Below are 72089 nucleotides of genomic sequence, written 5' to 3'. Positions count from 1 at the left end.
TCATACACCTTGACCTCCTAAAAATAATTTTTCAACCTGGAACGTACAATTAGCAGGCAATAGAACAGGTCACATTGGTCTTGGAACCATCAAAAAGCAGTATTCACACATTCTCGGCATCAATTTTCCTTAAAAACAACTGAAAAAGCAAGGTAAAGAGTGATTGATTTTTTTAATGAAAGTTATTTGATTTAATTTATTTAATTTTCATAATATTTGAAATATGTTGGGATTAATGTGACTCAATATTATCTGCAGCTCTTACACTCCAGGCACCTGATAAAGTGGAAAGCAGTGTCTTTGCCTTACATGGCGCTCAGCTCTTCCTCAATCCCAGCAGAAGCACCAGCAGAAGCAGCAGCCTCCGGGTCCTGCCTCATGCACAGCTTAAAATGCAACACCAAGTAATACAACAAACAACAGGGAAAACCATTCACGATCAGACACATCCGTTGATTGCTGGCTCTCAGTAAAGGGACATTGCATCATTACATCACAAAATAGACTACATTTCAAGGTTAAAGAATTACCATGTTCTGCGATTCAGAACGAGGCAGCAAAACTTCCTATAATCTGTTGTGGCCCTGTGACATTGTAAAGGAGCAGGCTTGTGAATACATCTCGTTTAATCCAATGGAAATATTGCTCTCAACTTTTTTACGTTTTTGCCAATAAATAATACTACATTGTTAACTCTGCATAAAGAACCTTGGAATGGAACGTTTTTTGCAGTGAAATGTTTGCTGCATAACCTATACCCTTTCTCTCCTACATCACATTGCATTAGTCATTACAGTGATTAGTGAGCAGGAAGGGCTGCATCACATCGCAATTTGTGTGGAACTTGAATGCGAATTTGTTACAACATGGCGTAACTTACAGTCCTTACAGTCCTTCTAGCTTCGTGAAGCGGTCGCGCTATATTATACATATATACCATAATAAGAAACATAATATGTACAGTAGAATTTTTCACTTTAAGCTGGCATTATCCAGAACCGGGTCAGGGAACGGACCCGGACCGTGCAGTGTGGTCCGTCGGCCTTCTAAAGATGTTTAGGAGATCGAGGCGCCCTTGGATTTGATTAGAAACTTGCATAATTTCTTAACTTGACCCCATTATCTTAAAAAAAACGGCCAGGCCAAGACCAAAGCATGAAGGCTGCGAGGATCGGGGGACTCTCATTTTTGGTCACAGCGTACAGTAGTAGATCAGTAACCTCTGTTTATCGTGATAACCTTTAATTATTTTCCAGTACTTTTTTAAATGATAAAACACATTGTCTCGCCAGTTTTGCTAAAGATACGGTTTTAGTGTTTACGCACAAATTTGTAAGCCGTAGGTTTAAATCTCGTGGTCTTATTTTCTGCATTTTCATCGTAAGGGAAGGCGCTCGTTTGCGATTTACGCGCTGAATATTGTAAGCAGAGGAGCCTTAAGGCACAGCCTCGCCTTAACACCATCGTTTGCATTGTCATTGTCATCCAGAAAAGCAGTCGTAAGAAAATGAATCTGTGGCGGCTCCGAACATTAAAAAAACTATATCTAGACTGCAAATACATCCCAATCTTACTATCAACACGTTTTAAGACCCCTCTCCTTTCCACCGGTATACAAGCTAAGAGAGAAATATTGGAAATCCCATCTGAAGTAGCCCTCGTCTCACCTTCGGAGCTGTGAGCGATGGGGATCATAATTAAAAGGGGTACAGTTACTTTGAAAATGTGTATGTGATACTTAAATTTAAATAAAATAAAAAGATAAATTATATAACACAGACTGCTATCTATGTCCATGTGTTTAAGACGTATGAATCGGTTTTAAAACAGGCACACCCCTTCTCACAAATCCGACTGGAGTCTCAGTCCGTCGTCGCGATGAATTAGGAGCTCAGATGTAGGCTAAGTGATTGCAATTTACTTATTTAAAAGAACCACTTCAAATCAAAAGGGAGACATTTTGTAATGGTAGTTATCGTATTATAGTATACGATAACTGTATACGTAGTATACGTAATTGTAGATATACAGTACATAAAGGGTATGAATAGGTGTGAGCTTTTACTGTATATTTAATATTTTATCTGACCCACTTGTAGAAACCGCCTACTCAGATTTATTTAAGTGGTCTGCCACCATAAAGACAGAAAAATATAATGACACCCTGTTACATTAACTGTAAAATAAACGCCGTAACTGCGGCCATATGAAAATTTGGATAAAGATTATACAAACATCCTAAGGAGCTCTATGACATATGAGCGTCGTAATAATGGTTGGTGACCTGACGTAACAGTGCTCCCTGAATTACGTGATCTGTATATACCCAAATACAGATATATCACATAGAGAGATGCAGTCAAACATTGCATTGCTATCGTCGTGGTGAACTATTTCTCCGCTGTTTAAAACTTGTTTGGTAAGTGTCATCAAATATGCTTGTCAATTTGTAGCGAAATCGATATACTGTATCATAATCCTTCAGCTATCTATAATGTAGTGAAACGGCTAATTAATATTGATAAATTCCCTTATTCACAGTGACTTTTGCTCAAACCCCTGTTGCATAATGGGTTAATTTTATATAAAAAAACATTTATATCATAGATATAATACAAGCTTTGAAATGAAATAGCACATTTCCAGGTTTCAGTTAAACATTTTTAAAAAAGCTCATGACTTTAAGCATTCTGAACATTGAGAATGTTATTTGGGAAACAAATGTTTATTATAATGTTTATGTTTAGGATCTGTCTCCTACTGAGTCAGCATGCAGCATTCAACACCATTAGGTTTAATATTAAAAAGTTGTGTATTTCCTGAATTGTTTTTTTTTATTCTTTTCTATTAGACCATACTAGACTGTGCAGGATATCATTTATTTGCCATTTTTGCCTTTTCCAGATACCTGGGAAACAAAGCTCATATCTCATTTGCCAATGGAGCCCAGTCCTAAGCCTGGTGCTCTGTCCCCCTCCCCGAAGGACACAGACTCGAATCGACCCGCGCCCTTAAGGCAACAGGATCTGATCTCCACGTACTGCCCGCCTCCCAAGATACAGCTTCTGAAGGACACCTTCCAAGAGAAACTGATGCAGGAAAAGGAGAAAAAAATGATCGCCATGTACAATCGGCGGCAGGAGGCAGCTCTACAGAAGATGAGAAAATGTTTCCAATATGTCAAATACGCTGCGGAGAAGAAGATGGGGAACAGCTATCGCTTCCAAGCCCAACAGGGCCCCGAGAAGAACATTGTGGGGTATGATCGGTCTTACCCCCTGAAGCCTATGGGTAACAGGAAAGTCTCCGGCCCTGGTGAGGTTCGGGATGGTCATGAGAGGCCCTGCGAGAGGCCGGGCAGGAGGGGCTCAAGAGTACGCAAACCTAAGGACAGGACTGTCCTCCCCATGGTGGCGACCCCTCCAGGGCAATGCCCTTCTCATGCCAATGGGAAGGAGCACTTTCAGTTGCAAGAGGAGCTACGAAAAGTGGCCGAGGCAGAGGCCGCGCTGAAGGAGGAGCATCGCCGGAGGGAGGCCAGCCTGCAGGATGAGATGCGCCGGAAGGAGGCCATGATGAAGGACGAGATTCGCCAGAAGGAGGCCATGATGCAGGCGAAGCTCTTCAGAGCTCAGGAGGAGCTGAGGATGGTTCCGAGAGAGATGGAAGACTCCAGAGAGGTGGCCGGAAGGGAAAATAGAGGTGAGGCAGAGCGAGCTTTGCCCCAGAGGACCATGGGCCAACCACCGCTCTAAGGCCGTGCCTCTTCTGACCTGCAGAATGGAGAAGCAAAAAGCCTTCACTCCAAGGAAAGCCCTTCCTATCAGAGGAGACAACCTTGATTATGGTTCTCCAATGGAAGATGGCGGATGCGCAGAATCGCACTTTCCCTCTGCGCTTTCCCATCAGGAGAGACGTCAAGTGAGCCCTTGCAGCCGTGGGCTAGAAGACGTCCCCTGTGAAGGAGAAAGTATCTCAAGAAAGCAAGGCTCCCTGAAAGCGACGTGTCAGCGGCACAGGCCGCGCAGGGCCACTTCAGAAATAACACCACATGTCTGGATGAACAAACTCTGTCAGTGGAAAACAGATATTTGTCCCCTACAAGTCTGATCTGCCCTACCGCTGAGCAATTTCCATATGAGAATAGCCAGAGTGGAAACCCTCAGCTGGTGCCCTGTGAACTGTGTCACGGGAAGTTTGCTGTAGAGAGGCTGGAGAAACACAGCAAGATCTGCAAGAAGCTTCAGAATTCAAAGAGGAAGGTTTTTGACTCTTTCAAGCACAGGGCCAAGGGAACAGAACTGGAGACATACATCCATAAGAAGAAGGTTAAACCGCCAATCGTGGTAAGGGCTATCCTTAAACTCTTTCCAAGCTTCCCTTTTTTTCTCCTAGAGTCAGACTCAGCTTATAAATCAATGTAAACAATAAATAAGTGTTTTATGAAGTACTCTTCTGAAAAACTGCCGCAAAGGCACATTTGCCAGACAGAATAAATGTGTCTTAGTGACTTCTGAATTCTGTTGTAAAAATCTACATATCAAGCAAATAGCACTCACAGGAAACAAAACCATAACTACGTAAATTGTACTCTCTACCCAATGACCTGAAAGGTAGCCCCAGAAAGCTACGTTATTACTGTATTGATATTTTCTTGCCTTGTGAATGGTTTGCGACCAGACTGTGTACGCAGTGCTAGTCTGGACTTTTTCTGGAAGCTGTTTTATTGGTTTCATTTCCTGTTCCCAGCTGAGAAAGAACAACTGGAGGCAGAAGCACGAGGATTTCATTCGGAGCATCAAACAGGCCAGGGAGGTGCAGCAGGTGATCACGCAAGGAGGGAAAGTTGTGAACCTGCCCCAGCCCCCCGCGAATCCAAACCCCGACTACGTGCCCTGCCCTCACTGCGGCCGGCGCTTTGCCCCCAGGCCGGCACAGAGGCACTTCCCCAAGTGTCAGCACATCAGGAGCCGCCCTCCTCCTCCTCCTCGCAGATGAAAACTGATGTGAAGAAGAGCAAAAGAGTCATGATCTTGGCTCACGACTCACGTCCTGCTTTTTCTTTTTAGAAACACATTTAGCACAGTTCATCCGTATGATGATGAAAAAAAAATGTTACCTTATTTTAATTAAATGATTTTTTTTTGGTGGACTGGTGTTTGCGTAGCTGTGGTTATTTCAGTTTTTCTCTTATCATTCATACACCTTGACCTCCTAAAAATAATTTTTCAACCTGGAACGTACAATTAGCAGGCAATAGAACAGGTCACATTGGTCTTGGAACCATCAAAAAGCAGTATTCACACATTCTCGGCATCAATTTTCCTTAAAAACAACTGAAAAAGCAAGGTAAAGAGTGATTGATTTTTTTAATGAAAGTTATTTGATTTAATTTATTTAATTTTCATAATATTTGAAATATGTTGGGATTAATGTGACTCAATATTATCTGCAGCTCTTACACTCCAGGCACCTGATAAAGTGGAACGCAGTGTCTTTGCCTTACATGGCGCTCAGCTCTTCCTCAATCCCAGCAGAAGCACCAGCAGAAGCAGCAGCCTCCGGGTCCTGCCTCATGCACAGCTTAAAATGCAACACCAAGTAATACAACAAACAACAGGGAAAACCATTCACGATCAGACACATCCGTTGATTGCTGGCTCTCAGTAAAGGGACATTGCATCATTACATCACAAAATAGACTACATTTCAAGGTTAAAGAATTACCATGTTCTGCGATTCAGAACGAGGCAGCAAAACTTCCTATAATCTGTTGTGGCCCTATGACATTGTAAAGGAGCAGGCTTGTGAATACATCTCGTTTAATCCAATGGAAATATAACTCTCAACTTTTTTACGTTTTTGCCAATAAATAATACTACATTGTTAACTCTGCATAAAGAACCTTGGAATGGAACGTTTTTTGCAGTGAAATGTTTGCTGCATAACCTATACCCTTTCTCTCCTACATCACATTGCATTAGTCATTACAGTGATTAGTGAGCAGGAAGGGCTGCATCACATCGCAATTTGTGTGGAACTTGAATGCGAATTTGTTACAACATGGCGTAACTTACAGTCCTTTCACAAAATTCATGATTTTGTGCTCAATTTTGAGTTTGTAAAGTTTTTCTATAATGTCAATGATTTTATTTTGTGACTGAAATTAAATAATTTTGTGTCTGCAAAATTGGGACTGTAGTTCCACCTTAACCTACTAGTACTGTATGTCTTTGGACTGTGGGAAGAAACTGGAGCTCCTGGAAGAAATCCACACAAATGAAGGGAGAACATACAATTCCATCCAGACTGCACCCCAGGAATTGAACCCAGGACCCCAGCTCTGTGAACCACAGTGCCAGCTCATTGCTATAGTCACTATAATTAATGTCAAAACTCATTTGCAAATGAGCAGCCTGGGATCCAAAAGGATCAAGACAAGGATCCAAACAAAGCACTATCCCAAAGCTTGGCTTTGTACCGTATATAATACAGGGCTTGATGCAGAAGGCAGATAATCAAAGTCCATGCAATAATTGCTAAGGGAAAGTGACTTTGTGTTCTTGGAGGGAAGTCACTCAACACGGAGCTGTGTTAGTGAAATGATTGTTCTGATGTACGGCTGATGTCCAAACACTGAAAACATGATTGTGTATGCAATCGCACTCCTGAGCTCCATTGGGTATGGTTAAAATAACTTTTTATAGTTCATCACATTCAAAGTGTGTGTACTTGATGAAAGTGTAACACGCATTTGGAGGAGTTATTCAGGATTTTCTTTCATTCAACTATTTCAAGACCCATTATTTTCAGATGTTGTAGTATACGTGAATAATGAAAGGCCTTCATATTACACAATGAAGGAATGACTTCGCAGGTGTGAAGAATGAAAGATTAATTCAGCTCACTTTGGGGAGTTTCACAATGGCCCTCCTTATAGAAATGTGGGTTTGATTAAAGGAGTGAAGAAAAAGCACTGAATAATATTTGCTTCTGTAAACGTAATCATCTCAAAATATGGTTGAAGAAATTGAAGAAGGTTAAACATAATCCAAAACGTATAAGGTCAATTTAAGTACAACCAGAATTCTAGTGTTTATGCAATGCATCTGTGGGTTGATATGAAATATGGCCGTACTTAAACTAAACGAGGTTATCGAGAGCATATTCCGAATACGGCTTTGGCCAGTTGTACTGTGAACTGCGAGGACCGTATCTTATCCTGAACTGGCTGTGCGAATACCGTCCTCTGCTGGCAGAAGGAATAGATTACAACGGCACTGTATTGGCGATTAGTCCTATTGCTAGAATATTGAAACAACAAGGAGTCCGCGGAGTCAAGCAATGCTGAATAAACAAGTACCTGAAATTCAATAGGATTTTGTGTATTGATTACAAATAGGTGTGGAATTCTCATGTACAGTGGTATTCATGGATTCCTTACACAAGCAGCCGTTGTTATGATACTTTCGTAATCTGAATATAAATCTGTTATCTACTTAAAACTGTAATTATTGAATAGATTAATGTCTTTGAAATGCTTCATTAACTGGGCAGTTTCCATGTTTGGAAATGTTTTTATTTTGATTGCTGATTGCTAGATACTGTATGTTTAATAGGCATGCTGTTAATATTTTCTACAAGAGCCAAATAAGACAGTTATGCTGTAGTAAGTTCTATATAAGTTATATAACATAAGTTATATTTTGTTCTGAGGTCAATTTGAATCTCATACTAAATAACTGGTGTCCTTTTATCTGAGAAACACTACCTGATTGATCACCTGATGCCTAGAAATTAGCATGCACAGTAGCCCAGCGTTTAGCATTGCTAGCTCACAGTGCTGAGGCCCTGGGTACACTTCTGGACCTGGGGTGCTATCTGTATGGAGCTTGTATGTTCTCCCCATGTTTGCATGAGTTTGCTTTGGGTGCTCCGGCTTCCTCCCACAGTTCAAAGAACTACTGGTAGGTTAATTGGCTTCTGGGATAATTGGTGAGTGTCTGTGTCTTCCCTGCATTGGACTACCATCCAGTCCCAGGTATCTCCTGCTTATTACTTTCTGAGGCTCTGGCTCCCCCGTGCCCCGCGACCCCCTGACCCCCTGACCCTGAATTGGATGAAGCGGTTAGAAAATGGGTGGTTTCTGTTATGCTCTGGTCATGCTCTGCCATAGCAACAACTTGTAAAAAATGCAGATGCTAGGATTTAACTCAAAGAAGGAGCTCAGATCACTGTGTTGGCATCACCGTACAGGTGTCCGGTTTGTTTTAGAACATATGCTAAAATCTTATTTACTAACTTCTAGACTTTTTACCCCCCATATCAGTCTGCAGGTGCACAGTGGTCTGTGGACACCCTCCTTGCTCTGTCGTAAAACAGGAAATAAAAAGCAACTGGTTTTGACTTTAATGCACTGAGACTGTGGAACTCACAGAACTCTCTTGTCAGAAAGGCAGCTTCTAACAGCTTTTAAGTGAAGACTAAGAACACTTTTCTATTTTATTAAAATAGATTATATATGTTTTGTTTAAATATATGTTATAAATGTTAAAACGACAGCTCGTATAAGCTTGTATTTTTACCTTTCGATCATTTTTATAATTGCTTTGAGTTGCTTTTACCATGATAAACAGTACAAAATATGAGGTGTTGAACTTGTCTAAAGTTTTAAAGCGCTTTATGACGTAAAGTGTGATGACAGTCCTTGGCGGTCTATGTAACAATTCTTCTTGAAGTAGGTCATCGGGCCAACAGTATACAAACATTACAGCTCAAGTGCTTTTGTATCTGAACGCTTTTAGGTAAGTTATTTAGCAGCTGCGGTATTAATAATGATTTGAATGGCAAATTCAATTGCAGGTAAAATAAAAATGGCGGATAACTTTCTTTCTAGCTTCGTGAAGCGGTCGCGCTGTATTATACATATATACCATAATAAGAAACATAATATGTACAGTAGAATTTTTCACTTTAAGCTGGCATTATCCAGAACCGGGTCAGCTGCGAGGATCGGGGGACTCTCATTTTTGGTCACAGCGTACAGTAGTAGATCAGTAACCTCTGTTTATCGTGATAACCTTTAATTATTTTCCAGTACTTTTTTAAATGATAAAACACATTGTCTCGCCAGTTTTGCTAAAGATACGGTTTTAGTGTTTACGCACAAATTTGTAAGCCGTAGGTTTAAATCTCGTGGTCTTATTTTCTGCATTTTCATCGTAAGGGAAGGCGCTCGTTTGCGATTTACGCGCTGAATATTGTAAGCAGAGGAGCCTTAAGGCACAGCCTCGCCTTAACACCATCGTTTGCATTGTCATTGTCATCCAGAAAAGCAGTCGTAAGAAAATGAATCTGTGGCGGCTCCGAACATTAAAAAAACTATATCTAGACTGCAAATACATCCCAATCTTACTATCAACACGTTTTAAGACCCCTCTCCTTTCCACCGGTATACAAGCTAAGAGAGAAATATTGGAAATCCCATCTGAAGTAGCCCTCGTCTCACCTTCGGAGCTGTGAGCGATGGGGATCATAATTAAAAGGGGTACAGTTACTTTGAAAATGTGTATGTGATACTTAAATTTAAATAAAATAAAAAGATAAATTATATAACACAGACTGCTATCTATGTCCATGTGTTTAAGACGTATGAATCGGTTTTAAAACAGGCACACCCCTTCTCACAAATCCGACTGGAGTCTCAGTCCGTCGTCGCGATGAATTAGGAGCTCAGATGTAGGCTAAGTGATTGCAATTTACTTATTTAAAAGAACCACTTCAAATCAAAAGGGAGACATTTTGTAATGGTAGTTATCGTATTATAGTATACGATAACTGTATACGTAGTATACGTAATTGTAGATATACAGTACATAAAGGGTATGAATAGGTGTGAGCTTTTACTGTATATTTAATATTTTATCTGACCCACTTGTAGAAACCGCCTACTCAGATTTATTTAAGTGGTCTGCCACCATAAAGACAGAAAAATATAATGACACCCTGTTACATTAACTGTAAAATAAACGCCGTAACTGCGGCCATATGAAAATTTGGATAAAGATTATACAAACATCCTAAGGAGCTCTATGACATATGAGCGTCGTAATAATGGTTGGTGACCTGACGTAACAGTGCTCCCTGAATTACGTGATCTGTATATACCCAAATACAGATATATCACATAGGGAGATGCAGTCAAACATTGCATTGCTATCGTCGTGGTGAACTATTTCTCCGCTGTTTAAAACTTGTTTGGTAAGTGTCATCAAATATGCTTGTCAATTTGTAGCGAAATCGATATACTGTATCATAATCCTTCAGCTATCTATAATGTAGTGAAACGACTAATTAATATTGATAAATTCCCTTATTCACAGTGACTTTTGCTCAAACCCCTGTTGCATAATGGGTTAATTTTATATAAAAAAAACATTTATATCATAGATATAATACAAGCTTTGAAATGAAATAGCACATTTCCAGGTTTCAGTTAAACATTTTTAAAAAAGCTCATGACTTTAAGCATTCTGAACATTGAGAATGTTATTTGGGAAACAAATGTTTATTATAATGTTTATGTTTAGGATCTGTCTCCTACTGAGTCAGCATGCAGCATTCAACACCATTAGGTTTAATATTAAAAAGTTGTGTATTTCCTGAATTGTTTTTTTTTATTCTTTTCTATTAGACCATACTAGACTGTGCAGGATATCATTTATTTGCCATTTTTGCCTTTTCCACATACCTGGGAAACAAAGCTCATATCTCATTTGCCAATGGAGCCCAGTCCTAAGCCTGGTGCTCTGTCCCCCTCCCCGAAGGACACAGACTCGAATCGACCCGCGCCCTTAAGGCAACAGGATCTGATCTCCACGTACTGCCCGCCTCCCAAGATACAGCTTCTGAAGGACACCTTCCAAGAGAAACTGATGCAGGAAAAGGAGAAAAAAATGATCGCCATGTACAATCGGCGGCAGGAGGCAGCTCTACAGAAGATGAGAAAATGTTTCCAATATGTCAAATACGCTGCGGAGAAGAAGATGGGGAACAGCTATCGCTTCCAAGCCCAACAGGGCCCCGAGAAGAACATTGTGGGGTATGATCGGTCTTACCCCCTGAAGCCGATGGGTAACAGGAAAGTCTCCGGCCCTGGTGAGGTTCGGGCTGTGGACCGCCCGGACGCACAGAGTGATTCCTTGTTTGCCCCCACCCCGCCTCAGGATGGTCATGAGAGGCCCTGCGAGAGGCCGGGCAGGAGGGGCTCAAGAGTATGCAAACCTAAGGACAGGACTGTCCTCCCCATGGTGGCGACCCCTCCAGGGCAATGCCCTTCTCATGCCAATGGGAAGGAGCACTTTCAGTTGCAAGAGGAGCTACGAAAAGTGGCCGAGGCAGAGGCCGCGCTGAAGGAGGAGCATCGCCGGAGGGAGGCCAGCCTGCAGGATGAGATGCGCCGGAAGGAGGCCATGATGAAGGACGAGATTCGCCAGAAGGAGGCCATGATGCAGGCGAAGCTCTTCAGAGCTCAGGAGGAGCTGAGGATGGTTCCGAGAGAGATGGAAGACTCCAGAGAGGTGGCCGGAAGGGAAAATAGAGGCGAGGCAGAGCGAGCTTTGCCCCAGAGGACCATGGGCCAACCACCGCTCTAAGGCCATGCCTCTTCTGACCTGCAGAATGGAGAAGCAAAAAGCCTTCACTCCAAGGAAAGCCCTTCCTATCAGAGGAGACAACCTTGATTATGGTTCTCCAATGGAAGATGGCGGATGCGCAGAATCGCACTTTCCCTCTGCACTTTCCCATCAGGAGAGACGTCAAGTGAGCCCTTGCAGCCGTGGGCTAGAAGACGTCCCCTGTGGAAGGAGAAAGTATCTCAAGAAAGCAAGGCTCCCTGAAAGCGACGTGTCAGCGGCACAGGCCGCGCAGGGCCACTTCAGAAATAACACCACATGTCTGGATGAACAAACTCTGTCATTGGAAAACAGATATTTGTCCCCTACAAGTCTGATGTGCCCTACCGCTGAGCAATTTCCATATGAGAATAGCCAGAGTGGAAACCCTCAGCTGGTGCCCTGTGAACTGTGTCACGGGAAGTTTGCTGTAGAGAGGCTGGAGAAACACAGCAAGATCTGCAAGAAGCTTCAGAATTCAAAGAGGAAGGTTTTTGACTCTTTCAAGCACAGGGCCAAGGGAACAGAACTGGAGACATACATCCATAAGAAGAAGGTTAAACCGCCAATCGTGGTAAGGGCTATCCTTAAACTCTTTCCAAGCTTCCCTTTTTTTCTCCTAGAGTCAGACTCAGCTTATAAATCAATGTAAACAATAAATAAGTGTTTTATGAAGTACTCTTCTGAAAAACTGCCGTAAAGGCACATTTGCCAGACAGAATAAATGTGTCTTAGTGACTTCTGAATTCTGTTGTAAAAATCTACATATCAAGCAAATAGCACTCACAGGAAACAAAACCATAACTACGTAAATTGTACTCTCTACCCAATGACCTGAAAGGTAGCCCCAGAAAGCTACGTTATTACTGTATTGATATTTTCTTGCCTTGTGAATGGTTTGCGACCAGACTGTGTACGCAGTGCTAGTCTGTACTTTTTCTGGAAGCTGTTTTATTGGTTTCATTTCCTGTTCCCAGCTGAGAAAGAACAACTGGAGGCAGAAGCACGAGGATTTCATTCGGAGCATCAAACAGGCCAGGGAGGTGCAGCAGGTGATCACGCAAGGAGGGAAAGTTGTGAACCTGCCCCAGCCCCCCGCGAATCCAAACCCCGACTACGTGCCCTGCCCTCACTGCGGCCGGCGCTTTGCCCCCAGGCCGGCACAGAGGCACTTCCCCAAGTGTCAGCACATCAGGAGCCGCCCTCCTCCTCCTCCTCGCAGATGAAAACTGATGTGAAGAAGAGCAAAAGAGTCATGATCTTGGCTCACGACTCACGTCCTGCTTTTTCTTTTTAGAAACATTTAGCACAGTTCATCCGTATGATGATGAAAAAAAAATGTTACCTTATTTTAATTAAATGATTTTTTTTTGGTGGACTGGTGTTTGCGTAGCTGTGGTTATTTCAGTTTTTCTCTTATCATTCATACACCTTGACCTCCTAAAAATAATTTTTCAATCTGGAACGTACAATTAGCAGGCAATAGAACAGGTCACATTGGTCTTGGAACCATCAAAAAGCAGTATTCACACATTCTCGGCATCAATTTTCCTTAAACACAACTGAAAAAGCAAGGTAAAGAGTGATTGATTTTTTTAATGAAAGTTATTTGATTTAATTTATTTAATTTTCATAATATTTGAAATATGTTGGGATTAATGTGACTCAATATTATCTGCAGCTCTTACACTCCAGGCACCTGATAAAGTGGAACGCAGTGTCTTTGCCTTACATGGCGCTCAGCTCTTCCTCAATCCCAGCAGAAGCACCAGCAGAAGCAGCAGCCTCCGGGTCCTGCCTCATGCACAGCTTAAAATGCAACACCAAGTAATACAACAAACAACAGGGAAAACCATTCACGATCAGACACATCCGTTGATTGCTGGCTCTCAGTAAAGGGACATTGCATCATTACATCACAAAATAGACTACATTTCAAGGTTAAAGAATTACCATGTTCTGCGATTCAGAACGAGGCAGCAAAACTTCCTATAATCTGTTGTGGCCCTGTGACATTGTAAAGGAGCAGACTTGTGAATACATCTCGTTTAATCCAATGGAAATATTGCTCTCAACTTTTTTACGTTTTTGCCAATAAATAATACTACATTGTTAACTCTGCATAAAGAACCTTGGAATGGAACGTTTTTTGCAGTGAAATGTTTGCTGCATAACCTATACCCTTTCTCTCCTACATCACATTGCATTAGTCATTACAGTGATTAGTGAGCAGGAAGGGCTGCATCACATCGCAATTTGTGTGGAACTTGAATGCGAATTTGTTACAACATGGCGTAACTTACAGTCCTTTCACAAAATTCATGATTTTGTGCTCAATTTTGAGTTTGTAAAGTTTTTCTATAATGTCAATGATTTTATTTTGTGACTGAAATTAAATACTTTTGTGTCTGCAAAATTGGGACTGTAGTTCCACCTTAACCTACTAGTACTGTATGTCTTTGGACTGTGGGAAGAAACTGGAGCTCCTGGAAGAAATCCACACAAATGAAGGGAGAACATACAATTCCATCCAGACTGCACCCCAGGAATTGAACCCAGGACCCCAGCTCTGTGAACCACAGTGCCACCTCATTGCTATAGTCACTATAATTAATGTCAAAACTCATTTGCAAATGAGCAGCCTGGGATCCAAAAGGATCAAGACAAGGATCCAAACAAAGCACTATCCCAAAGCTTGGCTTTGTACCGTATATAATACAGGGCTTGATGCAGAAGGCAGATAATCAAAGTCCATGCAATAATTGCTAAGGGAAAGTGACTTTGTGTTCTTGGAGGGAAGTCACTCAACACGGAGCTGTGTTAGTGAAATGATTGTTCTGATGTACGGCTGATGTCCAAACACTGAAAACATGATTGTGTATGCAATCGCACTCCTGAGCTCCATTGGGTATGGTTAAAATAACTTTTTATAGTTCATCACATTCAAAGTGTGTGTACTTGATGAAAGTGTAACACGCATTTGGAGGAGTTATTCAGGATTTTCTTTCATTCAACTATTTCAAGACCCATTATTTTCAGATGTTGTAGTATACGTGAATAATGAAAGGCCTTCATATTACACAATGAAGGAATGACTTCGCAGGTGTGCAGTATAAAAGATTAATTCAGCTCACTTTGGGGAGTTTCACAATGGCCCTCCTTATAGAAATGTGGGTTTGATTAAAGGAGTGAAGAAAAAGCACTGAATAATATTTGCTTCTGTAAACGTAATCATCTCAAAATATGGTTGAAGAAATTGAAGAAGGTTAAACATAATCCAAAACGTATAAGGTCAATTTAAGTACAACCAGAATTCTAGTGTTTATGCAATGCATCTGTGGGTTGTTATGAAATATGGCCGTACTTAAACTAAACGAGGTTATCGAGAGCATATTCCGAATACGGCTTTGGCCAGTTGTACTGTGAACTGCAAGGACCGTATCTTATCCTGAACTGACTGTGCGAATACCCTCCTCTGCTGGCAGAAGGAATAGATTACAGCGGCACTGTATTGGCAATTAGTCCTATTGCTAGAATATTGAAACAACAAGGAGTCCGCGGAGTCAAGCAATGCTGAATAAACAAGTACCTGAAATTCAATAGGATTTTGTGTATTGATTACAAATAGGTGTGAAATTCTCATGTACAGTGGTATTCATGGATTCCTTACACAAGCAGCAGTTGTTATGATGCTTTCGTAATCTGAATATAAATCTGTTATCTACTTAAAACTGTAATTATTGAATAGATTAATGTCTTTGAAATGCTTCATTAACTGGGCAGTTTCCATGTTTGGAAATGTTTTTATTTTGATTGCTGATTGCTAGATACTGTATGTTTAATAGGCATGCTGTTAATATTTTCTACAAATAAGACAGTTATGCTGTAGTAAGTTCTATATAAGTTATATAACATAAGTTATATTTTGTTCTGAGGTCAATTTGAATCTCATACTAAATTACTGGTGTCCTTTTATCTGAGAAACACTACCTGATTGATCACCTGATGCCTAGAAATTTGCATGCACAGTAGCCCAGCGTTTAGCATTGCTAGCTCACAGTGCTGAGGCCCTGGGTACACTTCTGGACCTGGGGTGCTATCTGTATGGAGCTTGTATGTTCTCCCCATGTTTGCATGAGTTTGCTTTGGGTGCTCCGGCTTCCTCCCACAGTTCAAAGAACTACTGGTAGGTTAATTGGCTTCTGGGATAATTGGTGAGTGTCTGTGTCTTCCCTGCATTGGACTACCATCCAGTCCCAGGTATCTCCTGCTTATTACTTTCTGAGGCTCTGGCTCCCCCGTGCCCCGCGACCCCCTGACCCCCTGACCCCCTGACCCTGAATTGGATGAAGCGGTTAGAAAATGGGTGGTTTCTGTTATGCTCTGGTCATGCTCTGCCATAGCAACAACTTGTAAAAAATGCAGATGCTAGGATTTAACTCAAAGAAGGAGCTCAGATCACTGTGTTGGCATCACTGTACAGGTGTCCGGTTTGTTTTAGAACATATGTTAAAATCTTATTTACTAACTTCTAGACTTTTTACCCCCCATATCAGCCTGCAGGTGCACAGTGGTCTGTGGACACCCTCCTTGCTCTGTCGTAAAAGAGGAAATAAAAAGCAACTGGTTTTGACTTTAATGCACTGAGACTGTGGAACTCACAGAACTCTCTTGTCAGAAAGGCAGCTTCTAACAGTTTTTAAGTGAAGACTAAGAACACTTTTCTATTTTATTAAAATAGATGATATATGTTTTGTTTAAATATATGTTATAAATGTTAAAACGACAGCTCGTATAAGCTTGTATTTTTACCTTTCGATCATTTTTATAATTGCTTTGAGTTGCTTTTACCATGATAAACAGTACAAAATATGAGGTGTTGAACTTGTCTAAAGTTTTAAAGCGCTTTATGACGTAAAGTGTGATGACAGTCCTTGGCGGTCTATGTAACAATTCTTCTTGAAGTAGGTCATCGGGCCAACAGTATACAAACATTACAGCTCAAGTGCTTTTGTATCTGAACGCTTTTAGGTAAGTTATTTAGCAGCTGCGGTATTAATAATGATTTTAATGGCAAATTCAATTGCAGGTAAAATAAAAAAGGCGGATAACTTTCTTTCTAGCTTCGTGAAGCGGTCGCGCTGTATTATACATATATACCATAATAAGAAACATAATATGTACAGTAGAATTTTTCACTTTAAGCTGGCATTATCCAGAACCGGGTCAGGGAACGGACCCGGACCGTGCAGTGTGGTCCGTCGGCCTTCTAAAGATGTTTAGGAGATCGGGGCGCCCTTGGATTTGATTAGAAACTTGCATAATTTCTTAACTTGACCCCATTATCCTAAAAAAAAAACGGCCAGGCCAAGACCAAAGCATGAAGGCTGCGAGGATCGGGGGACTCTCATTTTTGGTCACAGCGTACAGTAGTAGATCAGTAACCTCTGTTTATCGTGATAACCTTTAATTATTTTCCAGTACTTTTTTAAATGATAAAACACATTGTCTCGCCAGTTTTGCTAAAGATACGGTTTTAGTGTTTACGCATAAATTTGTAAGCCGTAGGTTTAAATCTCGTGGTCTTATTTTCTGCATTTTCATCGTAAGGGAAGGCGCTCGTTTGCGATTTACGCGCTGAATATTGTATGCAGAGGAGCCTTAAGGCACAGCCTCGCCTTAACACCATCGTTTGCATTGTCATTGTCATCCAGAAAAGCAGTCGTAAGAAAATGAATCTGTGGCGGCTCCGAACATTAAAAAAACTATATCTAGACTGCAAATACATCCCAATCTTACTATCAACACGTTTTAAGACCCCTCTCCTTTCCACCGGTATACAAGCTAAGAGAGAAATATTGGAAATCCCATCTGAAGTAGCCCTCGTCTCACCTTCGGAGCTGTGAGCGATGGGGATCATAATTAAAAGGGGTACAGTTACTTTGAAAATGTGTATGTGATACTTAAATTTAAATAAAATAAAAAGATAAATTATATAACACAGACTGCTATCTATGTCCATGTGTTTAAGACGTATGAATCGGTTTTAAAACAGGCACACCCCTTCTCACAAATCCGACTGGAGTCTCAGTCCGTCGTCGCGATGAATTAGGAGCTCAGATGTAGGCTAAGTGATTGCAATTTACTTATTTAAAAGAACCACTTCAAATCAAAAGGGAGACATTTTGTAATGGTAGTTATCGTATTATAGTATACGATAACTGTATACGTAGTATACGTAATTGTAGATATACAGTACATAAAGGGTATGAATAGGTGTGAGCTTTTACTGTATATTTAATATTTTATCTGACCCACTTGTAGAAACCGCCTACTCAGATTTATTTAAGTGGTCTGCCACCATAAAGACAGAAAAATATAATGACACCCTGTTACATTAACTGTAAAATAAACGCCGTAACTGCGGCCATATGAAAATTTGGATAAAGATTATACAAACATCCTAAGGAGCTCTATGACATATGAGCGTCGTAATAATGGTTGGTGACCTGACGTAACAGTGCTCCCTGAATTACGTGATCTGTATATACCCAAATACAGATATATCACATAGGGAGATGCAGTCAAACATTGCATTGCTATCGTCTTGGTGAACTATTTCTCCGCTGTTTAAAACTTGTTTGGTAAGTGTCATCAAATATGCTTGTCAATTTGTAGCGAAATCGATATACTGTATCATAATCCTTCAGCTATCTATAATGTAGTGAAACGGCTAATTAATATTGATAAATTCCCTTATTCACAGTGACTTTTGCTCAAACCCCTGTTGCATAATGGGTTAATTTTATATAAAAAAAACATTTATATCATAGATATAATACAAGCTTTGAAATGAAATAGCACATTTCCAGGTTTCAGTTAAACATTTTTAAAAAAGCTCATGACTTTAAGCATTCTGAACATTGAGAATGTTATTTGGGAAACAAATGTTTATTATAATGTTTATGTTTAGGATCTGTCTCCTACTGAGTCAGCATGCAGCATTCAACACCATTAGGTTTAATATTAAAAAGTTGTGTATTTCCTGAATTGTTTTTTTTATTCTTTTCTATTAGACCATACTAGACTGTGCAGGATATCATTTATTTGCCATTTTTGCCTTTTCCAGATACCTGGGAAACAAAGCTCATATCTCATTTGCCAATGGAGCCCAGTCCTAAGCCTGGTGCTCTGTCCCCCTCCCCGAAGGACACAGACTCGAATCGACCCGCGCCCTTAAGGCAACAGGATCTGATCTCCACGTACTGCCCGCCTCCCAAGATACAGCTTCTGAAGGACACCTTCCAAGAGAAACTGATGCAGGAAAAGGAGAAAAAAATGATCGCCATGTACAATCGGCGGCAGGAGGCAGCTCTACAGAAGATGAGAAAATGTTTCCAATATGTCAAATACGCTGCGGAGAAGAAGATGGGGAACAGCTATCGCTTCCAAGCCCAACAGGGCCCCGAGAAGAACATTGTGGGGTATGATCGGTCTTACCCCCTGAATCCTATGGGTAACAGGAAAGTCTCCGGCCCTGGTGAGGTTCGGGCTGTGGACCGCCCGGAAGCACAGAGTGATTCCTTGTTTGCCCCCACCCCGCCTCAGGATGGTCATGAGAGGCCCTGCGAGAGGCCGGGCAGGAGGGGCTCAAGAGTACGCAAACCTAAGGACAGGACTGTCCTCCCCATGGTGGCGACCCCTCCAGGGCAATGCCCTTCTCATGCCAATGGGAAGGAGCACTTTCAGTTGCAAGAGGAGCTACGAAAAGTGGCCGAGGCAGAGGCCGCACTGAAGGAGGAGCATCGCCGGAGAGAGGCCAGCCTGCAGGATGAGATGCGCCGGAAGGAGGCCATGATGAAGGACGAGATTCGCCAGAAGGAGGCCATGATGCAGGCGAAGCTCTTCAGAGCTCAGGAGGAGCTGAGGATGGTTCCGAGAGAGATGGAAGACTCCAGAGAGGTGGCCGGAAGGGAAAATAGAGGACTCCTGACCCTAAGGAAGACACTCCAGGCGAGGCAGAGCGAGCTTTGCCCCAGAGGACCATGGGCCAACCACCGCTCTAAGGCCGTGCCTCTTCTTACCTGTAGAATGGAGAAGCAAAAAGCCTTCACTCCAAGGAAAGCCCTTCCTATCAGAGGAGACAACCTTGATTATGGTTCTCCAATGGAAGATGGCGGATGCGCAGAATCGCACTTTCCCTCTGCGCTTTCCCATCAGGAGAGACGTCAAGTGAGCCCTTGCAGCCGTGGGCTAGAAGACGTCCCCTGTGGAAGGAGAAAGTATCTCAAGAAAGCAAGGCTCCCTGAAAGCGACGTGTCAGCGGCACAGGCCGCGCAGGGCCACTTCAGAAATAACACCACATGTCTGGATGAACAAACTCTGTCAGTGGAAAACAGATATTTGTCCCCTACAAGTCTGATCTGCCCTACCGCTGAGCAATTTCCATATGAGAATAGCCAGAGTGGAAACCCTCAGCTGGTGCCCTGTGAACTGTGTCACAGGAAGTTTGCTGTAGAGAGGCTGGAGAAACACAGCAAGATCTGCAAGAAGCTTCAGAATTCAAAGAGGAAGGTTTTTGACTCTTTCAAGCACAGGGCCAAGGGAACAGAACTGGAGACATACATCCATAAGAAGAAGGTTAAACCGCCAATCGTGGTAAGGGCTATCCTTAAACTCTTTCCAAGCTTCCCTTTTTTTCTCCTAGAGTCAGACTCAGCTTATAAATCAATGTAAACAATAAATAAGTGTTTTATGAAGTACTCTTCTTAAAAACTGCCGCAAAGGCACTTTTGCCAGACAGAATAAATGTGTCTTAGTGACTTCTGAATTCTGTTGTAAAAATCTACATATCAAGCAAATAGCACTCACAGGAAACAAAACCATAACTACGTAAATTGTACTCTCTACCCAATGACCTGAAAGGTAGCCCCAGAAAGCTAAGTTATTACTGTATTGATATTTTCTTGCCTTGTGAATGGTTTGCGACCAGACTGTGTACGCAGTGCTAGTCTGGACTTTTTCTGGAAGCTGTTTTATTGGTTTCATTTCCTGTTCCCAGCTGAGAAAGAACAACTGGAGGCAGAAGCACGAGGATTTCATTCGGAGCATCAAACAGGCCAGGGAGGTGCAGCAGGTGATCACGCAAGGAGGGAAAGTTGTGAACCTGCCCCAGCCCCCCGCGAATCCAAACCCCGACTACGTGCCCTGCCCTCACTGCGGCCGGCGCTTTGCCCCCAGGCCGGCACAGAGGCACATCCCCAAGTGTCAGCACATCAGGAGCCGCCCTCCTCCTCCTCCTCGCAGATGAAAACTGATGTGAAGAAGAGCAAAAGAGTCATGATCTTGGCTCACGACTCACGTCCTGCTTTTTCTTTTTAGAAACACATTTAGCACAGTTCATCCGTATGATGATGAAAAAAAAATGTTACCTTATTTTAATTAAATGATTTTTTTTTTGGTGGACTGGTGTTTGCGTAGCTGTGGTTATTTCAGTTTTTCTCTTATCATTCATACACCTTGACCTCCTAAAAATAATTTTTCAACCTGGAACGTACAATTGGCAGGCAATAGAACAGGTCACATTGGTCTTGGAACCATCAAAAAGTAGTATTCACACATTCTCGGCATCAATTTTCCTTAAAAACAACTGAAAAAGCAAGGTAAAGAGTGATTGATTTTTTTAATGAAAGTTATTTGATTTAATTTATTTAATTTTCATAATATTTGAAATATGTTGGGATTAATGTGACTCAATATTATCTGCAGCTCTTACACTCCAGGCACCTGATAAAGTGGAACGCAGTGTCTTTGCCTTACATGGCGCTCAGCTCTTCCTCAATCCCAGCAGAAGCACCAGCAGAAGCAGCAGCCTCCGGGTCCTGCCTCATGCACAGCTTAAAATGCAACACCAAGTAATACAACAAACAACAGGGAAAACCATTCACGATCAGACACATCCGTTGATTGCTGGCTCTCAGTAAAGGGACATTGCATCATTTCATCACAAAATAGACTACATTTCAAGGTTAAAGAATTACCATGTTCTGCGATTCAGAACGAGGCAGCAAAACTTCCTGTAATCTGATGTGGCCCTGTGACATTGTAAAGGAGCAGGCTTGTGAATACATCTCGTTTAATCCAATGGAAATATTGCTCTCAACTTTTTTACGTTTTTGCCAATAAATAATATTACATTGTTAACTCTGCATAAAGAACCTTGGAATGGAACGTTTTTTGCAGTGAAATGTTTGCTGCATAACCTATACCTTTTCTCTCCTACATCACATTGCATTAGTCATTACAATGATTAGTGAGCAGGAAGGGCTGCATCACATCGCAATTTGTGTGGAACTTGAATGCGAATTTGTTACAACATGGCGTAACTTACAGTCCTTTCACAAAATTCATGATTTTGTGCTCAATTTTGAGTTTGTAAAGTTTTTCTATAATGTCAATGATTTTATTTTGTGACTGAAATTAAATACTTTTGTGTCTGCAAAATTGGGACTGTAGTTCCACCTTAACCTACTAGTACTGTATGTCTTTGGACTGTGGGAAGAAACTGGAGCTCCTGGAAGAAATCCACACAAATGAAGGGAGAACATACAATTCCATCCAGACTGCACCCCAGGAATTGAACCCAGGACCCCAGCTCTGTGAACCACAGTGCCACCTCATTGCTATAGTCACTTTAATTAATGTCAAAACTCATTTGCAAATGAGCAGCCTGGGATCCAAAAGGATCAAGACAAGGATCCAAACAAAGCACTATCCCAAAGCTTGGCTTTGTACAGTATATCATACAGGGCTTGATGCAGAAGGCAGATAATCTACGTCCTTGCAATAATTGCTAAGGGAAAGTGACTTTGTGTTCTTGGAGGGAAGTCACTCAACACGGAGCTGTGTTAGTGAAATGATTGTTCTGATGTACGGCTGATGTCCAAACACTGAATACATGATTGTGTATGCAATCGCACTCCTGAGCTCCATTGGGTATGGTTAAAATAACTTTTTATAGTTCATCACATTCAAAGTGTGTGTACTTGATGAAAGTGTAACACGCATTTGGAGGAGTTATTCAGGATTTTCTTTCATTCAACTATTTCAAGACCGATTATTTTCAGATGTTGTAGTATACGTGAATAATGAAAGGCCTTCATATTACACAATGAAGGAATGACTTCGCAGGTGTGAAGAATAAAAGATTAATTCAGCTCACTTTGGGGAGTTTCACAATGGCCCTCCTTAAAGAAATGTGGGTTTGATTAAAGGAGTGAAGAAAAAGCACTGAATAATATTTGCTTCTGTAAACGTAATCATCTCAAAATATGGTTAAAGAAATTGAAGAAGGTTAAACATAATCCAAAACGTATAAGGTCAATTTAAGTACAACCAGAATTCTAGTGTTTATGCAATGCATCTGTGGGTTGATATGAAATACGGCCGTTCTTAAACTAAACGAGGTTATCGAGAGCATATTCCGAGTACGGCTGTGGCCAGTTGTACTGTGAACTGCGAGGACCGTATCTTATCCTGAACTGGCTGTGCGAATACCGTCCTCTGCTGGCAGAAGGAATAGATTACAACGGCACTGTATTGGCGATTAGTCCTATTGCTAGAATATTGAAACAACAAGGAGTCCGCGGAGTCAAGCAATGCTGAATGAACAAGTACCTGAAATTCAATAGGATTTTGTGTATTGATTACAAATAGGTGTGAAATTCTCATGTACAGTGGTATTCATGGATTCCTTACACAAGCAGCCGTTGTTATGATACTTTCGTAATCTGAATATAAATCTGTTATCTACTTGAAACTGTAATTATTGAATAGATTAATGTCTTTGAAATGCTTCAATAACTGGGCAGTTTCCATGTTTGGAAATGTTTTTATTTTGATTGCTGATTGCTAGATACTGTATGTTTAATAGGCATGCTGTTAATATTTTCTACAAGAGCCAAATAAGACAGTTATGCTGTAGTAAGTTCTATATAAGTTATATAACATAAGTTATATTTTGTTCTGAGGTCAATTTGAATCTCATACTAAATAACTGGTGTCCTTTTATCTGAGAAACACTACCTGATTGATCACCTGATGCCTAGAAATTAGCATGCACAGTAGCCCAGCGTTTAGCATTGCTAGCTCACAGTGCTGAGGCCCTGGGTACACTTCTGGACCTGGGGTGCTATCTGTATGGAGCTTGTATGTTCTCCCCATGTTTGCATGAGTTTGCTTTGGGTGCTCCGGCTTCCTCCCACAGTTCAAAGAACTACTGGTAGGTTAATTGGCTTCTGGGATAATTGGTGAGTGTCTGTGTCTTCCCTGCATTGGACTACCATCCAGTCCCAGGTATCTCCTGCTTATTACTTTCTGAGGCTCTGGCTCCCCCGTGCCCCGCGACCCCCTGACCCCCTGACCCTGAATTGGATGAAGCGGTTAGAAAATGGGTGGTTTCTGTTATGCTCTGGTCATGCTCTGCCATAGCAACAACTTGTAAAAAATGCAGATGCTAGGATTTAACTCAAAGAAGGAGCTCAGATCACTGTGTTGGCATCACTGTACAGGTGTCCGGTGTGTTTTAGAACATATGTTAAAATCTTATTTACTAACTTCTAGACTTTTTACCCCCCATATCAGTCTGCAGGTGCACAGTGGTCTGTGGACACCCTCCTTGCTCTGTCGTAAAACAGGAAATAAAAAGCAACTGGTTTTGACTTTAATGCACTGAGACTGTGGAACTCACAGACCTCTCTTGTCAGAAAGGCAGCTTCTAACAGCTTTTAAGTGAAGACTAAGAACACTTTTCTATTTTATTAAAATAGATTATATATGTTTTGTTTAAATATATGTTATAAATGTTAAAACGACAGCTCGTATAAGCTTGTATTTTTACCTTTCGATCATTTTTAGAATTGCTTTGAGTTCCTTTTACCATGATAAACAGTACAAAATATGAGGTGTTGAACTTGTCAAAAGTTTTAAAGCGCTTTATGACGTAAAGTGTGATGACAGTCCTTGGCGGTCTATGTAACAATTCTTCTTGAAGTAGGTCATCGGGCCAACAGTATATAAACATTACAGCTCAAGTGCTTTTGTATCTGAACGCTTTTAGGTAAGTAATTTAGCAGCTGCGGTATTAATCGTGATTTTAATGGCAAATTCAATTGCAGGTAAAATAAAAATGGCGGATAACTTTCTTTCTAGCTTCGTGAAGCGGTCGCGCCACATTATACATATATACCATAATAAGAAACATAATATGTACAGTAGAATTTTTCAGTTTAAGCTGGCATTATCCAGAACCGGGTCAGGGCCCGGACCCGGACCGTGCAGTGTGGTCCGTCGGCCTTCTAAAGATGTTTAGGAGATCGGGGCGCCCTTGGATTTGATTAGAAACTTGCATAATTTCTTAACTTGACCCCATTATCTTAAAAAAAAACGGCCAGGCCAAGACCAAAGCATGAAGGCTGCGAGGATCGGGGGACTCTCATTTTTGGTCACAGCGTACAGTAGTAGATCAGTAACCTCTGTTTATCGTGATAACCTTTAATTATTTTCCAGTACTTTTTTAAATGATAAAACACATTGTCTCGCCAGTTTTGCTAAAGATACGGTTTTAGTGTTTACGCATAAATTTGTAAGCCGTAGGTTTAAATCTCGTGGTCTTATTTTCTGCATTTTCATCGTAAGGGAAGGCGCTCGTTTGCGATTTACGCGCTGAATATTGTAAGCAGAGGAGCCTTAAGGCACAGCCTCGCCTTAACACCATCGTTTGCATTGTCATTGTCATCCAGAAAAGCAGTCGTAAGAAAATGAATCTGTGGCGGCTCCGAACATTAAAAAAACTATATCTAGACTGCAAATACATCCCAATCTTACTATCAACACGTTTTAAGACCCCTCTCCTTTCCACCGGTATACAAGCTAAGAGAGAAATATTGGAAATCCCATCTGAAGTAGCCCTCGTCTCACCTTCGGAGCTGTGAGCGATGGGGATCATAATTAAAAGGGGTACAGTTACTTTGAAAATGTGTATGTGATACTTAAATTTAAATAAAATAAAAAGATAAATTATATAACACAGACTGCTATCTATGTCCATGTGTTTAAGACGTATGAATCGGTTTTAAAACAGGCACACCCCTTCTCACAAATCCGACTGGAGTCTCAGTCCGTCGTCGCGATGAATTAGGAGCTCAGATGTAGGCTAAGTGATTGCAATTTACTTATTTAAAAGAACCACTTCAAATCAAAAGGGAGACATTTTGTAATGGTAGTTATCGTATTATAGTATACGATAACTGTATACGTAGTATACGTAATTGTAGATATACAGTACATAAAGGGTATGAATAGGTGTGAGCTTTTACTGTATATTTAATATTTTATCTGACCCACTTGTAGAAACCGCCTACTCAGATTTATTTAAGTGGTCTGCCACCATAAAGACAGAAAAATATAATGACACCCTGTTACATTAACTGTAAAATAAACGCCGTAACTGCGGCCATATGAAAATTTGGATAAAGATTATACAAACATCCTAAGGAGCTCTATGACATATGAGCGTCGTAATAATGGTTGGTGACCTGACGTAACAGTGCTCCCTGAATTACGTGATCTGTATATACCCAAATACAGATATATCACATAGGGAGATGCAGTCAAACATTGCATTGCTATCGTCGTGGTGAACTATTTCTCCGCTGTTTAAAACTTGTTTGGTAAGTGTCATCAAATATGCTTGTCAATTTGTAGCGAAATCGATATACTGTATCATAATCCTTCAGCTATCTATAATGTAGTGAAACGGCTAATTAATATTGATAAATTCCCTTATTCACAGTGACTTTTGCTCAAACCCCTGTTGCATAATGGGTTAATTTTATATAAAAAAACATTTATATCATAGATATAATACAAGCTTTGAAATGAAATAGCACATTTCCAGGTTTCAGTTAAACATTTTTAAAAAAGCTCATGACTTTAAGCATTCTGAACATTGAGAATGTTATTTGGGAAACAAATGTTTATTATAATGTTTGTGTTTAGGATCTGTCTCCTACTGAGTCAGCATGCAGCATTCAACACCATTAGGTTTAATATTAAAAAGTTGTGTATTTCCTGAATTGTTTTTTTTTATTCTTTTCTATTAGACCATACTAGACTGTGCAGGATATCATTTATTTGCCATTTTTGCCTTTTCCAGATACCTGGGAAACAAAGCTCATATCTCATTTGCCAATGGAGCCCAGTCCTAAGCCTGGTGCTCTGTCCCCCTCCCCGAAGGACACAGACTCGAATCGACCCGCGCCCTTAAGGCAACAGGATCTGATCTCCACGTACTGCCCGCCTCCCAAGATACAGCTTCTGAAGGACACCTTCCAAGAGAAACTGATGCAGGAAAAGGAGAAAAAAATGATCACCATGTACAATCGGCGGCAGGAGGCAGCTCTACAGAAGATGAGAAAATGTTTCCAATATGTCAAATACGCTGCGGAGAAGAAGATGGGGAACAGCTATCGCTTCCAAGCCCAACAGGGCCCCGAGAAGAACATTGTGGGGTATGATCGGTCTTACCCCCTGAAGCCTATGGGTAACAGGAAAGTCTCCGGCCCTGGTGAGGTTCGGGCTGTGGACCGCCCGGACGCACAGAGTGATTCCTTGTTTGCCCCCACCCCGCCTCAGGATGGTCATGAGAGGCCCTGCGAGAGGCCGGGCAGGAGGGGCTCAAGAGTACGCAAACCTAAGGACAGGACTGTCCTCCCCGTGGTGGCGACCCCTCCAGGGCAATGCCCTTCTCATGCCAATGGGAAGGAGCACTTTCAGTTGCAAGAGGAGCTACGAAAAGTGGCCGAGGCAGAGGCCGCGCTGAAGGAGGAGCATCGCCGGAGGGAGGCCAGCCTGCAGGATGAGATGCGCCGGAAGGAGGCCATGATGAAGGACGAGATTCGCCAGAAGGAGGCCATGATGCAGGCGAAGCTCTTCAGAGCTCAGGAGGAGCTGAGGATGGTTCCGAGAGAGATGGAAGACTCCAGAGAGGTGGCCGGAAGGGAAAATAGAGGCGAGGCAGAGCGAGCTTTGCCCCAGAGGACCATGGGCCAACCACCGCTCTAAGGCCGTGCCTCTTCTGACCTGCAGAATGGAGAAGCAAAAAGCCTTCACTCCAAGGAAAGCCCTTCCTATCAGAGGAGACAACCTTGATTATGGTTCTCCAATGGAAGATGGCGGATGCGCAGAATCGCACTTTCCCTCTGCACTTTCCCATCAGGAGAGACGTCAAGTGAGCCCTTGCAGCCGTGGGCTAGAAGACGTCCCCTGTGGAAGGAGAAAGTATCTCAAGAAAGCAAGGCTCCTTGAAAGCGACGTGTCAGCGGCACAGGCCGCGCAGGGCCACTTCAGAAATAACACCACATGTCTGGATGAACAAACTCTGTCAGTGGAAAACAGATATTTGTCCCCTACAAGTCTGATGTGCCCTACCGCTGAGCAATTTCCATATGAGAATAGCCAGAGTGGAAACCCTCAGCTGGTGCCCTGTGAACTGTGTCACGGGAAGTTTGCTGTAGAGAGGCTGGAGAAACACAGCAAGATCTGCAAGAAGCTTCAGAATTCAAAGAGGAAGGTTTTTGACTCTTTCAAGCACAGGGCCAAGGGAACAGAACTGGAGACATACATCCATAAGAAGAAGGTTAAACCGCCAATCGTGGTAAGGGCTATCCTTAAACTCTTTCCAAGCTTCCCTTTTTTTCTCCTAGAGTCAGACTCAGCTTATAAATCAATGTAAACAATAAATAAGTGTTTTATGAAGTACTCTTCTGAAAAACTGCCGCAAAGGCACATTTGCCAGACAGAATAAATGTGTCTTAGTGACTTCTGAATTCTGTTGTAAAAATCTACATATCAAGCAAATAGCACTCACAGGAAACAAAACCATAACTACGTAAATTGTACTCTCTACCCAATGACCTGAAAGGTAGCCCCAGAAAGCTACGTTATTACTGTATTGATATTTTCTTGCCTTGTGAATGGTTTGCGACCAGACTGTGTACGCAGTGCTAGTCTGGACTTTTTCTGGAAGCTGTTTTATTGGTTTCATTTCCTGTTCCCAGCTGAGAAAGAACAACTGGAGGCAGAAGCACGAGGATTTCATTCGGAGCATCAAACAGGCCAGGGAGGTGCAGCAGGTGATCACGCAAGGAGGGAAAGTTGTGAACCTGCCCCAGCCCCCCGCGAATCCAAACCCCGACTACGTGCCCTGCCCTCACTGCGGCCGGCGCTTTGCCCCCAGGCCGGCACAGAGGCACTTCCCCAAGTGTCAGCACATCAGGAGCCGCCCTCCTCCTCCTCCTCGCAGATGAAAACTGATGTGAAGAAGAGCAAAAGAGTCATGATCTTGGCTCACGACTCACGTCCTGCTTTTTCTTTTTAGAAACACATTTAGCACAGTTCATCCGTATGATGATGAAAAAAAAATGTTACCTTATTTTAATTAAATGATTTTTTTTTGGTGGACTGGTGTTTGCGTAGCTGTGGTTATTTCAGTTTTTCTCTTATCATTCATACACCTTGACCTCCTAAAAATAATTTTTCAACCTGGAACGTACAATTAGCAGGCAATAGAACAGGTCACATTGGTCTTGGAACCATCAAAAAGCAGTATTCACACATTCTCGGCATCAATTTTCCTTAAAAACAACTGAAAAAGCAAGGTAAAGAGTGATTGATTTTTTTAATGAAAGTTATTTGATTTAATTTATTTAATTTTCATAATATTTGAAATATGTTGGGATTAATGTGACTCAATATTATCTGCAGCTCTTACACTCCAGGCACCTGATAAAGTGGAACGCAGTGTCTTTGCCTTACATGGCGCTCAGCTCTTCCTCAATCCCAGCAGAAGCACCAGCAGAAGCAGCAGCCTCCGGGTCCTGCCTCATGCACAGCTTAAAATGCAACACCAAGTAATACAACAAACAACAGGGAAAACCATTCACGATCAGACACATCCGTTGATTGCTGGCTCTCAGTAAAGGGACATTGCATCATTACATCACAAAATAGACTACATTTCAAGGTTAAAGAATTACCATGTTCTGCGATTCAGAACGAGGCAGCAAAACTTCCTATAATCTGTTGTGGCCCTATGACATTGTAAAGGAGCAGGCTTGTGAATACATCTCGTTTAATCCAATGGAAATATAACTCTCAACTTTTTTACGTTTTTGCCAATAAATAATACTACATTGTTAACTCTGCATAAAGAACCTTGGAATGGAACGTTTTTTGCAGTGAAATGTTTGCTGCATAACCTATACCCTTTCTCTCCTACATCACATTGCATTAGTCATTACAGTGATTAGTGAGCAGGAAGGGCTGCATCACATCGCAATTTGTGTGGAACTTGAATGCGAATTTGTTACAACATGGCGTAACTTACAGTCCTTTCACAAAATTCATGATTTTGTGCTCAATTTTGAGTTTGTAAAGTTTTTCTATAATGTCAATGATTTTATTTTGTGACTGAAATTAAATAATTTTGTGTCTGCAAAATTGGGACTGTAGTTCCACCTTAACCTACTAGTACTGTATGTCTTTGGACTGTGGGAAGAAACTGGAGCACCTGGAAGAAATCCACACAAATGAAGGGAGAACATACAATTCCATCCAGACTGCACCCCAGGAATTGAACCCAGGACCCCAGATCTGTGAACCACAGTGCCACCTCATTGCTATAGTCACTATAATTAATGTCAAAACTCATTTGCAAATGAGCAGCCTGGGATCCAAAAGGATCAAGACAAGGATCCAAACAAAGCACTATCCCAAAGCTTGGCATTGTACCGTATATAATACAGGGCTTGATGCAGAAGGCAGATAATCAAAGTCCATGCAATAATTGCTAAGGGAAAGTGACTTTGTGTTCTTGGAGGGAAGTCACTCAACATGGAGCTGTGTTAGTGAAATGATTGTTCTGATGTACGGCTGATGTCCAAACACTGAAAACATGATTGTGTATGCAATCGCACTCCTGAGCTCCATTGGGTATGGTTAAAATAACTTTTTATAGTTCATCACATTCAAAGTGTGTGTACTTGATGAAAGTGTAACACGCATTTGGAGGAGTTATTCAGGATTTTCTTTCATTCAACTATTTCAAGACCCATTATTTTCAGATGTTGTAGTATACGTGAATAATGAAAGGCCTTCATATTACACAATGTAGGAATGACTTCGCAGGTGTGAAGAATAAAAGATTAATTCAGCTCACTTTGGGGAGTTTCACAATGGCCCTCCTTATAGAAATGTGGGTTTGATTAAAGGAGTGAAGAAAAAGCACTGAATAATATTTGCTTCTGTAAACGTAATCATCTCAAAATATGGTTGAAGAAATTGAAGAAGGTTAAACATAATCCAAAACGTATAAGGTCAATTTAAGTACAACCAGAATTCTAGTGTTTATGCAATGCATCTGTGGGTTGATATGAAATATGGCCGTACTTAAACTAAACGAGGTTATCGAGAGCATATTCCGAATACGGCTTTGGCCAGTTGTACTGTGAACTGCGAGGAGCGTATCTTATCCTGAACTGGCTGTGCGAATACCGTCCTCTGCTGGCAGAAGGAATAGATTACAACGGCACTGTATTGGCGATTAGTCCTATTGCTAGAATATTGAAACAACAAGGAGTCCGCGGAGTCAAGCAATGCTGAATAAACAAGTACCTGAAATTCAATAGGATTTTGTGTATTGATTACAAATAGGTGTGGAATTCTCATGTACAGTGGTATTCATGGATTCCTTACACAAGCAGCAGTTGTTATGATGCTTTCGTAATCTGAATATAAATCTGTTATCTACTTAAAACTGTAATTATTGAATAGATTAATGTCTTTGAAATGCTTCATTAACTGGGCAGTTTCCATGTTTGGAAATGTTTTTATTTTGATTGCTGATTGCTAGATACTGTATGTTTAATAGGCATGCTGTTAATATTTTCTACAAATAAGACAGTTATGCTGTAGTAAGTTCTATATAAGTTATATAACATAAGTTATATTTTGTTCTGAGGTCAATTTGAATCTCATACTAAATAACTGGTGTCCTTTTATCTGAGAAACACTACCTGATTGATCACCTGATGCCTAGAAATTAGCATGCACAGTAGCCCAGTGTTTAGCATTGCTAGCTCACAGTGCTGAGGCCCTGGGTACACTTCTGGACCTGGGGTGCTATCTGTATGGTGCTTGTATGTTCTCCCCATGTTTGCATGAGTTTGCTTTGGGTGCTCCGGCTTCCTCCCACACTTCAAAGAACTACTGGTAGGTTAATTGGCTTCTGGGATAATTGGTGAGTGTCTGTGTCTTCCCTGCATTGGACTACCATCCAGTCCCAGGTATCTCCTGCTTATTACTTTCTGAGGCTCTGGCTCCCCCGTGACCCCCCGACCCCCTGACCACCTGACCCTGAATTGGATGAAGCGGTTAGAAAATGGGTGGTTTCTGTTATGCTCTGGTCATGCTCTGCCATAGCAACAACTTGTAAAAAATGCAGATGCTAGGATTTAACTCAAAGAAGGAGCTCAGATCACTGTGTTGGCATCACTGTACAGGTGTCCGGTGTGTTTTAGAACATATGTTAAAATCTTATTTACTAACTTCTAGACTTTTTACCCCCCATATCAGTCTGCAGGTGCACAGTGGTCTGTGGACACCCTCCTTGCTCTGTCGTAAAAGAGGAAATAAAAAGCAACTGGTTTTGACTTTAATGCACTGAGACTGTGGAACTCACAGAACTCTCTTGTCAGAAAGGCAGCTTCTAACAGCTTTTAAGTGAAGACTAAGAACACTTTTCTATTTTATTAAAATAGATTATATATGTTTTGTTTAAATATATGTTATAAATGTTAAAACGACAGCTCGTATAAGCTTGTATTTTTACCTTTCGATCATTTTTAGAATTGCTTTGAGTTCCTTTTACCATGATAAACAGTACAAAATATGAGGTGTTGAACTTGTCAAAAGTTTTAAAGCGCTTTATGACGTAAACTGTGATGACAGTCCTTGGCGGTCTATGTAACAATTCTTCTTGAAGTAGGTCATCGGGCCAACAGTATATAAACATTACAGCTCAAGTGCTTTTGTATCTGAACGCTTTTAGGTAAGTAATTTAGCAGCTGCGGTATTAATCGTGATTTTAATGGCAAATTCAATTGTAGGTAAAATAAAAATGGCGGATAACTTTCTTTCTAGCTTCGTGAAGCGGTCGCGCCACATTATACATATATACCATAATAAGAAACATAATATGTACAGTAGAATTTTTCACTTTAAGCTGGCATTATTCAGAACCGGGTCAGGGCCCGGACCCGGACCGTGCAGTGTGGTCCGCCGGCCTTCTAAAGATGTTTAGGAGATCGAGGCGCCCTTGGATTTGATTAGAAACTTGCATAATTTCTTAACATGACCCCATTATCTTAAAAAAAACGGCCAGGCCAAGACCAAAGCATGAAGGCTGCGAGGATCGGGGGACTCTCATTTTTGGTCACAGCGTACAGTAGTAGATCAGTAACCTCTGTTTATCGTGATAACCTTTAATTATTTTCCAGTACTTTTTTAAATGATAAAACACATTGTCTCGCCAGTTTTGCTAAAGATACGGTTTTAGTGTTTACGCATAAATTTGTAAGCCGTAGGTTTAAATCTCGTGGTCTTATTTTCTGCATTTTCATCGTAAGGGAAGGCGCTCGTTTGCGATTTACGCGCTGAATATTGTAAGCAGAGGAGCCTTAAGGCACAGCCTCGCCTTAACACCATCGTTTGCATTGTCATTGTCATCCAGAAAAGCAGTCGTAAGAAAATGAATCTGTGGCGGCTCCGAACATTAAAAAAACTATATCTAGACTGCAAATACATCCCAATCTTACTATCAACACGTTTTAAGACCCCTCTCCTTTCCACCGGTATACAAGCTAAGAGAGAAATATTGGAAATCCCATCTGAAGTAGCCCTCGTCTCACCTTCGGAGCTGTGAGCGATGGGGATCATAATTAAAAGGGGTACAGTTACTTTGAAAATGTGTATGTGATACTTAAATTTAAATAAAATAAAAAGATAAATTATATAACACAGACTGCTATCTATGTCCATGTGTTTAAGACGTATGAATCGGTTTTAAAACAGGCACACCCCTTCTCACAAATCCGACTGGAGTCTCAGTCCGTCGTCGCGATGAATTAGGAGCTCAGATGTAGGCTAAGTGATTGCAATTTACTTATTTAAAAGAATCACTTCAAATCAAAAGGGAGACATTTTGTAATGGTAGTTATCGTATTATAGTATACGATAACTGTATACGTAGTATACGTAATTGTAGATATACAGTACATAAAGGGTATGAATAGGTGTGAGCTTTTACTGTATATTTAATATTTTATCTGACCCACTTGTAGAAACCGCCTACTCAGATTTATTTAAGTGGTCTGCCACCATAAAGCCAGAAAAATATAATGACACCCTGTTACATTAACTGTAAAATAAACGCCGTAACTGCGGCCATATGAAAATTTGGATAAAGATTATACAAACATCCTAAGGAGCTCTATGACATATGAGCGTCGTAATAATGGTTGGTGACCTGACGTAACAGTGCTCCCTGAATTACGTGATCTGTATATACCCAAATACAGATATATCACATAGGGAGATGCAGTCAAACATTGCATTGCTATCGTCGTGGTGAACTATTTCTCCGCTGTTTAAAACTTGTTTGGTAAGTGTCATCAAATATGCTTGTCAATTTGTAGCGAAATCGATATACTGTATCATAATCCTTCAGCTATCTATAATGTAGTGAAACGGCTAATTAATATTGATAAATTCCCTTATTCACAGTGACTTTTGCTCAAACCCCTGTTGCATAATGGGTTAATTTTATATAAAAAAACATTTATATCATAGATATAATACAAGCTTTGAAATGAAATAGCACATTTCCAGGTTTCAGTTAAACATTTTTAAAAAAGCTCATGACTTTAAGCATTCTGAACATTGAGAATGTTATTTGGGAAACAAATGTTTATTATAATGTTTATGTTTAGGATCTGTCTCCTACTGAGTCAGCATGCAGCATTCAACACCATTAGGTTTAATATTAAAAAGTTGTGTATTTCCTGAATTGTTTTTTTTTTATTCTTTTCTATTAGACCATACTAGACTGTGCAGGATATCATTTATTTGCCATTTTTGCCTTTTCCAGATACCTGGGAAACAAAGCTCATATCTCATTTGCCAATGGAGCCCAGTCCTAAGCCTGGTGCTCTGTCCCCCTCCCCGAAGGACACAGACTCGAATCGACCCGCGCCCTTAAGGCAACAGGATCTGATTTCCACGTACTGCCCGCCTCCCAAGATACAGCTTCTGAAGGACACCTTCCAAGAGAAACTGATGCAGGAAAAGGAGAAAAAAATGATCGCCATGTACAATCGGCGGCAGGAGGCAGCTCTACAGAAGATGAGAAAATGTTTCCAATATGTCAAATACGCTGCGGAGAAGAAGACGGGGAACAGCTATCGCTTCCAAGCCCAACAGGGCCCCGAGAAGAACATTGTGGGGTATGATCGGTCTTACCCCCTGAAGCCTATGGGTAACAGGAAAGTCTCCGGCCCTGGTGAGGTTCGGGCTGTGGACCGCCCGGACGCACAGAGTGATTCCTTGTTTGCCCCCACCCCGCCTCAGGATGGTCATGAGAGGCCCTGCGAGAGGCCGGGCAGGAGGGGCTCAAGAGTACGCAAACCTAAGGACAGGACTGTCCTCCCCATGGTGGCGACCCCTCCAGGGCAATGCCCTTCTCATGCCAATGGGAAGGAGCACTTTCAGTTGCAAGAGGAGCTACGAAAAGTGGCCGAGGCAGAGGCCGCGCTGAAGGAGGAGCATCGCCGGAGAGAGGCCAGCCTGCAGGATGAGATGCGCCGGAAGGAGGCCATGATGAAGGACCTTCTGGCCATGATTCGCCAGAAGGAGGCCATGATGCAGGCGAAGCTCTTCAGAGCTCAGGAGGAGCTGAGGATGGTTCCGAGAGAGATGGAAGACTCCAGACAGGTGGCCGGAAGGGAAAATAGAGGACTCCTGACCCTAAGGAAGACACTCCAGGCGAGGCAGAGCGAGCTTTGCCCCAGAGGACCATGGGCCAACCACCGCTCTAAGGCCGTGCCTCTTCTGACCTGCAGAATGGAGAAGCAAAAAGCCTTCACTCCAAGGAAAGCCCTTCCTATCAGAGGAGACAACCTTGATTATGGTTCTCCAATGGAAGATGGCGGATGCGCAGAATCACACTTTCCCTCTTCGCTTTCCCATCAGGAGAGACGTCAAGTGAGCCCTTGCAGCCGTGGGCTAGAAGACGTCCCCTGTGGAAGGAGAAAGTATCTCAAGAAAGCAAGGCTCCCTGAAAGCGACGTGTCAGCGGCACAGGCCGCGCAGGCCCACTTCAGAAATAACACCACATGTCTGGATGAACAAACTCTGTCAGTGGAAAACAGATATTTGTCCCCTACAAGTCTGATCTGCCCTACCGCTGAGCAATTTCCATATGAGAATAGCCAGAGTGGAAACCCTCAGCTGGTGCCCTGTGAACTTTGTCACAGGAAGTTTGCTGTAGAGAGGCTGGAGAAACACAGCAAGATCTGCAAGAAGCTTCAGAATTCAAAGAGGAAGGTTTTTGACTCTTTCAAGCACAGGGCCAAGGGAACAGAACTGGAGACATACATCCATAAGAAGAAGGTTAAACCGCCAATCGTGGTAAGGGCTATCCTTAAACTCTTTCCAAGCTTCCCTTTTTTTCTCCTAGAGTCAGACTCAGCTTATAAATCAATGTAAACAATAAATAAGTGTTTTATGAAGTACTCTTCTGAAAAACTGCCGCAAAGGCACATTTGCCAGACAGAATAAATGTGTCTTAGTGACTTCTGAATTCTGTTGTAAAAATCTACATATCAAGCAAATAGCACTCACAGGAAACAAAACCATAACTACGTAAATTGTACTCTCTACCCAATGACCTGAAAGGAAGCCCCAGAAAGCTAAGTTATTACTGTATTGATATTTTCTTGCCTTGTGAATGGTTTGCGACCAGACTGTGTACGCAGTGCTAGTCTGGACTTTTTCTGGAAGCTGTTTTATTGGTTTCATTTCCTGTTCCCAGCTGAGAAAGAACAACTGGAGGCAGAAGCACGAGGATTTCATTCGGAGCATCAAACAGGCCAGGGAGGTGCAGCAGGTGATCACGCAAGGAGGGAAAGTTGTGAACCTGCCCCAGCCCCCCGCGAATCCAAACCCCGACTACGTGCCCTGCCCTCACTGCGGCCGGCGCTTTGCCCCCAGGCCGGCACAGAGGCACATCCCCAAGTGTCAGCACATCAGGAGCCGCCCTCCTCCTCCTCCTCGCAGATGAAAACTGATGTGAAGAAGAGCAAAAGAGTCATGATCTTGGCTCACGACTCACGTCCTGCTTTTTCTTTTTAGAAACACATTTAGCACAGTTCATCCGTATGATGATGAAAAAAAAATGTTACCTTATTTTAATTAAATGATTTTTTTTTTGGTGGACTGGTGTTTGCGTAGCTGTGGTTATTTCAGTTTTTCTCTTATCATTCATACACCTTGACCTCCTAAAAATAATTTTTCAACCTGGTACGTACAATTGGCAGGCTATAGAACAGGTCACATTGGTCTTGGAACCATCAAAAAGTAGTATTCACACATTCTCGGCATCAATTTTCCTTAAAAACAACTGAAAAAGCAAGGTAAAGAGTGATTGATTTTTTTAATGAAAGTTATTTGATTTAATTTATTTAATTTTCATAATATTTGAAATATGTTGGGATTAATGTGACTCAATATTATCTGCAGCTCTTACACTCCAGTCACCTGATAAAGTGGAACGCAGTGTCTTTGCCTTACATGGCGCTCAGCTCTTCCTCAATCCCAGCAGAAGCACCAGCAGAAGCAGCAGCCTCCGGGTCCTGCCTCATGCACAGCTTAAAATGCAACACCAAGTAATACAACAAACAACAGGGAAAACCATTCACGATCAGACACATCCGTTGATTGCTGGCTCTCAGTAAAGGGACATTGCATCATTACATCACAAAATAGACTACATTTCAAGGTTAAAGAATTACCATGTTCTGCGATTCAGAACGAGGCAGCAAAACTTCCTATAATCTGTTGTGGCCCTATGACATTGTAAAGGAGCAGGCTTGTGAATACATCTCGTTTAATCCAATGGAAATATAACTCTCAACTTTTTTACGTTTTTGCCAATAAATAATACTACATTGTTAACTCTGCATAAAGAACCTTGGAATGGAACGTTTTTTGCAGTGAAATGTTTGCTGCATAACCTATACCCTTTCTCTCCTACATCACATTGCATTAGTCATTACAGTGATTAGTGAGCAGGAAGGGCTGCATCACATCGCAATTTGTGTGGAACTTGAATGCGAATTTGTTACAACATGGCGTAACTTACAGTCCTTTCACAAAATTCATGATTTTGTGCTCAATTTTGAGTTTGTAAAGTTTTTCTATAATGTCAATGATTTTATTTTGTGACTGAAATTAAATACTTTTGTGTCTGCAAAATTGGGACTGTAGTTCCACCTTAACCTACTAGTACTGTATGTCTTTGGACTGTGGGAAGAAACTGGAGCACCTGGAAGAAATCCACACAAATGAAGGGAGAACATACAATTCCATCCAGACTGCACCCCAGGAATTGAACCCAGGACCCCAGCTCTGTGAACCACAGTGCCACCTCATTGCTATAGTCACTATAATTAATGTCAAAACTCATTTGCAAATGAGCAGCCTGGGATCCAAAAGGATCAAGACAAGGATCCAAACAAAGCACTATCCCAAAGCTTGGCTTTGTACAGTATATCATACAGGGCTTGATGCAGAAGGCAGATAATCTAAGTCCATGCAATAACTGCTAAGGGAAAGTGACTTTGTGTTTTTGGAGGGAAGTTACTCAACATGGAGCTGTGTTAGTGAAATGATTGTTCTGATGTACGGCTGATGTCCAAACACTGAAAACATGATTGTGTATGCAATCGCACTCCCGAGCTCCATTGGGTATGGTTAAAATAACTTTTTATAGTTCATCACATTCAAAGTGTGTGTACCTGATGAAAGTGTAACACGCATTTGGAGGAGTTATTCAGGATTTTCTTTCATTCAACTATTTCAAGACCGATTATTTTCAGATGTTGTAGTATACGTGAATAATGAAAGGCCTTCATATTACACAATGAAGGAATGACTTCGCAGGTGTGAAGAATAAAAGATTAATTCAGCTCACTTTGGGGAGTTTCACAATGGCCCTCCTTAAAGAAATGTGGGTTTGATTAAAGGAGTGAAGAAAAAGCACTGAATAATATTTGCTTCTGTAAACGTAATCATCTCAAAATATGGTTAAAGAAATTGAAGAAGGTTAAACATAATCCAAAACGTATAAGGTCAATTTAAGTACAACCAGAATTCTAGTGTTTATGCAATGCATCTGTGGGTTGATATGAAATACGGCCGTACTTAAACTAAACGAGGTTATCGAGAGCATATTCCGAGTACGGCTGTGGCCAGTTGTACTGTGAACTGCGAGGACCGTATCTTATCCTGAACTGGCTGTGCGAATACCGTCCTCTGCTGGCAGAAGGAATAGATTACAACGGCACTGTATTGGCGATTAGTCCTATTGCTAGAATATTGAAACAACAAGGAGTCCGCGGAGTCAAGCAATGCTGAATGAACAAGTACCTGAAATTCAATAGGATTTTGTGTATTGATTACAAATAGGTGTGAAATTCTCATGTACAGTGGTATTCATGGATTCCTTACACAAGCAGCCGTTGTTATGATACTTTCGTAATCTGAATATAAATCTGTTATCTACTTGAAACTGTAATTATTGAATAGATTAATGTCTTTGAAATGCTTCATTAACTGGGCAGTTTCCATGTTTGGAAATGTTTTTATTTTGATTGCTGATTGCTAGATACTGTATGTTTAATAGGCATGCTGTTAATATTTTCTACAAGAGCCAAATAAGACAGTTATGCTGTAGTAAGTTCTATATAAGTTATATAACATAAGTTATATTTTGTTCTGAGGTCAATTTGAATCTCATACTAAATAACTGGTGTCCTTTTATCTGAGAAACACTACCTGATTGATCACCTGATGCCTAGAAATTAGCATGCACAGTAGCCCAGTGTTTAGCATTGCTAGCTCACAGTGCTGAGGCCCTGGGTACACTTCTGGACCTGGGGTGCTATCTGTATGGTGCTTGTATGTTCTCCCCATGTTTGCATGAGTTTGCTTTGGGTGCTCCGGCTTCCTCCCACACTTCAAAGAACTACTGGTAGGTTAATTGGCTTCTGGGATAATTGGTGAGTGTCTGTGTCTTCCCTGCATTGGACTACCATCCAGTCCCAGGTATCTCCTGCTTATTACTTTCTGAGGCTCTGGCTCCCCCGTGACCCCCCGACCCCCTGACCACCTGACCCTGAATTGGATGAAGCGGTTAGAAAATGGGTGGTTTCTGTTATGCTCTGGTCATGCTCTGCCATAGCAACAACTTGTAAAAAATGCAGATGCTAGGATTTAACTCAAAGAAGGAGCTCAGATCACTGTGTTGGCATCACTGTACAGGTGTCCGGTGTGTTTTAGAACATATGTTAAAATCTTATTTACTAACTTCTAGACTTTTTACCCCCCATATCAGTCTGCAGGTGCACAGTGGTCTGTGGACACCCTCCTTGCTCTGTCGTAAAACAGGAAATAAAAAGCAACTGGTTTTGACTTTAATGCACTGAGACTGTGGAACTCACAGACCTCTCTTGTCAGAAAGGCAGCTTCTAACAGCTTTTAAGTGAAGACTAAGAACACTTTTCTATTTTATTAAAATAGATTATATATGTTTTGTTTAAATATATGTTATAAATGTTAAAACGACAGCTCGTATAAGCTTGTATTTTTACCTTTCGATCATTTTTAGAATTGCTTTGAGTTCCTTTTACCATGATAAACAGTACAAAATATGAGGTGTTGAACTTGTCAAAAGTTTTAAAGCGCTTTATGACGTAAAGTGTGATGACAGTCCTTGGCGGTCTATGTAACAATTCTTCTTGAAGTAGGTCATCGGGCCAACAGTATACAAACATTACAGCTCAAGTGCTTTTGTATCTGAACGCTTTTAGGTAAGTTATTTAGCAGCTGCGGTATTAATCGTGATTTTAATGGCAAATTCAATTGCAGGTAAAATAAAAATGGCGGATAACTTTCTTTCTAGCTTCGTGAAGCGGTCGCGCCACATTATACATATATACCATAATAAGAAACATAATATGTACAGTAGAATTTTTCACTTTAAGCTGGCATTATCCAGAACCGGGTCAGGGCCCGGACCCGGACCGTGCAGTGTGGTCCGTCGGCCTTCTAAAGATGTTTAGGAGATCGGGGCGCCCTTGGATTTGATTAGAAACTTGCATAATTTCTTAACATGACCCCATTATCTTAAAAAAAACGGCCAGGCCAAGACCAAAGCATGAAGGTTGCGAGGATCGGGGGACTCTCATTTTTGGTCACAGCGTACAGTAGTAGATCAGTAACCTCTGTTTATCGTGATAACCTTTAATTATTTTCCAGTACTTTTTTAAATGATAAAACACATTGTCTCGCCAGTTTTGCTAAAGATACGGTTTTAGTGTTTACGCATAAATTTGTAAGCCGTAGGTTTAAATCTCGTGGTCTTATTTTCTGCATTTTCATCGTAAGGGAAGGCGCTCGTTTGCGATTTACGCGCTGAATATTGTAAGCAGAGGAGCCTTAAGGCACAGCCTCGCCTTAACACCATCGTTTGCATTGTCATTGTCATCCAGAAAAGCAGTCGTAAGAAAATGAATCTGTGGCGGCTCCGAACATTAAAAAAACTATATCTAGACTGCAAATACATCCCAATCTTACTATCAACACGTTTTAAGACCCCTCTCCTTTCCACCGGTATACAAGCTAAGAGAGAAATATTGGAAATCCCATCTGAAGTAGCCCTCGTCTCACCTTCGGAGCTGTGAGCGATGGGGATCATAATTAAAAGGGGTACAGTTACTTTGAAAATGTGTATGTGATACTTAAATTTAAATAAAATAAAAAGATAAATTATATAACACAGACTGCTATCTATGTCCATGTGTTTAAGACGTATGAATCGGTTTTAAAACAGGCACACCCCTTCTCACAAATCCGACTGGAGTCTCAGTCCGTCGTCGCGATGAATTAGGAGCTCAGATGTAGGCTAAGTGATTGCAATTTACTTATTTAAAAGAACCACTTCAAATCAAAAGGGAGACATTTTGTAATGGTAGTTATCGTATTATAGTATACGATAACTGTATACGTAGTATACGTAATTGTAGATATACAGTACATAAAGGGTATGAATAGGTGTGAGCTTTTACTGTATATTTAATATTTTATCTGACCCACTTGTAGAAACCGCCTACTCAGATTTATTTAAGTGGTCTGCCACCATAAAGACAGAAAAATATAATGACACCCTGTTACATTAACTGTAAAATAAACGCCGTAACTGCGGCCATATGAAAATTTGGATAAAGATTATACAAACATCCTAAGGAGCTCTATGACATATGAGCGTCGTAATAATGGTTGGTGACCTGACGTAACAGTGCTCCCTGAATTACGTGATCTGTATATACCCAAATACAGATATATCACATAGGGAGATGCAGTCAAACATTGCATTGCTATCGTCGTGGTGAACTATTTCTCCGCTGTTTAAAACTTGTTTGGTAAGTGTCATCAAATATGCTTGTCAATTTGTAGCGAAATCGATATACTGTATCATAATCAGCTATCTATAATGTAGTGAAACGGCTAATTAATATTGATAAATTCCCTTATTCACAGTGACTTTTGCTCAAACCCCTGTTGCATAATGGGTTAATTTTATATAAAAAAACATTTATATCATAGATATAATACAAGCTTTGAAATGAAATAGCACATTTCCAGGTTTCAGTTAAACATTTTTAAAAAAGCTCATGACTTTAAGCATTCTGAACATTGAGAATGTTATTTGGGAAACAAATGTTTATTATAATGTTTATGTTTAGGATCTGTCTCCTACTGAGTCAGCATGCAGCATTCAACACCATTAGGTTTAATATTAAAAAGTTGTGTATTTCCTGAATTGTTTTTTTTTATTCTTTTCTATTAGACCATACTAGACTGTGCAGGATATCATTTATTTGCCATTTTTGCCTTTTCCAGATACCTGGGAAACAAAGCTCATATCTCATTTGCCAATGGAGCCCAGTCCTAAGCCTGGTGCTCTGTCCCCCTCCCCGAAGGACACAGACTCGAATCGACCCGCGCCCTTAAGGCAACAGGATCTGATCTCCACGTACTGCCCGCCTCCCAAGATACAGCTTCTGAAGGACACCTTCCAAGAGAAACTGATGCAGGAAAAGGAGAAAAAAATGATCGCCATGTACAATCGGCGGCAGGAGGCAGCTCTACAGAAGATGAGAAAATGTTTCCAATATGTCAAATACGCTGCGGAGAAGAAGATGGGGAACAGCTATCGCTTCCAAGCCCAACAGGGCCCCGAGAAGAACATTGTGGGGTATGATCGGTCTTACCCCCTGAAGCCTATGGGTAACAGGAAAGTCTCCGGCCCTGGTGAGGTTCGGGCTGTGGACCGCCCGGACGCACAGAGTGATTCCTTGTTTGCCCCCACCCCGCCTCAGGATGGTCATGAGAGGCCCTGCGAGAGGCCGGGCAGGAGGGGCTCAAGAGTACGCAAACCTAAGGACAGGACTGTCCTCCCCATGGTGGCGACCCCTCCAGGGCAATGCCCTTCTCATGCCAATGGGAAGGAGCACTTTCAGTTGCAAGAGGAGCTACGAAAAGTGGCCGAGGCAGAGGCCGCGCTGAAGGAGGAGCATCGCCGGAGGGAGGCCAGCCTGCAGGATGAGATGCGCCGGAAGGAGGCCATGATGAAGGACGAGATTCGCCAGAAGGAGGCCATGATGCAGGCGAAGCTCTTCAGAGCTCAGGAGGAGCTGAGGATGGTTCCGAGAGAGATGGAAGACTCCAGAGAGGTGGCCGGAAGGGAAAATAGAGGCGAGGCAGAGCGAGCTTTGCCCCAGAGGACCATGGGCCAACCACCGCTCTAAGGCCGTGCCTCTTCTGACCTGCAGAATGGAGAAGCAAAAAGCCTTCACTCCAAGGAAAGCCCTTCCTATCAGAGGAGACAACCTTGATTATGGTTCTCCAATGGAAGATGGCGGATGCGCAGAATCGCACTTTCCCTCTGCGCTTTCCCATCAGGAGAGACGTCAAGTGAGCCCTTGCAGCCGTGGGCTAGAAGACGTCCCCTGTGGAAGGAGAAAGTATCTCAAGAAAGCAAGGCTCCCTGAAAGCGACGTGTCAGCGGCACAGGCCGCGCAGGCCCACTTCAGAAATAACACCACATGTCTGGATGAACAAACTCTGTCAGTGGAAAACAGATATTTGTCCCCTACAAGTCTGATCTGCCCTACCGCTGAGCAATTTCCATATGAGAATAGCCAGAGTGGAAACCCTCAGCTGGTGCCCTGTGAACTGTGTCACAGGAAGTTTGCTGTAGAGAGGCTGGAGAAACACAGCAAGATCTGCAAGAAGCTTCAGAATTCAAAGAGGAAGGTTTTTGACTCTTTCAAGCACAGGGCCAAGGGAACAGAACTGGAGACATACATCCATAAGAAGAAGGTTAGACCGCCAATCGTGGTAAGGGCTATCCTTAAACTCTTTCCAAGCTTCCCTTGTTTTCTCCTAGAGTCAGACTCAGCTTATAAATCAATGTAAACAATAAATAAGTGTTTTATGAAGTACTCTTCTGAAAAACTGCCGCAAAGGCACATTTGCCAGACAGAATAAATGTGTCTTAGTGACTTCTGAATTCTGTTGTAAAAATCTACATATCAAGCAAATAGCACTCACAGGAAACAAAACCATAACTACGTAAATTGTACTCTCTACCCAATGACCTGAAAGGTAGCCCCAGAAAGCTACGTTATTACTGTATTGATATTTTCTTGCCTTGTGAATGGTTTGCGACCAGACTGTGTACGCAGTGCTAGTCTGGACTTTTTCTGGAAGCTGTTTTATTGGTTTCATTTCCTGTTCCCAGCTGAGAAAGAACAACTGGAGGCAGAAGCACGAGGATTTCATTCGGAGCATCAAACAGGCCAGGGAGGTGCAGCAGGTGATCACGCAAGGAGGGAAAGTTGTGAACCTGCCCCAGCCCCCCGCGAATCCAAACCCCGACTACGTGCCCTGCCCTCACTGCGGCCGGCGCTTTGCCCCCAGGCCGGCACAGAGGCACATCCCCAAGTGTCAGCACATCAGGAGCCGCCCTCCTCCTCCTCCTCGCAGATGAAAACTGATGTGAAGAAGAGCAAAAGAGTCATGATCTTGGCTCACGACTCACGTCCTGCTTTTTCTTTTTAGAAACACATTTAGCACAGTTCATCCGTATGGTGATGAAAAAAAAATGTTACCTTATTTTAATTAAATGATTTTTTTTTTGGTGGACTGGTGTTTGCGTAGCTGTGGTTATTTCAGTTTTTCTCTTATCATTCATACACCTTGACCTCCTAAAAATAATTTTTCAACCTGGAACGTACAATTGGCAGGCAATAGAACAGGTCACATTGGTCTTGGAACCATCAAAAAGTAGTATTCACACATTCTCGGCATCAATTTTCCTTAAAAACAACTGAAAAAGCAAGGTAAAGAGTGATTGATTTTTTTAATGAAAGTTATTTGATTTAATTTATTTAATTTTCATAATATTTGAAATATGTTGGGATTAATGTGACTCAATATTATCTGCAGCTCTTACACTCCAGGCACCTGATAAAGTGGAACGCAGTGTCTTTGCCTTACATGGCGCTCAGCTCTTCCTCAATCCCAGCAGAAGCACCAGCAGAAGCAGCAGCCTCCGGGTCCTGCCTCATGCACAGCTTAAAATGCAACACCAAGTAATACAACAAACAACAGGGAAAACCATTCACGATCAGACACATCCGTTGATTGCTGGCTCTCAGTAAAGGGACATTGCATCATTACATCACAAAATAGACTACATTTCAAGGTTAAAGAATTACCATGTTCTGCGATTCAGAACGAGGCAGCAAAACTTCCTGTAATCTGATGTGGCCCTGTGACATTGTAAAGGAGCAGGCTTGTGAATACATCTCGTTTAATCCAATGGAAATATTGCTCTCAACTTTTTTACGTTTTTGCCAATAAATAATATTACATTGTTAACTCTGCATAAAGAACCTTGGAATGGAACGTTTTTTGCAGTGAAATGTTTGCTGCATAACCTATACCTTTTCTCTCCTACATCACATTGCATTAGTCATTACAGTGATTAGTGAGCAGGAAGGGCTGCATCACATCGCAATTTGTGTGGAACTTGAATGCGAATTTGTTACAACATGGCGTAACTTACAGTCCTTTCACAAAATTCATGATTTTGTGCTCAATTTTGAGTTTGTAAAGTTTTTCTATAATGTCAATGATTTTATTTTGTGACTGAAATTAAATACTTTTGTGTCTGCAAAATTGGGACTGTAGTTCCACCTTAACCTACTAGTACTGTATGTCTTTGGACTGTGGGAAGAAACTGGAGCACCTGGAAGAAATCCACACAAATGAAGGGAGAACATACAATTCCATCCAGACTGCACCCCAGGAATTGAACCCAGGACCCCAGCTCTGTGAACCACAGTGCCACCTCATTGCTATAGTCACTTTAATTAATGTCAAAACTCATTTGCAAATGAGCAGCCTGGGATCCAAAAGGATCAAGACAAGGATCCAAACAAAGCACTATCCCAAAGCTTGGCTTTGTACAGTATATCATACAGGGCTTGATGCAGAAGGCAGATAATCTAAGTCCATGCAATAATTGCTAAGGGAAAGTGACTTTGTGTTTTTGGAGGGAAGTTACTCAACATGGAGCTGTGTTAGTGAAATGATTGTTCTGATGTACGGCTGATGTCCAAACACTGAAAACATGATTGTGTATGCAATCGCACTCCCGAGCTCCATTGGGTATGGTTAAAATAACTTTTTATAGTTCATCACATTCAAAGTGTGTGTACCTGATGAAAGTGTAACACGCATTTGGAGGAGTTATTCAGGATTTTCTTTCATTCAACTATTTCAAGACCGATTATTTTCAGATGTTGTAGTATACGTGAATAATGAAAGGCCTTCATATTACACAATGAAGGAATGACTTCGCAGGTGTGAAGAATAAAAGATTAATTCAGCTCACTTTGGGGAGTTTCACAATGGCCCTCCTTAAAGAAATGTGGGTTTGATTAAAGGAGTGAAGAAAAAGCACTGAATAATATTTGCTTCTGTAAACGTAATCATCTCAAAATATGGATAAAGAAATTGAAGAAGGTTAAACATAATCCAAAACGTATAAGGTCAATTTAAGTACAACCAGAATTCTAGTGTTTATGCAATGCATCTGTGGGTTGATATGAAATACGGCCGTACTTAAACTAAACGAGGTTATCGAGAGCATATTCCGAGTACGGCTGTGGCCAGTTGTACTGTGAACTGCGAGGACCGTATCTTATCCTGAACTGGCTGTGCGAATACCGTCCTCTGCTGGCAGAAGGAATAGATTACAACGGCACTGTATTGGCGATTAGTCCTATTGCTAGAATATTGAAACAACAAGGAGTCCGCGGAGTCAAGCAATGCTGAATGAACAAGTACCTGAAATTCAATAGGATTTTGTGTATTGATTACAAATAGGTGTGAAATTCTCATGTACAGTGGTATTCATGGATTCCTTACACAAGCAGCCGTTGTTATGATACTTTCGTAATCTGAATATAAATCTGTTATCTACTTGAAACTGTAATTATTGAATAGATTAATGTCTTTGAAATGCTTCATTAACTGGGCAGTTTCCATATTTGGAAATGTTTTTATTTTGATTGCTGATTGCTAGATACTGTATGTTTAATAGGCATGCTGTTAATATTTTCTACAAGAGCCAAATAAGACAGTTATGCTGTAGTAAGTTCTATATAAGTTATATAACATAAGTTATATTTTGTTCTGAGGTCAATTTGAATCTCATACTAAATAACTGGTGTCCTTTTATCTGAGAAACACTACCTGATTGATCACCTGATGCCTAGAAATTAGCATGCACAATATCCCAGTGTTTAGCATTGCTAGCTCACAGTGCTGAGGCCCTGGGTACACTTCTGGACCTGGGGTGCTATCTGTATGGTGCTTGTATGTTCTCCCCATGTTTGCATGAGTTTGCTTTGGGTGCTCCGGCTTCCTCCCACACTTCAAAGAACTACTGGTAGGTTAATTGGCTTCTGGGATAATTGGTGAGTGTCTGTGTCTTCCCTGCATTGGACTACCATCCAGTCCCAGGTATCTCCTGCTTATTACTTTCTGAGGCTCTGGCTCCCCCGTGCCCCGCGACCCCCTGACCCCCTGACCCTGAATTGGATGAAGCGGTTAGAAAATGGGTGGTTTCTGTTATGCTCTGGTCATGCTCTGCCATAGCAACAACTTGTAAAAAATGCAGATGCTAGGATTTAACTCAAAGAAGGAGCTCAGATCACTGTGTTGGCATCACTGTACAGGTGTCCGGTGTGTTTTAGAACATGTGCTAAAATCTTATTTACTAACTTCTAGACTTTTTACCCCCCATATCAGTCTGCAGGTGCACAGTGGTCTGTGGACACCCTCCTTGCTCTGTCGTAAAACAGGAAATAAAAAGCAACTGGTTTTGACTTTAATGCACTGAGACTGTGGAACTCACAGAACTCTCTTGTCAGAAAGGCAGCTTCTAACAGCTTTTAAGTGAAGACTAAGAACACTTTTCTATTTTATTAAAATAGATTATATATGTTTTGTTTAAATATATGTTATAAATGTTAAAACGACAGCTTGTATAAGCTTGTATTTTTACCTTTCGATCATTTTTAGAATTGCTTTGAGTTGCTTTTACCATGATAAACAGTACAAAATATGAGGTGTTGAACTTGTCTAAAGTTTTAAAGCGCTTTATGACGTAAAGTGTGATGACAGTCCTTGGCGGTCTATGTAACAATTCTTCTTGAAGTAGGTCATCGGGCCAACAGTATACAAACATTACAGCTCAAGTGCTTTTGTATCTGAACGCTTTTAGGTAAGTTATTTAGCAGCTGCGGTATTAATAATGATTTTAATGGCAAATTCAATTGCAGGTAAAATAAAAATGGCGGATAACTTTCTTTCTAGCTTCGTGAAGCGGTCGCGCTATATTATACATATATACCATAATAAGAAACATAATATGTACAGTAGAATTTTTCACTTTAAGCTGGCATTATCCAGAACCGGGTCAGGGCCCGGACCCGGACCGTGCAGTGTGGTCCGCCGGCCTTCTAAAGATGTTTAGGAGATCGAGGCGCCCTTGGATTTGATTAGAAACTTGCATAATTTCTTAACTTGACCCCATTATCTTAAAAAAAACGGCCAGGCCAAGACCAAAGCATGAAGGCTGCGAGGATCGGGGGACTCTCATTTTTGGTCACAGCGTACAGTAGTAGATCAGTAACCTCTGTTTATCGTGATAACCTTTAATTATTTTCCAGTACTTTTTTAAATGATAAAACACATTGTCTCGCCAGTTTTGCTAAAGATACGGTTTTAGTGTTTACGCATAAATTTGTAAGCCGTAGGTTTAAATCTCGTGGTCTTATTTTCTGCATTTTCATCGTAAGGGAAGGCGCTCGTTTGCGATTTACGCGCTGAATATTGTAAGCAGAGGAGCCTTAAGGCACAGCCTCGCCTTAACACCATCGTTTGCATTGTCATTGTCATCCAGAAAAGCAGTCGTAAGAAAATGAATCTGTGGCGGCTCCGAACATTAAAAAAACTATCAACACGTTTTAAGACCCCTCTCCTTTCCACCGGTATACAAGCTAAGAGAGAAATATTGGAAATCCCATCTGAAGTAGCCCTCGTCTCACCTTCGGAGCTGTGAGCGATGGGGATCATAATTAAAAGGGGTACAGTTACTTTGAAAATGTGTATGTGATACTTAAATTTAAATAAAATAAAAAGATAAATTATATAACAAAGACTGCTATCTATGTCCATGTGTTTAAGACGTATGAATCGGTTTTAAAACAGGCACACCCCTTTACTTCTCACAAATCCAACTGGAGTCTCAGTCCGTCGTCGCGATGAATTAGGAGCTCAGATGTAGGCTAAGTGATTGCAATTTACTTATTTAAAAGAACCACTTCAAATCAAAAGGGATACATTTTGTAATGGTAGTTATCGTATTATAGTATACGATAACTGTATACGTAGTATACGTAATTGTAGATATACAGTACATAAAGGGTATGAATAGGTGTGAGCTTTTACTGTATATTTAATATTTTATCTGACCCACTTGTAGAAACCGCCTACTCAGATTTATTTAAGTGGTCTGCCACCATAAAGACAGAAAAATATAATGACACCCTGTTACATTAACTGTAAAATAAACGCCGTAACTGCGGCCATATGAAAATTTGGATAAAGATTATACAAACATCCTAAGGAGCTCTATGACATATGAGCGTCGTAATAATGGTTGGTGACCTGACGTAACAGTGCTCCCTGAATTACGTGATCTGTATATACCCAAATACAGATATATCACATAGGGAGATGCAGTCAAACATTGCATTGCTATCGTCGTGGTGAACTATTTCTCCGCTGTTTAAAACTTGTTTGGTAAGTGTCATCAAATATGCTTGTCAATTTGTAGCGAAATCGATATACTGTATCATAATCCTTCAGCTATCTATAATGTAGTGAAACGACTAATTAATATTGATAAATTCCCTTATTCACAGTGACTTTTGCTCAAACCCCTGTTGCATAATGGGTTAATTTTATATAAAAAAACATTTATATCATAGATATAATACAAGCTTTGAAATGAAATAGCACATTTCCAGGTTTCAGTTAAACATTTTTAAAAAAGCTCATGACTTTAAGCATTCTGAACATTGAGAATGTTATTTGGGAAACAAATGTTTATTATAATGTTTATGTTTAGGATCTGTCTCCTACTGAGTCAGCATGCAGCATTCAACACCATTAGGTTTAATATGAAAAAGTTGTGTATTTCCTGAATTGTTTTTTTTTATTCTTTTCTATTAGACCATACTAGACTGTGCAGGATATCATTTATTTGCCATTTTTGCCTTTTCCAGATACCTGGGAAACAAAGCTCATATCTCATTTGCCAATGGAGCCCAGTCCTAAGCCTGGTGTTCTTTCCCCCTCCCCGAAGGACACAGACTCGAATCGACCCGCGCCCTTAAGGCAACAGGATCTGATTTCCACGTACTGCCCGCCTCCCAAGATACAGCTTCTGAAGGACACCTTCCAAGAGAAACTGATGCAGGAAAAGGAGAAAAAAATGATCGCCATGTACAATCGGCGGCAGGAGGCAGCTCTACAGAAGATGAGAAAATGTTTCCAATATGTCAAATACGCTGCGGAGAAGAAGATGGGGAACAGCTATCGCTTCCAAGCCCAACAGGGCCCCGAGAAGAACATTGTGGGGTATGATCGGTCTTACCCCCTGAAGCCTATGGGTAACAGGAAAGTCTCCGGCCCTGGTGAGGTTCGGGCTGTGGACCGCCCGGACGCACAGAGTGATTCCTTGTTTGCCCCCACCCCGCCTCAGGATGGTCATGAGAGGCCCTGCGAGAGGCCGGGCAGGAGGGGCTCAAGAGTACGCAAACCTAAGGACAGGACTGTCCTCCCCATGGTGGCGACCCCTCCAGGGCAATGCCCTTCTCATGCCAATGGGAAGGAGCACTTTCAGTTGCAAGAGGAGCTACGAAAAGTGGCCGAGGCAGAGGCCGCGCTGAAGGAGGAGCATCGCCGGAGGGAGGCCAGCCTGCAGGATGAGATGCGCCGGAAGGAGGCCATGATGAAGGACGAGATTCGCCAGAAGGAGGCCATGATGCAGGCGAAGCTCTTCAGAGCTCAGGAGGAGCTGAGGATGGTTCCGAGAGAGATGGAAGACTCCAGAGAGGTGGCCGGAAGGGAAAATAGAGGCGAGGCAGAGCGAGCTTTGCCCCAGAAGACCATGGGCCAACCACCGCTCTAAGGCCGTGCCTCTTCTGACCTGCAGAATGGAGAAGCAAAAAGCCTTCACTCCAAGGAAAGCCCTTCCTATCAGAGGAGACAACCTTGATTATGGTTCTCCAATGGAAGATGGCGGATGCGCAGAATCGCACTTTCCCTCTGCGCTTTCCCATCAGGAGAGACGTCAAGTGAGCCCTTGCAGCCGTGGGCTAGAAGACGTCCCCTGTGGAAGGAGAAAGTATCTCAAGAAAGCAAGGCTCCCTGAAAGCGACGTGTCAGCGGGACAGGCCGCGCAGGGCCACTTCAGAAATAACACCACATGTCTGGATGAACAAACTCTGTCAGTGGAAAACAGATATTTGTCCCCTACAAGTCTGATGTGCCCTACCGCTGAGCAATTTCCATATGAGAATAGCCAGAGTGGAAACCCTCAGCTGGTGCCCTGTGAACTGTGTCACGGGAAGTTTGCTGTAGAGAGGCTGGAGAAACACAGCAAGATCTGCAAGAAGCTTCAGAATTCAAAGAGGAAGGTTTTTGACTCTTTCAAGCACAGGGCCAAGGGAACAGAACTGGAGACATACATCCATAAGAAGAAGGTTAAACCGCCAATCGTGGTAAGGGCTATCCTTAAACTCTTTCCAAGCTTCCCTTTTTTTCTCCTAGAGTCAGACTCAGCTTATAAATCAATGTAGACAATAAATAAGTGTTTTATGAAGTACTCTTCTGAAAAACTGCCGCAAAGGCACATTTGCCAGACAGAATAAATGTGTCTTAGTGACTTCTGAATTCTGTTGTAAAAATCTACATATCAAGCAAATAGCACTCACAGGAAACAAAACCATAACTACGTAAATTGTACTCTCTACCCAATGACCTGAAAGGAAGCCCCAGAAAGCTACGTTATTACTGTATTGATATTTTCTTGCCTTGTGAATGGTTTGCGACCAGACTGTGTACGCAGTGCTAGTCTGGACTTTTTCTGGAAGCTGTTTTATTGGTTTCATTTCCTGTTCCCAGCTGAGAAAGAACAACTGGAGGCAGAAGCACGAGGATTTCATTCGGAGCATCAAACAGGCCAGGGAGGTGCAGCAGGTGATCACGCAAGGAGGGAAAGTTGTGAACCTGCCCCAGCCCCCCGCGAATCCAAACCCCGACTACGTGCCCTGCCCTCACTGCGGCCGGCGCTTTGCCCCCAGGCCGGCACAGAGGCACATCCCCAAGTGTCAGCACATCAGGAGCCGCCCTCCTCCTCCTCCTCGCAGATGAAAATTGATGTGAAGAAGAGCAAAAGAGTCATGATCTTGGCTCACGACTCACGTCCTGCTTTTTCTTTTTAGAAACACATTTAGCACAGTTCACCCGTATGATGATGAAAAAAAAATGTTACCTTATTTTAATTAAATGATTTTTTTTTGGTGGACTGGTGTTTGCTTAGCTGTGGTTATTTCAGTTTTTCTCTTATCATTCATACACCTTGACCTCCTAAAAATAATTTTTCAACCTGGAACGTACAATTAGCAGGCAATAGAACAGGTCACATTGGTCTTGGAACCATCAAAAAGCAGTATTCACACATTCTCGGCATCAATTTTCCTTAAAAACAACTGAAAAAGCAAGGTAAAGAGTGATTGATTTTTTTAATGAAAGTTATTTGATTTAATTTATTTAATTTTCATAATATTTGAAATATGTTGGGATTAATGTGACTCAATATTATCTGCAGCTCTTACACTCCAGGCACCTGATAAAGTGGAACGCAGTGTCTTTGCCTTACATGGCGCTCAGCTCTTCCTCAATCCCAGCAGAAGCACCAGCAGAAGCAGCAGCCTCCGGGTCCTGCCTCATGCACAGCTTAAAATGCAACACCAAGTAATACAACAAACAACAGGGAAAACCATTCACGATCAGACACATCCGTTGATTGCTGGCTCTCAGTAAAGGGACATTGCATCATTACATCACAAAATAGACTACATTTCAAGGTTAAAGAATTACCATGTTCTGCGATTCAGAACGAGGCAGCAAAACTTCCAATAATCTGTTGTGGCCCTGTGACATTGTAAAGGAGCAGGCTTGTGAATACATCTCGTTTAATCCAATGGAAATATAACTCTCAACTTTTTTACGTTTTTGCCAATAAATAATACTACATTGTTAACTCTGCATAAAGAACCTTGGAATGGAACGTTTTTTGCAGTGAAATGTTTGCTGCATAACCTATACCCTTTCTCTCCTACATCACATTGCATTAGTCATTACAGTGATTAGTGAGCAGGAAGGGCTGCATCACATCGCAATTTGTGTGGAACTTGAATGCGAATTTGTTACAACATGGCGTAACTTACAGTCCTTTCACAAAATTCATGATTTTGTGCTCAATTTTGAGTTTGTAAAGTTTTTCTATAATGTCAATGATTTTATTTTGTGACTGAAATTAAATAATTTTGTGTCTGCAAAATTGGGACTGTAGTTCCACCTTAACCTACTAGTACTGTATGTCTTTGGACTGTGGGAAGAAACTGGAGCACCTGGAAGAAATCCACACAAATGAAGGGAGAACATACAATTCCATCCAGACTGCACCCCAGGAATTGAACCCAGGACCCCAGCTCTGTGAACCACAGTGCCACCTCATTGGTATAGTCACTATAATTAATGTCAAAACTCATTTGCAAATGAGCAGCCTGGGATCCAAAAGGATCAAGACAAGTATCCAAACAAAGCACTATCCCAAAGCTTGGCTTTGTACCGTATATAATACAGGGCTTGATGCAGAAGGCAGATAATCAAAGTCCATGCAATAATTGCTAAGGGAAAGTGACTTTGTGTTCTTGGAGGGAAGTCACTCAACACGGAGCTGTGTTACTGAAATGATTCTTCTGATGTACGGCTGGTCCAAACACTGAAAACATGATTGTGTATGCAATCGCACTCCTGAGCTCCATTGGGTATGGTTAAAATAACTTTTTATAGTTCATCACATTCAAAGTGTGTGTACTTGATGAAAGTGTAACACGCATTTGGAGGAGTTATTCAGGATTTTCTTTCATTCAACTATTTCAAGACCCATTATTTTCAGATGTTGTAGTATACGTGAATAATGAAAGGCCTTCATATTACACAATGTAGGAATGACTTCACAGGTGTGAAGAATAAAAGATTAATTCAGCTCACTTTGGGGAGTTTCACAATGGCCCTCCTTATAGAAATGTGGGTTTGATTAAAGGAGTGAAGAAAAAGCACTGAATAATATTTGCTTCTGTAAACGTAATCATCTCAAAATATGGTTGAAGAAATTGAAGAAGGTTAAACATAATCCAAAACGTATAAGGTCAATTTAAGTACAACCAGAATTCTAGTGTTTATGCAATGCATCTGTGGGTTGATATGAAATATGGCCGTACTTAAACTAAACGAGGTTATCGAGAGCATATTCCGAATACGGCTTTGGCCAGTTGTACTGTGAACTGCGAGGACCGTATCTTATCCTGAACTGGCTGTGCGAATACCGTCCTCTGCTGACAGAAGGAATAGATTACAACGGCACTGTATTGGCGATTAGTCCTATTGCTAGAATATTGAAACAACAAGGAGTCCGCGGAGTCAAGCAATGCTGAATAAACAAGTACCTGAAATTCAATAGGATTTTGTGTATTGATTACAAATAGGTGTGGAATTCTCATGTACAGTGGTATTCATGGATTCCTTACACAAGCAGCAGTTGTTATGATGCTTTCGTAATCTGAATATAAATCTGTTATCTACTTAAAACTGTAATTATTGAATAGATTAATGTCTTTGAAATGCTTCATTAACTGGGCAGTTTCCATGTTTGGAAATGTTTTTATTTTGATTGCTGCTTGCTAGATACTGTATGTTTAATAGGCATGCTGTTAATATTTTCTACAAGAGCCAAATAAGACAGTTATGCTGTAGTAAGTTATATATAAGTTATATAACATAAGTTATATTTTGTTCTGAGGTCAATTTGAATCTCATACTAAATAACTGGTGTCCTTTTATCTGAGAAACACTACCTGATTGATCACCTGATGCCTAGAAATTAGCATGCACAGTAGCCCAGCGTTTAGCATTGCTAGCTCACAGTGCTGAGGCCCTGGGTACACTTCTGGACCTGGGGTGCTATCTGTATGGAGCTTGTATGTTCTCCCCATGTTTGCATGAGTTTGCTTTGGGTGCTCCGGCTTCCTCCCACAGTTCAAGGAACTACTGGTAGGTTAATTGGCTTCTGGGATAATTGGTGAGTGTCTGTGTCTTCCCTGCATTGGACTACCATCCAGTCCCAGGTATCTCCTGCTTATTACTTTCTGAGGCTCTGGCTCCCCCGTGCCCCGCGACCCCCTGACCCCCTGACCCTGAATTGGATGAAGCGGTTAGAAAATGGGTGGTTTCTGTTATGCTCTGGTCATGCTCTGCCATAGCAACAACTTGTAAAAAATGCAGATGCTAGGATTTAACTCAAAGAAGGAGCTCAGATCACTGTGTTGGCATCACTGTACAGGTGTCCGGTGTGTTTTAGAACATATGTTAAAATCTTATTTACTAACTTCTAGACTTTTTACCCCCCATATCAGTCTGCAGGTGCACAGTGGTCTGTGGACACCCTCCTTGCTCTGTCGTAAAACAGGAAATAAAAAGCAACTGGTTTTGACTTTAATGCACTGAGACTGTGGAACTCACAGAACTCTCTTGTCAGAAAGGCAGCTTCTAACAGCTTTTAAGTGAAGACTAAGAACACTTTTCTATTTTATTAAAATAGATGATATATGTTTTGTTTAAATATATGTTATAAATGTTAAAACGACAGCTCGTATAAGCTTGTATTTTTACCTTTCGATCATTTTTATAATTGCTTTGAGTTGCTTTTAACATGATAAACAGTACAAAATATGAGGTGTTGAACTTGTCAAAAGTTTTAAAGCGCTTTATGACGTAAAGTGTGATGACAGTCCTTGGCGGTCTATGTAACAATTCTTCTTGAAGTAGGTCATCGGGCCAACAGTATACAAACATTACAGCTCAAGTGCTTTTGTATCTGAACGCTTTTAGGTAAGTTATTTAGCAGCTGCGGTATTAATAATGATTTTAATGGCAAATTCAATTGCAGGTAAAATAAAAAAGGCGGATAACTTTCTTTCTAGCTTCGTGAAGCGGTCGCGCTGTATTATACATATATACCATAATAAGAAACATAATATGTACAGTAGAATTTTTCACTTTAAGCTGGCATTATCCAGAACCGGGTCAGGGCCCGGACCCGGACCGTGCAGTGTGGTCCGTCGGCCTTCTAAAGATGTTTAGGAGATCGGGGCGCCCTTGGATTTGATTAGAAACTTGCATAATTTCTTAACTTGACCCCATTATCCTAAAAAAAAAACGGCCAGGCCAAGACCAAAGCATGAAGGCTGCGAGGATCGGGGGACTCTCATTTTTGGTCACAGCGTACAGTAGTAGATCAGTAACCTCTGTTTATCGTGATAACCTTTAATTATTTTCCAGTACTTTTTTAAATGATAAAACACATTGTCTCGCCAGTTTTGCTAAAGATACGGTTTTAGTGTTTACGCATAAATTTGTAAGCCGTAGGTTTAAATCTCGTGGTCTTATTTTCTGCATTTTCATCGTAAGGGAAGGCGCTCGTTTGCGATTTACGCGCTGAATATTGTAAGCAGAGGAGCCTTAAGGCACAGCCTCGCCTTAACACCATCGTTTGCATTGTCATTGTCATCCAGAAAAGCAGTCGTAAGAAAATGAATCTGTGGCGGCTCCGAACATTAAAAAAACTATATCTAGACTGCAAATACATCCCAATCTTACTATCAACACGTTTTAAGACCCCTCTCCTTTCCACCGGTATACAAGCTAAGAGAGAAATATTGGAAATCCCATCTGAAGTAGCCCTCGTCTCACCTTCGGAGCTGTGAGCGATGGGGATCATAATTAAAAGGGGTACAGTTACTTTGAAAATGTGTATGTGATACTTAAATTTAAATAAAATAAAAAGATAAATTATATAACACAGACTGCTATCTATGTCCATGTGTTTAAGACGTATGAATCGGTTTTAAAACAGGCACACCCCTTCTCACAAATCCGACTGGAGTCTCAGTCCGTCGTCGCGATGAATTAGGAGCTCAGATGTAGGCTAAGTGATTGCAATTTACTTATTTAAAAGAACCACTTCAAATCAAAAGGGAGACATTTTGTAATGGTAGTTATCGTATTATAGTATACGATAACTGTATACGTAGTATACGTAATTGTAGATATACAGTACATAAAGGGTATGAATAGGTGTGAGCTTTTACTGTATATTTAATATTTTATCTGACCCACTTGTAGAAACCGCCTACTCAGATTTATTTAAGTGGTCTGCCACCATAAAGACAGAAAAATATAATGACACCCTGTTACATTAACTGTAAAATAAACGCCGTAACTGCGGCCATATGAAAATTTGGATAAAGATTATACAAACATCCTAAGGAGCTCTATGACATATGAGCGTCGTAATAATGGTTGGTGACCTGACGTAACAGTGCTCCCTGAATTACGTGATCTGTATATACCCAAATACAGATATATCACATAGGGAGATGCAGTCAAACATTGCATTGCTATCGTCGTGGTGAACTATTTCTCCGCTGTTTAAAACTTGTTTGGTAAGTGTCATCAAATATGCTTGTCAATTTGTAGCGAAATCGATATACTGTATCATAATCCTTCAGCTATCTATAATGTAGTGAAACGGCTAATTAATATTGATAAATTCCCTTATTCACAGTGACTTTTGCTCAAACCCCTGTTGCATAATGGGTTAATTTTACATAAAAAAACATTTATATCATAGATATAATACAAGCTTTGAAATGAAATAGCACATTTCCAGGTTTCAGTTAAACATTTTTAAAAAAGCTCATGACTTTAAGCATTCTGAACATTGAGAATGTTATTTGGGAAACAAATGTTTATTATAATGTTTATGTTTAGGATCTGTCTCCTACTGAGTCAGCATGCAGCATTCAACACCATTAGGTTTAATATTAAAAAGTTGTTTATTTCCTGAATTGTTTTTTTTTTATTCTTTTCTATTAGACCATACTAGATATCATTTATTTGCCATTTTTGCCTTTTCCAGATACCTGGGAAACAAAGCTCATATCTCATTTGCCAATGGAGCCCAGTCCTAAGCCTGGTGCTCTGTCCCCCTCCCCGAAGGACACAGACTCGAATTGACCCGCGCCCTTAAGGCAACAGGATCTGATTTCCACGTACTGCCCGCCTCCCAAGATACAGCTTCTGAAGGACACCTTCCAAGAGAAACTGATGCAGGAAAAGGAGAAAAAAATGATCGCCATGTACAATCAGCGGCAGGAGGCAGCTCTACAGAAGATGAGAAAATGTTTCCAATATGTCAAATACGCTGCGGAGAAGAAGATGGGGAACAGCTATCGCTTCCAAGCCCAACAGGGCCCCGAGAAGAACATTGTGGGGTATGATCGGTCTTACCCCCTGAAGCCTATGGGTAACAGGAAAGTCTCCGGCCCTGGTGAGGTTCGGGCTGTGGACCGCCCGGACGCACAGAGTGATTCCTTGTTTGCCCCCACCCCGCCTCAGGATGGTCATGAGAGGCCCTGCGAGAGGCCGGGCAGGAGGGGCTCAAGAGTACGCAAACCTAAGGACAGGACTGTCCTCCCCATGGTGGCGACCCCTCCAGGGCAATGCCCTTCTCATGCCAATGGGAAGGAGCACTTTCAGTTGCAAAAGGAGCTACGAAAAGTGGCCGAGGCAGAGGCCGCGCTGAAGGAGGAGCATCGCCGGAGGGAGGCCAGCCTGCAGGATGAGATGCGCCGGAAGGAGGCCATGATGAAGGATGAGATTCGCCAGAAGGAGGCCATGATGCAGGCGAAGCTCTTCAGAGCTCAGGAGGAGCTGAGGATGGTTCCGAGAGAGATGGAAGACTCCAGAGAGGTGGCCGGAAGGGAAAATAGAGGCGAGGCAGAGCGAGCTTTGCCCCAGAGGACCATGGGCCAACCACCGCTCTAAGGCCGTGCCTCTTCTGACCTGCAGAATGGAGAAGCAAAAAGCCTTCACTCCAAGGAAAGCCCTTCCTATCAGAGGAGACAACCTTGATTATGGTTCTCCAATGGAAGATGGCGGATGCGCAGAATCGCACTTTCCCTCTACGCTTTCCCATCAGGAGAGACGTCAAGTGAGCCCTTGCAGCCGTGGGCTAGAAGACGTCCCCTGTGGAAGGAGAAAGTATCTCAAGAAAGCAAGGCTCCCTGAAAGCGACGTGTCAGCGGCACAGGCCGCGCAGGGCCACTTCAGAAATAACACCACATGTCTGGATGAACAAACTCTGTCAGTGGAAAACAGATATTTGTCCCCTACAAGTCTGATGTGCCCTACCGCTGAGCAATTTCCATATGAGAATAGCCAGAGTGGAAACCCTCAGCTGGTGCCCTGTGAACTGTGTCACGGGAAGTTTGCTGTAGAGAGGCTGGAGAAACACAGCAAGATCTGCAAGAAGCTTCAGAATTCAAAGAGGAAGGTTTTTGACTCTTTCAAGCACAGGGCCAAGGGAACAGAACTGGAGACATACATCCATAAGAAGAAGGTTAAACCGCCAATCGTGGTAAGGGCTATCCTTAAACTCTTTCCAAGCTTCCCTTTTTTTCTCCTAGAGTCAGACTCAGCTTATAAATCAATGTAAACAATAAATAAGTGTTTTATGAAGTACTCTTCTGAAAAACTGCCGCAAAGGCACATTTGCCAGACAGAATTAATGTGTCTTAGTGACTTCTGAATTCTGTTGTAAAAATCTACATATCAAGCAAATAGCACTCACAGGAAACAAAACCATAACTACGTAAATTGTACTCTCTACCCAATGACCTGAAAGGTAGCCCCGGAAAGCTACGTTATTACTGTATTGATATTTTCTTGCCTTGTGAATGGTTTGTGACCAGACTGTGTACGCAGTGCTAGTCTGGACTTTTTCTGGAAGCTGTTTTATTGGTTTCATTTCCTGTTCCCAGCTGAGAAAGAACAACTGGAGGCAGAAGCACGAGGATTTCATTCGGAGCATCAAACAGGCCAGGGAGGTGCAGCAGGTGATCACGCAAGGAGGGAAAGTTGTGAACCTGCCCCAGCCCCCCGCGAATCCAAACCCCGACTACGTGCCCTGCCCTCACTGCGGCCGGCGCTTTGCCCCCAGGCCGGCACAGAGGCACTTCCCCAAGTGTCAGCACATCAGGAGCCGCCCTCCTCCTCCTCCTCGCAGATGAAAACTGATGTGAAGAAGAGCAAAAGAGTCATGATCTTGGCTCACGACTCACGTCCTGCTTTTTCTTTTTAGAAACACATTTAGCACAGTTCATCCGTATGATGATGAAAAAAAAATGTTACCTTATTTTAATTAAATGATTTTTTTTTGGTGGACTGGTGTTTGCGTAGCTGTGGTTATTTCAGTTTTTCTCTTATCATTCATACACCTTGACCTCCTAAAAATAATTTTTCAACCTGGAACGTACAATTAGCAGGCAATAGAACAGGTCACATTGGTCTTGGAACCATCAAAAAGCAGTATTCACACATTCTCGGCATCAATTTTCCTTAAAAACAACTGAAAAAGCAAGGTAAAGAGTGATTGATTTTTTTAATGAAAGTTATTTGATTTAATTTATTTAATTTTCATAATATTTGAAATATGTTGGGATTAATGTGACTCAATATTATCTGCAGCTCTTACACTCCAGGCACCTGATAAAGTGGAACGCAGTGTCTTTGCCTTACATGGCGCTCAGCTCTTCCTCAATCCCAGCAGAAGCACCAGCAGAAGCAGCAGCCTCCGGGTCCTGCCTCATGCACAGCTTAAAATGCAACACCAAGTAATACAACAAACAACAGGGAAAACCATTCACGATCAGACACATTCGTTGATTGCTGGCTCTCAGTAAAGGGAAGGTGCATCATTACATCACAAAATAGACTACATTTCAAGGTTAAAGAATTACCATGTTCTGCGATTCAGAACGAGGCAGCAAAACTTCCTATAATCTGTTGTGGCCCTATGACATTGTAAAGGAGCAGGCTTGTGAATACATCTCGTTTAATCCAATGGAAATATAACTCTCAACTTTTTTACGTTTTTGCCAATAAATAATACTACATTGTTAACTCTGCATAAAGAACCTTGGAATGGAACGTTTTTTGCAGTGAAATGTTTGCTGCATAACCTATACCCTTTCTCTCCTACATCACATTGCATTAGTCATTACAGTGATTAGTGAGCAGGAAGGGCTGCATCACATCGCAATTTGTGTGGAACTTGAATGCGAATTTGTTACAACATGGCGTAACTTACAGTCCTTTCACAAAATTCATGATTTTGTGCTCAATTTTGAGTTTGTAAAGTTTTTCTATAATGTCAATGATTTTATTTTGTGACTGAAATTAAATAATTTTGTGTCTGCAAAATTGGGACTGTAGTTCCACCTTAACCTACTAGTACTGTATGTCTTTGGACTGTGGGAAGAAACTGGAGCACCTGGAAGAAATCCACACAAATGAAGGGAGAACATACAATTCCATCCAGACTGCACCCCAGGAATTGAACCCAGGACCCCAGCTCTGTGAACCACAGTGCCAGCTCATTGCTATAGTCACTATAATTAATGTCAAAACTCATTTGCAAATGAGCAGCCTGGGATCCAAAAGGATCAAGACAAGGATCCAAACAAAGCACTATCCCAAAGCTTGGCTTTGTACCGTATATAATACAGGGCTTGATGCAGAAGGCAGATAATCAAAGTCCATGCAATAATTGCTAAGGGAAAGTGACTTTGTGTTTTTGGAGGGAAGTTACTCAACATGGAGCTGTGTTAGTGAAATGATTGTTCTGATGTACGGCTGATGTCCAAACACTGAAAACATGATTGTGTATGCAATCGCACTCCTGAGCTCCATTGGGTATGGTTAAAATAACTTTTTATAGTTCATCACATTCAAAGTGTGTGTACTTGATGAAAGTGTAACACGCATTTGGAGGAGTTATTCAGGATTTTCTTTCATTCAACTATTTCAAGACCCATTATTTTCAGATGTTGTAGTATACGTGAATAATGAAAGGCCTTCATATTACACAATGTAGGAATGACTTCGCAGGTGTGAAGAATAAAAGATTAATTCAGCTCACTTTGGGGAGTTTCACAATGGCCCTCCTTATAGAAATGTGGGTTTGATTAAAGGAGTGAAGAAAAAGCACTGAATAATATTTGCTTCTGTAAACGTAATCATCTCAAAATATGGTTGAAGAAATTGAAGAAGGTTAAACATAATCCAAAACGTATAAGGTCAATTTAAGTACAACCAGAATTCTAGTGTTTATGCAATGCATCTGTGGGTTGATATGAAATATGGCCGTACTTAAACTAAACGAGGTTATCGAGAGCATATTCCGAATACGGCTTTGGCCAGTTGTACTGTGAACTGCGAGGACCGTATCTTATCCTGAACTGGCTGTGCGAATACCGTCCTCTGCTGGCAGAAGGCATAGATTACAACGGCACTGTATTGGCGATTAGTCCTATTGCTAGAATATTGAAACAACAAGGAGTCCGCGGAGTCAAGCAATGCTGAATAAACAAGTACCTGAAATTCAATAGGATTTTGTGTATTGATTACAAATAGGTGTGGAATTCTCATGTACAGTGGTATTCATGGATTCCTTACACAAGCAGCAGTTGTTATGATGCTTTCGTAATCTGAATATAAATCTGTTATCTACTTAAAACTGTAATTATTGAATAGATTAATGTCTTTGAAATGCTTCATTAACTGGGCAGTTTCAATGTTTGGAAATGTTTTTATTTTGATTGCTGATTGCTAGATACTGTATGTTTAATAGGCATGCTGTTAATATTTTCTACAAATAAGACAGTTATGCTGTAGTAAGTTCTATATAAGTTATATAACATAAGTTATATTTTGTTCTGAGGTCAATTTGATTCTCATACTAAATTACTGGTGTCCTTTTATCTGAGAAACACTACCTGATTGATCACCTGATGCCTAGAAATTTGCATGCACAGTAGCCCAGCGTTTAGCATTGCTAGCTCACAGTGCTGAGGCCCTGGGTACACTTCTGGACCTGGGGTGCTATCTGTATGGAGCTTGTATGTTCTCCCCATGTTTGCATGAGTTTGCTTTGGGTGCTCCGGCTTCCTCCCACACTTCAAAGAACTACTGGTAGGTTAATTGGCTTCTGGGATAATTGGTGAGTGTCTGTGTCTTCCCTGCATTGGACTACCATCCAGTCCCAGGTATCTCCTGCTTATTACTTTCTGAGGCTCTGGCTCCCCCGTGCCCCGCGACCCCCTGACCCCCTGACCCTGAATTGGATGAAGCGGTTAGAAAATGGGTGGTTTCTGTTATGCACTGGTCATGCTCTGCCATAGCAACAACTTGTAAAAAATGCAGATGCTAGGATTTAACTCAAAGAAGGAGCTCAGATCACTGTGTTGGCATCACTGTACAGGTGTCCGGTGTGTTTTAGAACATATGTTAAAATCTTATTTACTAACTTCTAGACTTTTTACCCCCCATATCAGCCTGCAGGTGCACAGTGGTCTGTGGACACCCTCCTTGCTCTGTCGTAAAACAGGAAATAAAAAGCAACTGGTTTTGACTTTAATGCACTGAGACTGTGGAACTCACAGAACTCTCTTGTCAGAAAGGCAGCTTCTAACAGCTTTTAAGTGAAGACTAAGAACACTTTTCTATTTTATTAAAATAGATGATATATGTTTTGTTTAAATATATGTTATAAATGTTAAAACGACAGCTCGTATAAGCTTGTATTTTTACCTTTCGATCATTTTTATAATTGCTTTGAGTTGCTTTTAACATGATAAACAGTACAAAATATGAGGTGTTGAACTTGTCAAAAGTTTTAAAGCGCTTTATGACGTAAAGTGTGATGACAGTCCTTGGCGGTCTATGTAACAATTCTTCTTGAAGTAGGTCATCGGGCCAACAGTATACAAACATTACAGCTCAAGTGCTTTTGTATCTGAACGCTTTTAGGTAAGTTATTTAGCAGCTGCGGTATTAATAATGATTTTAATGGCAAATTCAATTGCAGGTAAAATAAAAAAGGCGGATAACTTTCTTTCTAGCTTCGTGAAGCGGTCGCACTGTATTATACATATATACCATAATAAGAAACATAATATGTACAGTAGAATTTTTCACTTTAAGCTGGCATTATCCAGAACCGGGTCAGGGCCCGGACCCGGACCGTGCAGTGTGGTCCGTCGGCCTTCTAAAGATGTTTAGGAGATCGGGGCGCCCTTGGATTTGATTAGAAACTTGCATAATTTCTTAACTTGACCCCATTATCCTAAAAAAAAAACGGCCAGGCCCAGACCAAAGCATGAAGGCTGCGAGGATCGGGGGACTCTCATTTTTGGTCACAGCGTACAGTAGTAGATCAGTAACCTCTGTTTATCGTGATAACCTTTAATTATTTTCCAGTACTTTTTTAAATGATAAAACACATTGTCTCGCCAGTTTTGCTAAAGATACGGTTTTAGTGTTTACGCATAAATTTGTAAGCCGTAGGTTTAAATCTCGTGGTCTTATTTTCTGCATTTTCATCGTAAGGGAAGGCGCTCGTTTGCGATTTACGCGCTGAACATTGTAAGCAGAGGAGCCTTAAGGCACAGCCTCGCCTTAACACCATCGTTTGCATTGTCATTGTCATCCAGAAAAGCAGTCGTAAGAAAATGAATCTGTGGCGGCTCCGAACATTAAAAAAACTATATCTAGACTGCAAATACATCCCAATCTTACTATCAACACGTTTTAAGACCCCTCTCCTTTCCACCGGTATACAAGCTAAGAGAGAAATATTGGAAATCCCATCTGAAGTAGCCCTCGTCTCACCTTCGGAGCTGTGAGCGATGGGGATCATAATTAAAAGGGGTACAGTTACTTTGAAAATGTGTATGTGATACTTAAATTTAAATAAAATAAAAAGATAAATTATATAACACAGACTGCTATCTATGTCCATGTGTTTAAGACGTATGAATCGGTTTTAAAACAGGCACACCCCTTCTCACAAATCCGACTGGAGTCTCAGTCCGTCGTCGCGATGAATTAGGAGCTCAGATGTAGGCTAAGTGATTGCAATTTACTTATTTAAAAGAACCACTTCAAATCAAAAGGGAGACATTTTGTAATGGTAGTTATCGTATTATAGTATACGATAACTGTATACGTAGTATACGTAATTGTAGATATACAGTACATAAAGGGTATGAATAGGTGTGAGCTTTTACTGTATATTTAATATTTTATCTGACCCACTTGTAGAAACCGCCTACTCAGATTTATTTAAGTGGTCTGCCACCATAAAGACAGAAAAATATAATGACACCCTGTTACATTAACTGTAAAATAAACGCCGTAACTGCGGCCATATGAAAATTTGGATAAAGATTATACAAACATCCTAAGGAGCTCTATGACATATGAGCGTCGTAATAATGGTTGGTGACCTGACGTAACAGTGCTCCCTGAATTACGTGATCTGTATATACCCAAATACAGATATATCACATAGGGAGATGCAGTCAAACATTGCATTGCTATCGTCGTGGTGAACTATTTCTCCGCTGTTTAAAACTTGTTTGGTAAGTGTCATCAAATATGCTTGTCAATTTGTAGCGAAATCGATATACTGTATCATAATCCTTCAGCTATCTATAATGTAGTGAAACGGCTAATTAATATTGATAAATTCCCTTATTCACAGTGACTTTTGCTCAAACCCCTGTTGCATAATGGGTTAATTTTATATAAAAAAACATTTATATCATAGATATAATACAAGCTTTGAAATGAAATAGCACATTTCCAGGTTTCAGTTAAACATTTTTAAAAAAGCTCATGACTTTAAGCATTCTGAACATTGAGAATGTTATTTGGGAAACAAATGTTTATTATAATGTTTATGTTTAGGATCTGTCTCCTACTGAGTCAGCATGCAGCATTCAACACCATTAGGTTTAATATTCAAAAGTTGTGTATTTCCTGAATTGTTTTTTTTTATTCTTTTCTATTAGACCATACTAGACTGTGCAGGATATCATTTATTTGCCATTTTTACCTTTTCCAGATACCTGGGAAACAAAGCTCATATCTCATTTGCCAATGGAGCCCAGTCCTAAGCCTGGTGTTCTGTCCCCCTCCCCGAAGGACACAGACTCGAATCGACCCGCGCCCTTAAGGCAACAGGATCTGATTTCCACGTACTGCCCGCCTCCCAAGATACAGCTTCTGAAGGACACCTTCCAAGAGAAACTGATGCAGGAAAAGGAGAAAAAAATGATCGCCATGTACAATCGGCGGCAGGAGGCAGCTCTACAGAAGATGAGAAAATGTTTCCAATATGTCAAATACGCTGCGGAGAAGAAGACGGGGAACAGCTATCGCTTCCAAGCCCAACAGGGCCCCGAGAAGAACATTGTGGGGTATGATCGGTCTTACCCCCTGAAGCCTATGGGTAACAGAAAAGTCTCCGGCCCTGGTGAGGTTCGGGCTGTGGACCGCCCGGAAGCACAGAGTGATTCCTTGATTGCCCCCAACCCGCCTCAGGATGGTCATGAGAGGCCCTGCGAGAGGCCGGGCAGGAGGGGCTCAAGAGTACGCAAACCTAAGGACAGGACTGTCCTCCCCATGGTGGCGACCCCTCCAGGGCAATGCCCTTCTCATGCTAATGGGAAGGAGCACTTTCAGTTGCAAGAGGAGCTACGAAAAGTGGCCGAGGCAGAGGCCGCGCTGAAGGAGGAGCATCGCCGGAGGGAGGCCAGCCTGCAGGATGAGATGCGCCGGAAGGAGGCCATGATGAAGGACGAGATTCGCTAGAAGGAGGCCATGATGCAGGCGAAGCTCTTCAGAGCTCAGGAGGAGCTGAGGATGGTTCCGAGAGAGATGGAAGACTCCAGAGAGGTGGCCGGAAGGGAAAATAGAGGCGAGGCAGAGCGAGCTTTGCCCCAGAGGACCATGGGCCAACCACCGCTCTAAGGCCGTGCCTCTTCTGACCTGCAGAATGGAGAAGCAAAAAGCCTTCACTCCAAGGAAAGCCCTTCCTATCAGAGGAGACAACCTTGATTATGGTTCTCCAATGGAAGATGGCGGATGCGCAGAATTGCACTTTCCCTCTGCGCTTTCCCATCAGGAGAGACGTCAAGTGAGCCCTTGCAGCCGTGGGCTAGAAGACGTCCCCTGTGTGAAGAAGAAAGTATCTCAAGAAAGCAAGGCTCCCTGAAAGCGACGTGTCAGCGGCACAGGCCGCGCAGGGCCACTTCAGAAATAACACCACATGTCTGGATGAACAAACTCTGTCAGTGGAAAACAGATATTTGTCCCCTACAAGTCTGATGTGCCCTACCGCTGAGCAATTTCCATATGAGAATAGCCAGAGTGGAAACCCTCAGCTGGTGCCCTGTGAACTGTGTCACGGGAAGTTTGCTGTAGAGAGGCTGGAGAAACACAGCAAGATCTGCAAGAAGCTTCAGAATTCAAAGAGGAAGGTTTTTGACTCTTTCAAGCACAGGGCCAAGGGAACAGAACTGGAGACATACATCCATAAGAAGAAGGTTAAACCGCCAATCGTGGTAAGGGCTATCCTTAAACTCTTTCCAAGCTTCCCTTTTTTTCTCCTAGAGTCAGACTCAGCTTATAAATCAATGTAAACAATAAATAAGTGTTTTATGAAGTACTCTTCTGAAAAACTGCCGCAAAGGCACATTTGCCAGACAGAATAAATGTGTCTTAGTGACTTCTGAATTCTGTTGTAAAAATCTACATATCAAGCAAATAGCACTCACAGGAAACAAAACCATAACTACGTAAATTGTACTCTCTACCCAATGACCTGAAAGGAAGCCCCAGAAAGCTACGTTATTACTGTATTGATATTTTCTTGCCTTGTGAATGGTTTGCGACCAGACTGTGTACGCAGTGCTAGTCTGGACTTTTTCTGGAAGCTGTTTTATTGGTTTCATTTCCTGTTCCCAGCTGAGAAAGAACAACTGGAGGCAGAAGCACGAGGATTTCATTCGGAGCATCAAACAGGCCAGGGAGGTGCAGCAGGTGATCACGCAAGGAGGGAAAGTTGTGAACCTGCCCCAGCCCCCCGCGAATCCAAACCCCGACTACGTGCCCTGCCCTCACTGCGGCCGGCGCTTTGCCCCCAGGCCGGCACAGAGGCACTTCCCCAAGTGTCAGCACATCAGGAGCCGCCCTCCTCCTCCTCCTCGCAGATGAAAACTGATGTGAAGAAGAGCAAAAGAGTCATGATCTTGGCTCACGACTCACGTCCTGCTTTTTCTTTTTAGAAACACATTTAGCACAGTTCATCCGTATGATGATGAAAAAAAAATGTTACCTTATTTTAATTAAATGATTTTTTTTTGGTGGACTGGTGTTTGCGTAGCTGTGGTTATTTCAGTTTTTCTCTTATCATTCATACACCTTGACCTCCTAAAAATAATTTTTCAACCTGGAACGTACAATTAGCAGGCAATAGAACAGGTCACATTGGTCTTGGAACCATCAAAAAGCAGTATTCACACATTCTCGGCATCAATTTTCCTTAAAAACAACTGAAAAAGCAAGGTAAAGAGTGATTGATTTTTTTAATGAAAGTTATTTGATTTAATTTATTTAATTTTCATAATATTTGAAATATGTTGGGATTAATGTGACTCAATATTATCTGCAGCTCTTACACTCCAGGCACCTGATAAAGTGGAACGCAGTGTCTTTGCCTTACATGGCGCTCAGCTCTTCCTCAATCCCAGCAGAAGCACCAGCAGAAGCAGCAGCCTCCGGGTCCTGCCTCATGCACAGCTTAAAATGCAACACCAAGTAATACAACAAACAACAGGGAAAACCATTCACGATCAGACACATCCGTTGATTGCTGGCTCTCAGTAAAGGGACATTGCATCATTACATCACAAAATAGACTACATTTCAAGGTTAAAGAATTACCATGTTCTGCGATTCAGAACGAGGCAGCAAAACTTCCTATAATCTGTTGTGGCCCTGTGACATTGTAAAGGAGCAGGCTTGTGAATACATCTCGTTTAATCCAATGGAAATATAACTCTCAACTTTTTTACGTTTTTGCCAATAAATAATACTACATTGTTAACTCTGCATAAAGAACCTTGGAATGGAACGTTTTTTGCATTGAAATGTTTGCTGCATAACCTATACCCTTTCTCTCCTACATCACATTGCATTAGTCATTACAGTGATTAGTGAGCAGGAAGGGCTGCATCACATCGCAATTTGTGTGGAACTTGAATGCGAATTTGTTACAACATGGCGTAACTTACAGTCCTTTCACAAAATTCATGATTTTGTGCTCAATTTTGAGTTTGTAAAGTTTTTCTATAATGTCAATGATTTTATTTTGTGACTGAAATTAAATAATTTTGTGTCTGCAAAATTGGGACTGTAGTTCCACCTTAACCTACTAGTACTGTATGTCTTTGGACTGTGGGAAGAAACTGGAGCACCTGGAAGAAATCCACACAAATGAAGGGAGAACATACAATTCCATCCAGACTGCACCCAAGGAATTGAACCCAGGACCCCAGCTCTGTGAACCACAGTGCCAGCTCATTGCTATAGTCACTATAATTAATGTCAAAACTCATTTGCAAATGAGCAGCCTGGGATCCAAAAGGATCAAGACAAGGATCCAAACAAAGCACTATCCCAAAGCTTGGCTTTGTACCGTATATAATACAGGGCTTGATGCAGAAGGCAGATAATCAAAGTCCATGCAATAATTGCTAAGGGAAAGTGACTTTGTGTTCTTGGAGGGAAGTCACTCAACATGGAGCTGTGTTAGTGAAATGATTGTTCTGATGTACGGCTGATGTCCAAACACTGAAAACATGATTGTGTATGCAATCGCACTCCTGAGCTCCATTGGGTATGGTTAAAATAACTTTTTATAGTTCATCACATTCAAAGTGTGTGTACTTGATGAAAGTGTAACACGCATTTGGAGGAGTTATTCAGGATTTTCTTTCATTCAACTATTTCAAGACCCATTATTTTCAGATGTTGTAGTATACGTGAATAATGAAAGGCCTTCATATTACACAATGTAGGAATGACTTCGCAGGTGTGAAGAATAAAAGATTAATTCAGCTCACTTTGGGGAGTTTCACAATGGCCCTCCTTATAGAAATGTGGGTTTGATTAAAGGAGTGAAGAAAAAGCACTGAATAATATTTGCTTCTGTAAACGTAATCATCTCAAAATATGGTTGAAGAAATTGAAGAAGGTTAAACATAATCCAAAACGTATAAGGTCAATTTAAGTACAACCAGAATTCTAGTGTTTATGCAATGCATCTGTGGGTTGATATGAAATATGGCCGTACTTAAACTAAACGAGGTTATCGAGAGCATATTCCGAATACGGCTTTGGCCAGTTGTACTGTGAACTGCGAGGACCGTATCTTATCCTGAACTGGCTGTGCGAATACCGTCCTCTGCTGGCAGAAGGAATAGATTACAACGGCACTGTATTGGCGATTAGTCCTATTGCTAGAATATTGAAACAACAAGGAGTCCGCGGAGTCAAGCAATGCTGAATAAACAAGTACCTGAAATTCAATAGGATTTTGTGTATTGATTACAAATAGGTGTGGAATTCTCATGTACAGTGGTATTCATGGATTCCTTACACAAGCAGCAGTTGTTATGATGCTTTCGTAATCTGAATATAAATCTGTTATCTACTTAAAACTGTAATTATTGAATAGATTAATGTCTTTGAAATGCTTCATTAACTGGGCAGTTTCCATGTTTGGAAATGTTTTTATTTTGATTGCTGATTGCTAGATACTGTATGTTTAATAGGCATGCTGTTAATATTTTCTACAAGAGCCAAATAAGACAGTTATGCTGTAGTAAGTTCTATATAAGTTATATAACATAAGTTATATTTTGTTCTGAGGTCAATTTGAATCTCATACTAAATAACTGGTGTCCTTTTATCTGAGAAACACTACCTGATTGATCACCTGAT

This window comes from Lepisosteus oculatus, unplaced genomic scaffold (genome assembly GCF_040954835.1).
Source record: "Lepisosteus oculatus isolate fLepOcu1 unplaced genomic scaffold, fLepOcu1.hap2 HAP2_SCAFFOLD_37, whole genome shotgun sequence".
In the NCBI taxonomy this organism is placed as follows: domain Eukaryota; kingdom Metazoa; phylum Chordata; class Actinopteri; order Semionotiformes; family Lepisosteidae; genus Lepisosteus; species Lepisosteus oculatus.
Note: the sequence above shows the minus strand (reverse complement) of the source record.